The sequence below is a fragment of the Carya illinoinensis genome, chromosome 1 (assembly GCF_018687715.1).
Source record: "Carya illinoinensis cultivar Pawnee chromosome 1, C.illinoinensisPawnee_v1, whole genome shotgun sequence".
Taxonomy (NCBI): domain Eukaryota; kingdom Viridiplantae; phylum Streptophyta; class Magnoliopsida; order Fagales; family Juglandaceae; genus Carya; species Carya illinoinensis.
In genome coordinates this window covers 57,430,381-57,498,683 of record NC_056752.1, presented here as the reverse complement: position 1 = coordinate 57,498,683, position 68,303 = coordinate 57,430,381, and the positions used below count along the sequence as shown (strand labels likewise).

The window sequence follows — 68,303 nt, the reverse complement described above, 5'->3', positions numbered from 1 at the left end:
TTGTTAATATTCCTTGCTTTTGCTATCATTTCTCGTAGCTGTTGTTCATTGCATTAGTCGGTGTTAACTTTTGATTACTGAATCAATATTTTAATAATCTGTTATAAAGGGACGGACTTGGATTACCAGAGCTTCTAAAAACCGGGTTTTAGTTTGGAACGTAAGCAACAAACATCCAGGTATTCTGTATTCTCTCTCTGGCTGGTTATTGTTATTTGTTGGTTGCGGCCTTGCTTTCTTTAGTTGATGAGTATTTCGTTTCCTTTAGGTTACAATGCAAGTGACTCAGATTCAGACGAATCGAAGGGCGATGAAAAATAAGGTCGAATGTGATTTTCTGTTGATTGTATTTGTTGAAGTTTTTCAGTGTTGGCCAACGTTGGTGATCAAATAATGGGTGTAATTTGTTATTAACACTTGTTCAACCCCCCCTCTAAAATGTGCATTTGGCTCAAAGCCATAACCTCGGCCTCAGTGGAAACTGGAAAGGTAATTTATTACTCTGTTGTTCCTTATTTTCAAGCATTATAAAAATTGTCTATGACCTATATAATTTTTGAACCAGGTGTTTCGTTCCTGCATTAAAATGATCAAGAATCGGGTCATGTAAATTTTATTTAAGTTTAGAAGAATTTGGAAGGTCATATATATAAATATTAGATAATATAGAAGAAGCACACTTTGTGCGATTCCTTTTCTTTTTTCTATGTCTAATTTTGTTATTAATTGAAGAATGCCACAATTAGGGAAGTCCAAAATCATGTTACAAACAAAATTAATAATTGATAATTTTCTTGTGCATCCCACGGATGCATGACTATTTTTTCATATTCTTAATCCATTGAAAAAGAGTTATTGCCTCCCACATATCCCTAGATTCGATATTTCAGATATACGTGTGTGTGGGTAAAAGATACATTGCTTGCGAAACTTTTTGAGGGGAAACTAACACAATTATCTTGAGTTATGCATGAACTGCTGAACCCTGTTACTCTTAATAAGATTGAATTTGTCAACCTCTTCTGGCGGTCAGTTGTGCTCCTTTTTATTTTTTTCAAAGGTTGTGAGCTCCTGTCTGCGACTAATCTAAGGATTGTGATTATCACTCAGTGCATAACAGAGCTGCATTTATTTTTCTCACTTCATCTCTCCTCTTTTATTGCCCTTCTCATTTCTTTGTGCATTCTTCATGTATCGCCAGCTGTTTTGTACTATACGAGTTTTGCATTTTTATTGGTCCCTTTGGCCACTTTAAGCTGCCAAACTTCAATTTTTTATGCATTATAAAGCATATTATTGTTTTTTTGTAATCTTGTTGATTTTCCTGCATGGTTCTTGATATGACTGCGTGATGTAAAAATTATTTGAGTTACAATATGTGCAAGAAACATAAATTATCATGTTGTTATTTCTTCCTATTTCAAGGTAATAACAAAAGAACTTGAGGAGATGTGCAGAGCATGCTGCAATCAGATAATTAGATAAAAGCGGCTCATGTACATAGGAAAGCATACCTAGCAGCAACAGATTACGTTGTTAATGTTCCTTTGGAACTTGGTAGGACAATAGGAGGTTCTTGAAGGTACACGGTTGACTTTTTTTCTCAGTGTCAGGGAAAATGAAAGAAAGGAAGCATCCAAGAGCACTGCATTGGATTATCCAAATGCTAGTAAAATGAAAAATTTACCTCATTTTAGATAAAAATGCCTACATTGGATTAGCCAAATGGAAAATAATATGACTTTGAGCTACAGGAGCAATCACCCGGCAGTCATATTTGGATGTTTACTGTACAAAGATCAAATGAATATTTTACTCGATAAAACATCCCGCCCAAACTGCCCTTCAGTCTTTCCCTCAAAAATTTCTCTCTTTCCCAACTGAGCTTCTCTCCCTCCACCAAATCCCTGTATCTTGCTGAAATTTGTCTGACCTTCTCCCTTTTTCTCACCATTTTCGCTCCAGCCACCAAATCCCTCTTCGCACCATTTTCACTCTGATCTTAAACCAGAAATTTGTGTGATTATCCCTCTCCCTACAATCTATGTGATTTGCGTGATTATTTTGCAAGCTGAACCATTTTGGGCTGATTCTCTCTCTGTTTGGGGGTCCATCGCACTCCATAGTGTTCTCATCTTCATATTCACAGATCCGAAATCAATGAAATTTGTCTACGCGACGGCCTTCCTTTTCTGGTTTTTCCCCTAGAGTTCCTCCCCGTCACAAGATTGTTGGAACCCGAAAACCCTTGGGTAAAATTCCGTGCTCCTTCTTTTTGATACTCACTGTGTGCTGGTTTTGGGAAGTTTCAATTTAGTGATTTTGATAGAGTAGTGGCTGCCCAATGATTTCTGGTTTGTGCTTTGTGCTTTGTGCTTTGTGGTTCATGCATTGTGGCTGGGTCGTGAGTGGTGGTTTTTCATACTCACTGTGTGCTTGTGGTTTGTGCTTTAAAACTGCCCACTTGATAGTATTGGTTGTGGTTTAGTACTGGTTTGTGGCCACTATAGCTTCATGACATTGTGGTTTAGAGTCTTAGACATGGTTTGTGCCCACTACTGTTTAAAAAGATTATATATGCAGGTGGATTCATTAAGAAGAATCGTTCTAATTTCTGATCGTACTGTGATGGGAAGCATGGTTGATATTATTGTGGAGATAGACATGGTAATATCGTTGGTGAAGGAGTTTTGAGTGGGGAAAACTGGTTTATTCTGTTATGAGATGTGGGTATGGAAGTGCTTTTGTACAAATTTGAAAGTATCTTTGGTTATAAAAGAGGAGCTAGTAGTTTGAAGTTGCCACCCCTTGCACATTGATAACTTGATCTAGTATATTAGGCAGATAGTAATTTGTGCATAATATTGTGGTTCTGGGCTGGTTTTGTGAGTGGAAATACAACTGGGCAGCTGGGTTGTGTTTTAAATATGGTTATGACTTGGTTTGGTGATTGGAAATACAGCTAGACATTCTTGGGCAGTGTTTTAATTATGTTTTTAGCTAGTTTTGTGACTAGAAATACATGTATATGTGCTGCTGCTGTGGAATTGTATAGCAGATATTAGAATTGTGGAATTGTATATGTGCTTCTGCATGTTTGTGGCGAATTGTGCTGCTGTGGAATTGTATATGTGCTGCTGCATGTTTGTGGTGAATTATATAGCACCTCCTGCTGCTACTGTTGTGTTTTAATTGTGTAATGTTGTTGTGGAATTAGTTAGTTTGTTGATGTGAATTAGTATTTTGTGTGGAACTTTTGATTATGGGCTGGAAGCTGTTCCATTTGGCTTTTGTATTATTATTATTATTATTATTATTATTATTATTATTATTATTATGGGCTGAAACTGGCGCTTGTTGAAAGTATTTGTTTAATTTTGTTGAGATTGGAACTGTTGGTTGTACTGATATAATACAGTTGGGTTTTAATTGTATAATACAAGTATGGCTGGCTGATTTTGCTTTTCAATCTCACTACATTTGTTGGAGAGATTAGGTAGATGTAATATAAAATGCAGGTGCCAAGGCGCTGCCCAGCCGAGGTGTTGTATTTGATTTCAATCTCACTACACTGATGAATTTATTCTGTTGTGGCGTGACACATACATAGCACTTCTTTACCATGATACACTTAAGAATATTTAGAACAAATAAGGTTTTATTTTAGGCAAACAATGCACAATAAAAGCAGTTGGCTAAAATTAGAAATGCAAAATATGACCCCAAAAAATTACTAAAAAAGATAATAAATTATTAATATTTTATCAGTATATATATAGTATTTGGATAATCTATTGTGGGAATTGGTTTTGAATGGAATAGCCAAATGCAAAGTCATGTGATATTATGCAAATTATGATATTGCATTTGCATAATCCATTGTCAATGCTCTAAACTCTTGAGTTAATTGAACTTTTTTAACTTGAGTAATCAGCCATTTTAGAAATGATTACTGTTCTTCTTTTTAACCAGCATGATCTGCTAGTTACTATGTTATGATATATAGCTATTCTTTTGCTGTGGATCCTGGGCTGTGGTAAGTTCATAGCCGATATGGTTTTCCCGGACAGTTTACAGGTTGATTTTTCAAGCATTTTCACTCTCCTGCCTTATTTTTTGTTGCAATGTCAAACTTCTTGTGGATGTTGACGACTCTATTGAGATGATATTTTGGCCCTTTATTCTGTCAGTCCTAAATGACTCGGTGCGAAAATTATGACATACTGTTGGGAGCGCCAATTTTGAATGGTTGTGTTCCGTGTGCATTTTCGTTGGACAAATCGACAAGACTGCTTAAATAAAGAGCCTCTCACGTTGTACCGTGTATCAACAACTCATATGGATTATGGATTACTTGAATCGTTGTTTGAACTCTATAGGATGTAAGAAGATTTCACACGGTGATGATTTTAAGAATCAGATTTGTTTTATGACCTTCTAACATGTACATGTAGACATTCTAAATGAAAGTATTATACCACATACTACTACCTCTTTATCAAACATGTGATTTGTTATTTTTACTATTCTATCTTAATATTTAGATATGTATATTTAAATGGAATGGCAAAAATAAAAATAACAAATTATAGGTTAGGTAGAAAAGCTGCTTTGGAACATTTTTTTCACCCAACAAATCCCAATCTCTCTTTTGTGATGTGCTTGGATTTTGAAATTCCAATATTATCAATACTTCTCACTTGTGAATAATCCAAATATTTTATTTATAAAAGCTATTGATAGGTTCCAACGCATGGTACATATGGACAAATTAAAATAAAAATCCCTGGTGTTGGATGAAGTTCATTTGTATGACAACTTTTACCTTGCCTCGAATGGTTAAACGCGGACACAACGAGGCATCGTCCAATCGGGACAATGTCATCTCCCTTCGCGCCTGTCCTTTCTCCAGTCCCATGGCTTCTCAGGATTCGATGACGCCCACAGCCCAACGCGCTTGGCTCGAGCCTGCTTTTCCCACTGTTACAACAAACATGGAGCTTTAGGATAGAAACTTAAGACTGGAACTACAAATTACAATAATGGATCAAAAGATCATTTCTTACCGTCGCAAGTTCTGAGCGTTTGTCGTAGGCTGTGTAATGCCATGCAAGTCCTTTCTTAAGCATTAGTTCCTTTTCGAGTGTCGGACAAGAGAGAAGAAGAAGAAGAAGATAACTTAGTTCCTTGAAAAACGGTCCAACAGAGACCAACGTTGAGAGCGAATAACGTACCTGTACAAATTTCCCGTTGCAATATATATCGGCTACACAGCGGCCATAACGATCTTCTCCATACACAAGGACTCTCAAACACTTTCCCTGAACAATCTTAGTCAGTTCCTCCTTTGCTTCTTCCCCATATGGCATTTCACCCTCAGGTGCATCTATTCCCCTGTTCATGACTTATTAACCATTGCTAGTAGATGAAGGAAAAAATTTTGCTACGCGAGTCCGATGAGCCGCATAGTTTTTTACCTTAGCCGAATTCGACACTTACGAGCGAGGATCTCCTCGTTCTGAAAATTGAGTACCCTGGTTGAAGGAAACAATTATAATTAATATCGATTCAATTTTGAAACCAAATCCACTAACATTCAAAACTAAAGCCTGAGTTCCAACTAACCGGTATCCGGCATCTATAATTCTCCTATGAAGTGCATCTGCCTCTCTATAATTCCTCTCAGAGCGCGCTTGTAACCTGTGAACCGCCGCTAGTTGTACTTCACTCGGCACACATGACGACTCCCGGGGGTCTGTCGTACTGACATACACGGTCACAGTATCTCCATCTGCTACAGCTTTTGCATCAACCTAGTTTCATCAAATGATTCGCTAAATCAAACCCAGCTGTCGGCGTGTAGCATGACTCAATTATCACGACATGGAATATGCAAAGACTATAGCTCTTACTGGTAATGTCTGAAATTCGTACTCTACTCCTTCGGGCAATGATGTTGGGGGCCCAGCAGTAAGTTTGACTAGGGTATGAGGGAGTGGAAGACCATAGAAAGCCAATAAACCCTACAAATGGGCGATTTGATAAAGTTTGTTATTTTCTTCCATTCGTCGTTCATGTGACAATTCTATTTTTATTGTACCTCCACATCTGCTTTCTGGTGTCTTTTCAGAGTCTCAATGACAAGCCTAGCAGCATCTTCAGGTGTTTTTGGAGGGGGTTTTGATTCTCTCCATGCCTCTACTAACTTTCTGTACCTTCATATATTTGTCAAGATAAAGACCGTTAAAGAGAAATTAAAGTATATAATCAAGCCTATCCATCGCTCCTTGTTTCTAATTCTGGCATAACATTTAGGAGTTTTGGGTAATAAAATGGAACGCGGTTGCATCAGAAAGACTAGATTCATTTGCAATAACACTGTTGGGGACAGATTGCGTGCGAGTTACCAATTAGCTTGAGCCTTCTTGGACGAGACAACATGCTTGCTGAGTCCTTCCGGAACCTTAAATCATTACAGTAAGAATAATTTGATTAAAAAACTGGAAATTCAAGTTGCACAGGTACTGTATTTGCTCAAAAAACTTCACAATTGAATAATCCTTTGCCAAATTTTTACATTCCCGATAATTCAGCATTTCTGTGAATAATTGACAAATAAAAGGCAACAAAAAAGTGCAACATGCTTCAACTATGGAAGCGAAAACGCATAATGAAAGCACAGTTGGCTAATTCGCGTTCTAGCTCCATGATACCTTGAAAATTCAAGGAGATTATTCAATCTTCGGATTATTGGGAGTGGGCACCAATATTTTTGCGGAACTATCAGCTCTGAAAATCAGTCTGCTATTATGCCACCAGCTGATTGTTCAGGTATTCATCATTGCATTGAACTCTTTGCTGACGGTCAATTGCACTTAACCCTTGAAAGTATTTGACATTTGGTATGACATCCTACAATTCCAAGCCTACTTTTCCTTCACCTTGATTCGATAACACCGAATGTTTTTGTTCCCTTTCTCTGCTCCCTAGGCACATGATAGGCACGTACCAGGCATGCCAAGTTTTCGACACTATAACTTTCTCCCACTTTGAGTACATGGACCATAGGTTAGTTTTTATAGTTTCAGTTTTGTTCGTAACTAGTGTAGGTTTCATGCTTAGTCTTTTAAAGGCCCGGTTTTGGAATTTTTGTCCCAAGCTTTGTACTTGTGAATAGTATTCTTCCATAAAATTTAGAGCAATAAACCAGTTGTACCGTATTCTTCCATTAAGAAAACACAGTACAATACACATTATCGGCGCTATTTAACTTTCTTGACGAGTCTTTCTTTTAACCAAAAAAAAAAAAAAAATAGGAATTACAGAGATATATTCAATTTCCTACGAGTCCTCGGGGAAAAGAGACTGTATTCAAGCAAAAGTATATTTTTGGTTTTTTTTTTTTTTTAAAAAAAAATAAAGAGAAAAAGCAGCGATGATTAGACCTGACAATAAAGGGGCGACAGTTAAAGATCAAGCAAGGAAACTAGAATAGACCTGGGAGGTGATCTCGAAGTGGAAGAGATCGTGGGCGAGAGCCGATACGCCGACGGTGTCAGCCGATACACCATGATGCCCAAGCGATTCAGAGTCCCCAGCTGCGGCGGGCTTGCAACACTCCCGATAGAGGAACCTTAAGGCGTTTCCCATTTTCGAGTTGCCGAAATCTGAATCTGAGGTAGGGTAGATGGTGATGGGTTTCAAACAGAGAAACTGAAATGAAGACCCTCTTTTTGAGTTGTTGAGTCGTGATTCAAGGCTTTCCGCATGGAATCTTTGGGATTAAGAACAGGGAGGAGGGCCGGGAGGCAAAAATGAAACAGCCAATAAGGGAGAAGAAAGACACGTGGTGCATTTTGGTTTGTCCGAAGCTATTTATAAGGATGTAACTTTATGCGTACGTGAGCCGCTGTTGTGAACCACTGGTGGCATGCTGTCGAGGGATGATTGGACAATTAGATAAGGGAAAAGGTTCGTGAACAAGAAAAATTCTATGTGCAGTCATTTTTGCGGACTCCTTTGTGCACTCCAGTGATATGATTGGTTGTGTATTAAAAAAAAATTAATTCAGCCAATCATATCAATGGAGTGTGCAGGGAGTGCGCAAAAATGACTGTATGTAGCATTACTCCGTGAATAATAATAAAATAATTTATAAAATTATTTGAATTATAATATTTTATAGAAATTCGAAAAATGAGAGAAAAGCTTAATAGGAAAATATAATAAAATTTATAATATAAGTTTTTAATATTATTTTTATTTTAATATTTAAAAATTTGAATTATTTTTTATATTTTATTTAAAAATTTGAAAAAATTATAAGATAAAAAGGTTAAATAATTTAAAATTATTTAAATTTAAGTATTATTTAAGAAAAAAAATAAGATAAGATAGGATAAAATTAATAAACCATCCACCCTCCAAACATTCCCTTAATTTCATTTGTGGGTCACTTACCGTATCTCTTAAGAAGAGTGAAATATCAATAGTTTTTATTTTTACTTTCGGTGCATGCTTATAATTGCAGCAGAAAATATAATTTATAATTTTAGAATTTATATTTTTTAGTTTAAATAATAAATTTTATTATTAAAAAATTATTTACTATTTGATAATTGTGTGTTTACAACACTTTTAAATATATTACATTTGTTTAGAAATAAATTAAAAAATTACTTGTTGACGTAAAAAAGTTAATTATTCAAAAAAACACATTCAAGAAAATAATATTTTTCTTTAAACACATTTTTTAGCTTATTTGAAACTAACAAATTCTTTAATATATAACTCCTAAATAATCTAATTTTTTCATTAAAGAACTTTCAAGACTTTTTAAATATTTTTTAAGACTTCTAACATAGCTCTAAATAGACCCTTTTTTTCAAATTGTAAAAAATTAATTTGAAAAAAAAAAAGTAGGATTCATTATTAAAAAATTAATTTTTTATGTAAATCTCATATTTATTCATTTTTTTCAAAAGAGTTGTGCAGCGTTTCCGCACTCTAATGTCTAATTTGGTTACATAAATTGAATCATCCCATCACATCTCATATAATCATTACAATTTTTTCAAATTATCACACAAAATATAATAAACAATTCAATTTTTTTTAATTTTAAAATAAAAATAATATTAAAAAATTATATTATAATAATATTTTATTAAACTTTCAACTTTTATCTCATATCATTTTATCTCATGTCATCTATGTAACCAAACGAAATCTTAAGTGCAAATATTTTTAGTGTTACTAGATAATTGCATGCTTTGCCCCTAGGCTTTGTGTGTGCGCGTGCATTAAAATCAAACTAACTACCATATCATTCGCATGATTCTTCGTAGAGTTTTATTACACGTAGTCATTTTTGTGTATTTTCTGTACACTCAATTGATGTGATTGGTCAAAACTATTATTTTCTATTAAAAAAAGTGACGCAGCTAATCACATTAGTGGAATGCACAAAAAATATGTAAAAATGAGTACACATATAATTTTTGTTCCCATAAAAGAACCATGTGCTTGGCATTTCCCAAAACAATGTCGTCCTTATAAAAGGTGTAGTTGACGAAGTTGCACTTGCACAAATAATGCTGAGAGGAGGCCGTGGCCTTGAGCTGCAACCAGGTGACCGGTACTCAGTGAATGGTCATGTCAAAAAGGATGGTGTTGCTGGAATCAACGATTCCAACCGATCTGTCAGAATCCCTAAGAAAGTGACCACAGGTCATGCCTCAACACTACTATTGACATGTCAAGATAGCCCCTTAATGCATTCATGGACATGCCTCGATAGCTCCACCAACATGCCACAGACCTGGCACACCCAAGACAGCCCAGCAAGTATGCCATGACCAATGCTACGACTTGCCCTTGACGTAGCAGCCAGCCAGTAGTACGGCCAGCATGCCAGCATGCACCAACACACTAGCGAGGATACTGACTAGGCCAGCCCAGCACGCACATGCCACTAGACTACCCAACGCCCATGCCACCAGCCTGCCCAACGCCCAGGCCAAGCTAGGCCATGCGCACAGCAGCACCAACCGTGCACAAGGCCAAGTCCCCACGGGTAGCAACACCCATGGGCCATCCTAGTCCAAGTCAAGCAACAAGACAAGTTGTGGGCCACTATGGGTCCCACGACCATCTCTATCATTATTTAATTATTATTTTATTTATTTTAGTCTTTTATTATTTATGATACCTATTAGGGTTTCTAACTTTGTAAACCTATAAGTAGGACTTTAAGCATTTCTTTTTGCATCTTTTAGCATATTTCCTTTGTAGACGGACTATTGTCTAGAAGATCTATTTTCGGTGCAAGGCACTTAGGCTACTTGGGAGCAATTCATAAATCCCAAGCTAAAGACCAATCCCAAGCAGAAGGTCTTCACTTTGCAATTCGTGAATGAGTGATAATTCATTTATCAATTTTATGACAAGTTTCTTTACACAATTCTATTGTTGATCTTTACTTTTATTATCATTTTCTCTTTGACTCCATTAAGTCTTGAAAATCCATCACCATTCATGCCAACACCATTTCATCCCATAACCATTGGTTGTTCATCCATGTAATACTCTAGATCTATTATTTTCAAGAGATCTAGTCGTGGCCTATGTTGCCCATTGCCATTTACTTTCCTTATCCTTTTATACCTACCAAACACCATTTTAGCCTCCATTTACCCTTATTCCATTAAACACTCATTCCATAAGGCCATAAAACCCTATCTCTAGCCTAGATCTATTTCCTCTATTGCCTTGGCCGAAAACTCTAACTCCCATAAGAACTTCCTATATTTTAGGAAATCCTAACCTTAGCCTCTACTAATTCCCAATTATTAGGAGTTCTCCTAAAACCCTACCCTAGTCGTACCCCCCACTAAGCCTAAAGTGTTACTACACTTTTGGATTTCATTAAGTCATCCTAAACCCTAACCTCACTTCACAAACCTTAAGACTTCCCAAGTGGCGCCAACACCCGAGAAAGACTTTCTAATCCGTCCACATTGTAGCATTACTCATATTCATTCCATAGATTTCTCAATCCACAATCACCATCCAAACCATCATTATTCACTAGATAACATTACTCAAGATCTATACTCAAGTAAAGACAAACAAAAAGATGAGGCACTTCGGTCATCTTAAGGAGAAGTGAGGCTAGAAGATTATAGTGTTTAGGGACTTAAGCGAAGTCCCTAACACAATCACATAGGTTTCATTTTTTTTCTTTCAAACGTTTTTAAATATTTTGAAATAAAAAATTCACTAACTACCTAGAAATTACTTCCTTAAATATGAAATATTAAAAATGAAACATGTATCAGTCTCTTAAGGGGCAAGTTCATACGTCCCTCAAGCATTTTCATATAAAAAAAACATATAAAATGATGGGGTTTTATGAATTTGGAACAAAATGATGGGGTTTTATGAATTTGGAACAAGAATGCAATTTTTTTTCCCCTCAAAAAAGGATTAGAAGGGGCGATCAAAGATGCCTTCCCTACCAAGACGTAACCATAGTAGCATCTAATCCGTTGGAGAGCCAGATAGGAGGGACTTAGATGGCGAGAACTACATGCACTCCCTACAAGTCGGACTTGAGCTATAACTTGACCTTAGCCCCACAAGGGTATCAATGGTCCATGAGCCAATAAATCACCAATAATCTTGAGCACTTTTCGTTAAGGGATTCGACCCATGACTTAGTGGCCCCTATCAAACTCATAGACCATTGAGCTACCACCTTATATTTTTTACTTAAGTTTTAAAATTATTTTTATTAAAAATTGAAAATATCATTCTATATCTCAAATTACATGATGGTCACACTAGAAATAGAGTGTTTTGATGTTGAGATGATTTCATATAATTTATAAATAGTAGTAAAAAAACAATCAATTGTAGTGAACAAATATTTAATAATTTATTAATGGTAATGAATTATTTGTTAATAGTAATGAAGTAGTCTCATCACTTACCAAAGATAAGCTAAGGTCTTGTTTGGATAGTAAGATTAGATGATCAGTGAATATTAGTAAAATAGTTTGAGTTAAGATATTTTATAAAGGTTTCAAAAACACTTTTTTAATTTGTTTTCAAATAAATATAACATATTTAAAAATACTTTAAACATATGGTTATCAAACAGTAAATAACTTTTTAATAGTAGAATTTATTATTTAAGATATAAGTTATAAGCTCTAAAACTATAAGTTATATTTTCTACTACAATCTTAAACATATATTAAGTAATGCTTAGATGAAAAAGTTAAAAATTTGAAATTGAAAAGTGTCTGTATTTAAGGTGATTAGATATTGAGATGAGATGAGATGAGAGACTCTTACTATCCAAATTTGGCCTTAATCCGAACAACTTTTGGTTTAATCTTTAGATTCTTGTGATTAAATTAATTAATGTAATTTCGGACATGGTGAGTGATCATTGAAAAGTAGCATTAGGCTACGTTTAGATGTTGAGTTGAGATAAAAGTTAAAAGTTGAATAAAATATTGTTAAAATATTATTTTTTAATATCATTATTATTTTAATATTTGAAAAAGTTGAATTGTTTATTATATTTTATATTAAAATTTATAAAAATTATAATGATTAGATGAGATGAATTAAGATACATCTAAAAACCTTTTTTGAAGCGACATACTCATAAATAATTGGAAGATAGATGAAACTAAATAATTTTTAAATGATTTAATGTCACAGTATAAAAAATGGACAGCAAATGTTAGGATGACTGATGACTATTGCCTATAGGATGATTCAAAGACAACCCAACCCAAAAAATGGGGCTGCAGTTCAGACTTCAAAAAAAGTGAACATGAATAGAGTCGCTACAAAATCTATAGTCGTAAATGTTGGGTGAGGGCACATCCATTCATCTATAATTATGGTATGCAGTATCTAAAGCCCAATTTTTATTGACCCAATCGATCTGTAAAACGATAGATAAGGCTCTCTTCCACCAATCCTATGAAACAATACAAACACAGCCCGATATTCTTATATACGAGACCTACCGTTTTTTAAATCTTAATATATTTTTATACGTGAGAATTATAATTTTTTTTAATTTTTTATAAATAATATCAAATTTATTTTAACATTTAAATATATTTAAATTTATTTTAGATGTATCTCACCCAATTTACTTCATCTCAATTTATTATTGTTAATAATGATTTTTAAAAAAAAATAAGAAAATTAATAATAAATTCAATTCAATTCAATTCTAAAAGTGATGCTGCACTCGACGCACAGCTGTCCACCTACATCAGACAAATTAGACAATGATTTCTACGGGACCCATAACGTTACCACTTTTTTTGTTTTCTTCTACCAAGTGGAACTTATTCTTAATGCACAACGTTGTGGGGCTGTGGACCTGATGTATATACCCATTTATCAAGAACAAGTAAAGGCCTGCGACAGGTGTGTTGGTTCAGACTTTGTAAAGAAGATCCAACGGCGTTCGTTTGTGGAGCCACTGGCACTTATTATGGTCTCTTTTTTTCCACTTGTGCTTAACTCCATTTTGCTCATCCCAAACCCCACATTTTCTACTTATATCTTTCATTTCTTCCTTTAATGTATGTGTGAACTGAATAATTACCATTCATGTTTGGGTTCTCAGTTCGACATGCAGGCATAAGTTATTATATACTTTTATTCTCACTTTTGTCACAACCAACCCCAGTAGTGTTTGATTTTTGCCCTTCCTATATGTGGAGGCTAGTCCCTCTAAAGTCAACATTGATAGGAATATGGGAAGCTTTATCAAAGTGAAAATTCCCATCAATCACGTAAAGAATCCAATGCCTCGCGCTCTTCACCTACATGTTGATATGTTTAGGATACAAACCAAACTTCAAATTTAAAAAGGCACAGCTTTCTTCTTCTTCCTTTCCTCATTGATTCCATTGGCCCTTTTTTTCTCCAATAAAGCTGTCAAAAGGATTATTGAAGTTTTAACTCCCCAATTCCAGAAACTGTACTGCAATTAGAATGGGAAATGTAAGTAGCGCAATCTATCATAACTCTTTCTGTATGCATATAGGGGGGGGTGTGTGTTTGTGAATGTTTACTTTTATTATGTTTTCCTTTCACTTTCAATTCTAATTTTCATTTGAATTGCATTCAGGTGGTGGAAGTTAAGGTGGGCTTGCATTGCGAGGAATGTATCAAGAAAATATTGAAGGCCATCAAGAAGATTGAAGGTCCATGAATTTCTCGTACAAAATGCCTTACTCTATAATGTCTTCAATCTTCATTCTTTCAATAGTTTAATTCCCATTTACTACATATGACGTTTTTGGTCATTTTGGGGAGCAGATATTGAAACGTATAATGTGGATACGCAACTGAACAAGGTCACGGTGACAGGTAAAGTTACGACAGAAGAAGTCATCCGAGTCCTTCAAAAGATTGGCAAAACGGCAAGAACTTGGGAGGGAGACGAGATTTATGGTTAATCCTACATGTTCGTTATGCCACGCTCTCCAACTTTAAACGTCAATACTTGACTATCTCGGTTTGCTGTACTAGTATTTTGGGGGCTGTATTCTATCCTTTTTTCTTTTTGTTTTTTTGTTTTTTTGGGTCATGGTGTTGAATTTTCTCTCTATATGTATTATTGGAACATCCTAAATACGAATAATTATATTAGACAACAATTTTTTGTATGATAAGATTAAATTAAAAAAGCGTAAGAGATCGATCATAAGTCTGGATGTTAATGTCCATTAAAACCAAGGAAAAGCACAAAGAAATAAATGTACAAACGCAAAGCACACTTGAGTTGAGGATTGACACGACGGCGAGGGTCGATTATGTACAAAAACTATCCAAACTAGGAAGGGAACAACAAGAGATTAGAGATGCATGCTCATCGATCTACTGGGTCGGGAGAACCCAGTTTGGGTCTTTCCGTCTGACTCAGTCTACCTCGGTTGCTGAATCGTGCGTGGACTCACTTTCACATTAACAATCTTGGGGGCCTTCTCCCTATACCTCGGCATTTCTGCTAAAGCTCGCGCTTTCTGCCATTTCAAAGTCCCCATTGAAATCAAATCCCTGTAATAGTCTTTTTCTTCTTCCTCATCTGCCAAAAACAAAAGGGAAATTTTTAGTTAGCGAGATGGATCGGCAAGCCGGATCGAGGAGTTGAGTTGGCTTTTCTCAATATCCAAATTCCAAACACAATTAGAACCAGAGTAGAGTGTTACCCTCGGATGATTCAACTTACTCTTGTCGTCGTCTAAGTAGTAGTCGTCGAAGATGGCGTCGACGTCGGGTAGATCGTCAAAATCGGGAAACTGCGCGTCAATTTGGGGATCCTGGAAGCGCTCTTGGAGCCAGTAGTCGCGGAACCAAGGGGAGGATTGGACCAGAGCCCACCATTGGTCGGAGAAGTCCTCCACCATCCGATATGCCAAAGGAACGAACGACGGAGCGTTTGGATTCAAAGTTGTAGATGAATTTCTCTGAGAAATAACGTCCATTGCAACTGTCAAATCTAAAGCGAAGCCGTGAAGGTTGAGCTAAAGTGGATAAGGAGCAGCGACTATTTTGAGATTGTGAAGCTGAAGTTATATATTGATAGGTCCCAATAAAAGGACATTGACTTGGGATGTAATCACGGAAATGACATTTTGGTTTTCGTACACATATGATCGATTCTATCACTCGTTTAAAATTCAAGCGAATGTATGTATGTATGTCTGTCCAGAGATTCATCTGCAAATCTTTTTTATTTTCTTTTTCTTGCTACTAATCATGTAGCATGTTTGGGATGAGAAATGTGTGAAAGTCAGAATAGACTATGGTATGAAATTTTAAAAGTAAAATACTTTAGAATCTCGAATTTTTGATAAGTACAATACGACAATCAGATTCTTATTTTTAAAAATAAATTTTACAAACAAGAGATATAATCAAAAAAGGAAGATGTGTTCAGATAAATAATGGTCTCACAACCAACATATGGGAAGCACCATGGATACCCACTATGTAGAACTTCAAACCAAGACCACTGTAGGGAATGGATCAAGCCCACTCAGAACTAAATGTCTCATATCTCATCATAGGCGATCCAAGACATTGAGATACAAGGAAAATGCAAGACTTATTTGAACAGGAGAACACCAACGAAATTTTGAAAATCTCTATACCGATCTTCTCACACAACCAAGACAGAACAATTTGGACCCCATCTCGAAATGGAAAATTCTCAATAAAACAGCATATCAAGTGATAATCAATGGACAAGAAACGACTCACCAAAATGCATCCCAAAATTTATTCAAGTCAATATGAAGAGCTGAAAATTCATGAAAGACACAAACTATTGCTATGGGAGCTGTTATAGAATATTCTCCCAACCAAAGTAAGAGTGAACGAAGTCATCTCAAACTCAATTTTAGAAAAATGTTCAATGTGTAATCAAGCTGAAGAAACTACACTCTATCTTTTTATCAAATGCCCAATAGTGAGAATACTCTAGAGTCAAAGCTCTTGACCTTTAAATCTAGAAAATCTCTCAATCTACTCAATTTCAGACTGAATCAAAATGATTATTTCCCCAAAGGAAGAATTAGAAGCAGAAATTCACTTTTTTCAACTCTTTGCAATTATGACTTTAGATTTTATCTGGAAACAAAGAAATGACATAATGCACAATCAATTCCATTTCACTTTTGAAGAAGCAATAGTCCACTGAATTGCATCTATCTCAACTACCAAGAAGCCTGGAAAACAAAGCAAAATGACAACATAGAAATATGGAAACCTCCACCACCATTTTTCCTGAGCTACTTTTTCGATGCTGTAGTCAGGGACAATTTCTCTACTATTTCAGTCATTTGTAGAGACCACAGAGGTAATATTCTGAAAATTTAAATTGAAAAAATCTAATCCCAGAATCCTTTAGTGGCTGAAGCAACGACAACTCTCCTAGCCACTAAAATGGCGGCATCTTTCCAGCACACTCGGGTTTTGTTTGAAGGAGACTCTCAATTGGTTCTCTCAGCAATATCAGAACAATCCTCTACACCAAACTAGATTATTTCCCATATTATCAAGGATATTCAACATCTGTTCACAAGTTATAGGTTTTGAAAATTTGTCAAAATTCATCGATATGTAAATTGATGTGTGTATTTTGTAGCGCAATATGCAGCTATCAATCTAGTTTTTGAAAGCATACCCATTGATACTTCTTTCAATTTCTTTTTTTTTTTGATCCACCTTGAACTAGTTCCGAGTTTATCTGTACTTTGTAGTTTCATTATAAATATATAACATGTCTGATTAGAAAAAAAGAAAAATGTAGTACGTTATGTATGGGTGCTGTCATGCTGACAATGATGTAATTTGCGACAATTGAGGAGGGCAGCATCGGAACAAAGAAGGAAGCCAGAACAAACACGTGGAGACAAATACAAAAAGTGGTCCAAGGTATGGTGTATTGGTGGGTACCAAAAACAAGCTGCGACTGCACATGGTTTTGTTCCAGAGTACACTGCATGTAACTGCATCTTGTTTTGTTCCAGACTAAACTGAACAATTTCTTTGTTTATTCTTAGCTGGATAGTGCTAGCGCCTAGCGGGTCGGTGCTGGGCGGCCCGCTAGACGTTTCATAAAGACCACGAGCCGGCTCTCGAGAAGACTTAAAAAAAAGTTTTCTTTAATTTTTTTTTAGTATTTAATAAAAAATTTATAACATCACTAACTAAAAAAACGCTTTCTTATTCACTAAGTTAAAAAAAATAAAAAAATTTGTCAGACCCCAATCGTCACACTTTTTGGCCCTTATTCAAATACTATTTTTTAGAAAAATAACGTTATATTTTATACTCTTATCTTATTCTCATTCTACTATATAAATTATGACATATTTATTATTATTAAATAATAAATAATCATCTAATAAATAATTATTCAATGATAATAAATATACCAAAACTTACATAATAAAATGAAAGTGAAATTATGGTATAGTATATAGAATTTTTCTTTTTAAAAATTATATATATATATATATCTCAAATGCACCAACTTCTCGCAAGTCTTATATGAAAAAGTAAATCTCATTCTATAAAAAATATGAGAAGCTTACTTTTGCTTGCAAGAATCTACATTTTTATAAAAGGCTTCTTTAAGACTTATATATTTAGAACTTGTACGTAATATTACTCATTTTATGTAAATAAATTAAATTAATTCATATAACTTATTTGATATTATTAACATAACTTCATATAATAGTTAAATATTAGTGGTTACAATATCTCAACAAAAAATAAATATGGGTTAAGACTACCTATTAATAAAAAATATTAATATTTTTAAAATTTTAATCTATAATAAAACTAATATTATAAACCCAACAACAACAAATAAGTTTCAATTTTACAGATCACCCTCCAATTTATACGAGATTATAAAATAGATATAAAATTATTGCGAGTTAATCATTTTCTGTGGAAAATATTGAGTCTCACAATGCCGTAAATTAAGGAAAGAAATTATATTTTTACTTCATGGAGAGCCCAAATGCAAACTCCAATGAAATGGACAGATTAAATAAAAGCCCAGCCCACAACAAAGGGACAGATAATGAATAAGCACCATCGGAGTGACTGACCTCACCTGGGATGCCGCTGCCCGTAGCTAGGAAATTGTGGAGCCACCTGTTAATAGTAACTGATTAATAGGGAGTAGGATATAGATGAAGAGTTATTCAAGAGACACGTGTACGTACCTCTCTTGTATTTTCTGAAAAGAAGAAGATCGGCTGCATACATATTAAAACTTTAATTCTTCAAATCAGTGACTGACGCCTGTGCTTGTTGACCACTTACTCATAACGAACTTTGAAGTTCAACCGCCCTGAATATATATAGGTAACCTAAACAAGAGGTTGACCTCTCCCATTGCCCTCTCTCTCTCTCTCTCTCTCTCTCTCTCTCTCTCTCTCTCTCTCTCGTGGCTTCGTACGTACTGTTTTCTTCTTCTTTATTCTTCTTCTCATTTTTTCTGATACTTGAAACTAGCTATATTCTTCCATCTCGATCCTCAATCCTTTGATCAAGTAAAGCGAATCATATCTAATAAGTAATTACAATGAAGACAGAAGCATCTATTGTGATCCATGAAATGACCATGGTAATGGCGAACATGACTCTGGTTTGCCACGATCCCCGCAGCAAAACAAACAAGCTTATTTGGTATCATGGAAACCCTTTGAAATCCCCTACAGCCCTTCTACTGCTGCAGCTCTCTGCGATTTCGCTTGTTTCTCAGCTAATCGATGTCGGTCTAAAGCCCCTCGGACAGTCAAGTATCGTATCTCAGATTTTTGTAAGGTTTCTGTTTTCATCTATTCTCAAGTTAATTATATATACATGACGTTGCAAGATTTTAACCGTATTTTTTTAATGTTCACGTACGTTAGAGATCGTACCAATTTACATGTTGCATCTCGATTGATATTTTTATTTACATTTTAAGTTATCTTTATAAATTGGCCATAGTACTTTTCTTAAATTTTACTCTAGATGATCATGAGTTATATATTTATATATATTCCGCCCTGGCCTAGATAAAAATTCTGTCTTCCAAGATCGATCGCTTTTTTCTTTTAGATATATAGTAGTAAAACCAATTGCTCAATTGATGCAGCATTTTAGCAGCTAGCCCAAAAAATACCCAAGATTAATCTATAATAATACGAGGTTTCGTAGTTAATTTATAGAGTGAACGACAAAATATATATAATTAATGAAATAAGGGAATGTTAATTAAAGTAGTGCATATATATATATATATAATGAACGTAAAATGATCTCATAATTATTATGTTATGATCTTCGTTGTAGTAATTTTACATGCATGCATGCATGCAGAGTGGTATGGTATTTGGCCCATCGCTTCTAGGACATAAAGGGTTGATAACATCAAAATTATTCCCGACAAGAGGTGCCATGTTGATTGAAACCATGGCTACATTTGGGCTCATGTTCTTCCTGTTCGGAGTAAGTGTGAGGATGGATCTGACCGGTATGCTGCGACCAGGAAAACAAGCCATGATCATCGGATTTTCAGTTTTCTTCTTCACAACGCTAACCGCCGGCTTGTCAGCCTTCTTCTTTGCAAGATATGTTGCCAAGGAAACCAGCCTTAAAGAATCGCTCTTCCTTATAGCCGAGTCACAGACATTAACAGGATTTCCCGTCATTGCTTGCCTCCTGACTGAGCTCAACATGCTAAACACTAACATTGGCCGTCTAGCCCTCTCTTCCGCAATGTTCTGCGATTTACTTGGTATTTCCTTGACAGCGGTTGCTTTAGCAGTAATGGGAAATAAGGGCAGAGGTACACTAAGACCGGCGATGGCAATTTTATCTTCTGTTGCGCTTGTGGTTGGTATTGTATTTATCATCAAGCCAGCAATAAAGTGGGCGCTAAACCGTGCACCAAAAGACAAACCCATTAGCGAGTCGTTTATACGTTCCATTTTTCTTTTGGTTCTTGTGATCGGATTATTGAGTGAGACCATCGGCCAGCATTATGTTTTCGGGCCATTAGTCCTAGGTTTGGTTGTGCCGGACGGACCACCACTGGGAGTAGCTTTGATCTCAAAAATGGACGCTCTTACTTCACTGGTGTTCTACCCCACCTATCTATCCATTAGTGGCCTGCGAACGAACATCTTCGAAGTTGGTGCCCAGGCTTCGTGGATTGTGTCATTTGTTGTTATCCTTTCTTGCACTGCCAAGCTTGCTGCAGTTATGGCTCCTGCCATGTATGGTGATATGCCTGTACGAGAAGCTTTCGTGCTCGGGCTTATCATGAACGCAAAAGGCATCGTGGAGCTTAACCTTTACAACCTTTGGAAGGAAAGCAAGGTACGTACGTACGTTTGAGCAAAATCACTCGATGATCATTTTCTTTCTTGTGGCTGGCTGTGTTCACGATTAGTATCTATTGCAATTAATACCGAATATTATTAAGTCCCTAACCATGAAATTGTATGGGGATGATCTTCCCCAATGGCAGGTTCTGTCAGATGAAGAATTTGCTTTGTCAGTGCTGTCAGTGATAGTGGTAACTGCAATCGTAACGCCACTGATAAAGTATCTCTACGATCCTTCCTGGCAATATACTGCAATCAAGAGAAGTACCATCCAACATGCCAAGCGTGAGGCGGACCTCCGAATCTTAGTCGGCATCCACAATCACGATAATGTTCCTGCAATCGTAAATCTCCTTGAAGTATCACATGCTTCCGAAGGGAGCAAAATTGCAGTCATAGCAATTGTTCTCGTTGAGCTTGTGGGGAGAGCCACTCCGGTTCTCGTGGCCCACCAGCCCTATGGTTCGCTGCAAACAACCAAAACTTCAACCAACCAAATCATAAACGCTTTAAGACAGTACGAGGACCAAAATGAAGGCTTTGTCACTGTTCAGTCTTTCACCTCCATCTCACCTTATGTAACAATGCACAACGACATTTACCGGGTAGGAGTTGATAAGAGAGCAACCATTGTGATTGTGCCTTTTCATAAGCAATGGGCCATAGATGGCTCCATTGGCTCAGTTAACCGAGCCATCCAGGTCTTGAACATCAATATCCTCGACAGCGCACCATGCTCTGTTGGAATCCTCGTCGACCGGGGCATCCTAAGGGGTTCGATGCCATTTGTAAATACAGGTAGTCCATTATACCATGTGGCTGTAATCTACATTGGCGGTGCGGATGACGCGGAGTCACTAGCCTATGGTGATCGCATGGCCCAAAGTGAAAGCGTTGAACTAACAGTCGTCCGGTTCCTTCTCTTTGGAGCCGAAAACACTAAAGCAAGAAAGCTCGAAACTGACTTGATCGATGAATACCGTCAAGCTAATGCGGGGAACGAACGATTTGTGGTTGTAGAAGAAGTGGTGAGAGATGGGTTAGCCCTTTCTGCATCAATAAAAGAGATGGTAGATTGCTTTGATTTAATACTAGTGGGGAGGAACCATCAACCGTCCCCTCTTATCACAGCACTTGGTGAGTGGTGTGAGTGCCCCGAGCTTGGAATCATCGGCGATATGCTTGCTTCGCCGGATCTTAGGTGCACATCATCAGTCTTGGTGATACAACAACAAACAATGGGGACTGGGAAGTTGATGCAACATACTATCGGTACTGATAGAAACCAACTCATTCATGACGTTCCATTTGATGAACCAGAAAGAGGGTCATGGGCTATTACCATGGATAGATCCTCGATCGATCGAGCTGCCGTTTAACGTCTATATATTACCAGTCCTCTTTTTGACCTTTTTTTTTTTTATTAATTTTTTTTATACTGTAGTTTGACATATATACGAGAATGTCCCTGTAAATGAGTTATGGAGGGTTTTTCTTTGTGATGCAACTAAGATTTATAAATTTTCATTGCCAACGCCCAATTAGCAAGTAGCTAGAAGAAACCAGTAGATTGGAGGATAAGATAATTCAAAGCAATCTCAATGGATTAGCCAAAGATTAAAAAAAGAATGCCTGTTGGGAACTATTAGGACAAAATATGGTGTGATTATGCAAAGTGTATGAACAGTTAATTTATGCTACAGTAAATGTAAAATAAAAGTCATCTTTACACTTTAATGTAGATGAACTAAATCTTAAAATAAGATTACTTTTGTTCTACGATGTGCATTGCATTTCCTTTTAGGTAGAATATTGGAAAAATATAATAAAAATAAATAACTTAAAAATATAAAAAAAGTAATTTATTATTATATAAATAATGAATAGATAATTTAATATAAAAATTAGATTAGAATTGAATAGGCAAATACATTTTCGTGTAACAAAAGCTAAAACTTGGGTTAGCGCGCTAATCTGTTGAGATTGTTCTCAGACTCTCTTTCTGCCCCTCCTTTAGAGCATTCACGTTGGTTCCATAAATTTTTTTTTAAAAAATGAAGAATTTTATTATATATAAATAAAATTGTGTATTAATCTGTATATTAATATTAATTTTTTTATATTTAAAATTTAAATTAATATTATTTTTAATAAAATTTACTTTTTAACTAATCATATAAAATTAATACGTAAATTAATACGTAATCCTACTAACAATTAGATTTTTCAAAAAACGAATGGCTAAAGTTTCAGCTGGGAGTGATCGATCCAGATAAGTGCGAAAGACTTCCAATTTAAAAGGAACCAATATGCAGTGACAAAATGCTGGAGGGACCCATAAACCCACATCTCTCTTCCTAGGGGGGATCTCTCTCTCTCTCTCTGAGAGTCCACTATGTCCGTTTCATCTGAGCACTCTGATGTGGCATCAAGAACTCTGAAAATAGGCATGGTAGGCTTCGGACCGTTCGGGCAGTTTCTGGGAAAGACCATGATCAGACAAGGCCACCTTCTACGGGTAACTTCTCGGACTGATTACTCTGAGCTTTGTGCCCATATGGGTATCTCCTTCTTCAGGTAAAGTATTGATATTTCTTCAGATCGATTTATAAGTAAAGTATTGATAGGCGTAATGTTTCGTATGCTAAATATTCTAATCACTTTCTCATCAGGGACATAGGTGCGTTTTTTGAAGCAGAAAACGACGTAGTCCTGATTTGCACCTCGATCCTCTCTCTAACAGAGGTTGTCCGGTCCATGCCACTGGATCGTCTGAAACGGCCAACACTTTTCGCCGATGTACTCTCGGTCAAAGAGCACCCAAGAAACGTTCTATTGCGAGTACATACATTTAATAATTAATTAATTAATAACCCGGACCCCAATTTCTTTCTTTCTTTCTTTCTTTTAATTATCAAACTCGTTAATTTCTTGTTTAATAGGTACTGCCAGAGGAGTCGGACGTGCTTTGCACTCACCCAATGTTTGGTCCGCAGAGCGGGAAAGATGGTTGGAAAGGCCTAACCTTCATGTACGACAGAGTTCGAATCAGAGATGAAGGTATCTGCTCAAGCTTTCTTCATATTTTTCAAAGCGAGGTAACGCTACTACTCTCTATTGACTATTCTATTTAGTATTTATCCATCCTCTCTCAAACGTTTATAATTTATTATCCAACTGAAATTAATCGAATTATACAGATTCGTATCATCATTCTTTTCTATTCATTTTATTTTGTATATATTAAATAGACCACCAACAATACAAAACATGAAAAAGTAATTTATTTTATATTCCCCACCATATAATTTTGCCGGCCCAATTGATTCTTCCGTCCAAATACACATGCTAACTCCAGCATCTTTTACTGTTTGCTTCATTCTCTGATAACTGCTACTACTTTCTTTATCTCATCTTTAAAGGCCGCATTTAGGTAGTCTTTAAAGGCCGCATTTAGGTATTAAGTTGAGTTGAGTTGAATTAAATTCTTTATAAATAGTAATGAATTAAGTTAGTAGAGTGAGTTATATGAAATTCATTTAAAATGAATTTAAATATGTTTGAATGTTAAGATGAATTTAGTACTATTTATAGAAAATTAAAAAAGATTGTGAATCCCACCTATAAAAATATGTTGAGTTGAAAAAAGTTATAGATCTAAGAAAGTTTTGAGTTGAGATAAGTTTAGTAATTTAAGAGTTGGATATTTGGATGTTAGACTTAATTTAAAATTAGACTTAAGTAAGTTGAACTCAATTAAGTTTACAACTCCTTTCATCTTATCTAATCATTACAACTTTCTCAAATTCTCAAATAAATAAAATAAACAATTCAATTTTTTCAAATTTCAAAATAAAAATAATATTAAAAAATATATTTTAATAATATTTTATTTAACTTTTAATTTTAATATCGACTTATTTTATTTTATCTCATGTGTAAAAATAGAACTAGACTTTCTAATCGAATATAATAGGTTTATCTCTCTCTCACACTACCACAAACTCTAGTATGAAAATTCTTGTTTCAACTCTTTTTCTTTCACGGCCTTTGTTGACTCTTGAACGCATTGAATGTTGTGTAACAACGTGACTCCACATCAGGGTTGCAGAATGCTGGAGATGTCTTGCGAAGAACATGATAAAGTGGCCGCTAGGAGCCAGTTTATAACTCACACCATTGGCAGGTAAAAGGGCCCAACTAATCGCATTTCTCAAATTCCTGGTAAATAAAAATAGGCTGTCATGATAAAACTGAAGCTTTCCAAATTGACAGGATACTGTCAGAAATGGAGATCCAGTCCACAGCAATAAACACAAAGGGCTTCGAGACACTTATTCAACTGGTATGGTATGGAATGTTCAATCGCTTCTAGTTTTAGCATACGCAGAAACACACTAACAGTATGCTATATGCAGAAAGAAAGCACCGTAAGAGATAGTTTTGATCTGTTTAGCGGGTTGTTCGTACATAATCGGTTTGCCCAAAAAGAGGTATGGAACATTCTTGCCTATGTTTTTTGAAAATGATTTTTGATACAATCGATCCTTCACCATCATTAGTAGATTTTATCAAGAATCTCCTAATCATGCAGCTTCAAAACCTTGAACTCGCTCTCAATAAAGTCAAACAGAAGCTGGTTGAGAAGATGGGGGAGGAGGAACAGGATTGAGTGATTCTAAACGCTCGTGAGAACTTCTCTCGTCGCAGATGTATTAACGATGTTTTAACGTTTCACATATATTGTTTGAAAAGTTTTTCTTCTTCCTCTTCCCCCTTCCTAAATTTGCAGACATTATCATAAATTCTGAATTATGTCCCAAACATGTCATCTAACTTAAACCTTTGCCACAGATTGTGAAAAATTAAAATTTTCCAAAGGAAATTTCAAAGATGATTTTCTTTTTTAGTTCCACCACAAAGATAGATACATAGAAAGCTTAGTTTGAAATGTCGTTAAGTCAATAACACACCAATCACTGCATAATTGCAATAAAAACTTCTAATTCGTCAAGAAAAACTGTGTTTATTTTTTACTTTATATTTTTTTAATTGTTTGAGCATGGTTGCTCGGTTAAATTTGCATTATTGAAATTTTGAATTGTTCATAGTTATCATAGAACACTTATTCAACTCGTCCATGTGTATTTGTTCGGTCCAAACTGAGATTTTCCCCTAAACAGAATTAAAAGTATCCTGCCCTTGTATTCACCATTCACCAAAATTGAAAGAATGACTTTGACCGATTTAGTTTAAAGATCATAATTCTCTCTCTCAGATCTACCTTCACAGCTTTTAAAGAAAGGAATGGAGATAAAATGAAATTCTGAAGTCAAAACTTTTCACCTTATTGATTCTCAATTTCATCAACAGCGGCGGTGTCTTCTGTGTTACCACATCCCAATGCGGCATGATTAGGAGAATCTGGTATTACAAAAGAGGGTGCTCCACTCTTCCGAGCTTGCAGTCCAGTAAACCGTGCAAGATCAACCCATTGCTGCAGAATGAAATTAAGAGACAAAGTCAACCCTATACTAGACAGAAAATTTACTCAATTACATTACAGTACTGGTGGTATTGGTGGGTGAGGGTCTGGCAGGAAATATATAACGACTAAAATAACAGTGCACTGTGCAGTATCAGAGTGGGAGGCATGAGCACCAAAGCAAACAAAAACCAAGCTCATTGCACACGCATCAAAACCCAAAAATAAATTCACTAATTATACAAAATTTTACATGAACAGAACAAGAAAAATTTCATAGCGGGCTTTCCTCTCTTGTGACAAGTACTGTAATGAAGTTTTTTTTTTTGTTGGTTCTCATAAAGAATTATGAAGTTGTCGTAACTTCACATGATCCATTCAAAATTTGGAGAAATAAATGAAACGAAAGGTAAAAGCAAACACTAGACTGTATAAAATATTTAGATGATTCTAACCTGAGTTCCCCAGTAAGAGTTGACTGTTCGAGCAACAAATGATAGCATATTCACAAGTAAAATATGAGAAGAAAATTGTTCAGAAATTCTATGCTCCACTATTCCAGCAATAATCTGCATCAAGGAAACCGATAAACAATAAGATGTAACGGTCACATCTTTTAATGTCGTGGCATAAACATTGGGCATACACAGCATAGGTTGAAACTTGAAATACCAAGGGGCCAGTTCAAAAAGGATGTAATGGCACACATAACCCATGGCCAATGGTGCACATTTTAGGCTTTAACAAATTTTGAAATAATAAATCAAATGAAAGGATTTAGAGGAGTGAGAAAGGGAAAGCAAATAAAACACGTACAAGCTCACATGAATTAATTTTAAAAGGTAGTCTATTCTTGACAACGATAATTGTTAACAAAAAAGGTGTTAAGTTACTGCAGATAACATACATGACAAAGCATGCAACTTGTGATACTCCGTTCTTATAAGTGAGAGTAGGTGGTATATGGTCCACATTGCTTGGGAATGAAAAATTCTTACTCTTTACAATGATCCAATGGTGGATCCAATTGTATCATTGACTAATCATTTTGGAGTATAGGTCAAGTGGCTTGAACTTTCCATTTGGGTGTTACAAATGGTATCAGAGTCTATCACAACCAAAAGTATGGGAATTGAGTTGTGCCACCTCCGACGGACTAGCCCAACAAGAATGTCCGAAATATAAGAGGGAGAGATTGTAATACCCTATTTTGATAAGTGATAAGGGTAGCGGTGTATGAGATCCCACATTACTTGGGAATAAAAAGTTCTTACTCTTTATAATATTTCAATGAGACTCTAATGGAGTATAGATCATATGGCTTGAGCCTTCTATTGGGGTATTACAAATGATAGTAGAGCCTATTTCAACCAGAAATGTGTGACTGAGAGATTGTGATTCTCACTTTACTTGAGAAGAAGAAGTTCTTGCTCTTTATAATATTCCAATAGGGCTCTAATTGTATCATTGACTAGTTATTTTGGAGTATAGGTCACGCGGCTTGGGCCTTTCATTGTGGTGTTATATAACCCTTCACTACATTTAGGTTTAAAAGGGATACATGCCAAAAGCCAGATTATAATTAGATAAGTCCCTCCTACCTCCTAATGAAAAAGTCAACCATATGCATTTTACTCATCTTTACTAAATTCATGATTGATCTGACAAAATTATCACAATTATTTTTTAAAAAAACATATCTAATGTAAGGATGATGTATCAGGCCAATCAAAAGAAGCAATGTCTTTAAATGGATGATGTATCAGGCCAATCAAAAGAAGCAATGTCTTTAAATGCCTTCACAAAAGCTATCGTTGCTATGGAACTATACTTTAGGTTACATTTAGTATTTAAAAAGAAGATAAATGAAGATATATCATTACTACAATATGGTCTTTAAATTGGCAAGAGAGATTTGCAATAACAATGCTAAAATATGATTGACGAGTACAAGAATCTAAAATGAGTACTCTCTCTACCTGATAACGAAGATTTGCTGATGTTCCAAGAAAGCATCCATATACGACAGCTGTTTTGAGTATTGGGGATCTTTTATTGTCTTGATTAGCAATCAGAGCGGGATTAAGAAATCTCCGAATCACAAATAACACATTTGAGGCAGCTACAGCTCCAATACTGGAAATAAACCCAACGCTAGCAAGTTTCAAACCACCAAAAAGCACTGATACAACTCTATGACTGAGATTCCAGTCCTTCCCGACAATATTCTTTTGAAATGCATTATCAGGGATGTAGCCAAGGAGACCTTGCAAAGTGTCCATGCTGTCAGGCACCTTCATCTCATCAGCATATGAAAGGAACGACAGAGTTGGAGCAGGAAGCCAAACTGTAAAGAAATCGACAACCGATCCTCTGACAGTATCCGTGATGACATAGTCCAGCTCTTCAAAGAAATTTTCTTTGCGCCTCTCATACTGTGCTAGGAGAGTAGTTGTTATAGATATAGCTTCCTCTATAGCTAATCTATGCAAGAACTTGGGATCTGCCAATAATCTTTCCCTGAAACCCTGCATCCAGGATGAACCATGGTCAACCTGAGTGTCTATATGGATGCCTTCCTCCTACCAACATTGTTTTTCTCCATGGCATCTGATAATAAACAATTGTATGTTCCTATGATATCCATAGTTCTACAATAAAACATAGAAAATAAATTCTTGACAAAATACCAAAAAGGGTTTCATTTCACAAACTCAAATACCTGGAAACGGTGAGTAAGTTCTGAAATCAGGGGATATTTCTCCATATCAAAGAAGTTCTGTAGTACCTCTGGTGATACTAAACCAAGATCAAGTCCCTTTTGAAGGTCCTGAAAAGCATGTCAACATTATCGTCTATGAGACAAAGAAAGATTATATAGGGAGATGATCCTTACATAAAACCATTCCTAACTTTCATGCAACAAATCCACTGCATTTTCAAATTCCATCCACCATAGATGAATGTAAAGATGCTCAGGATTGTTATATCCAGATCAATATGTTCACAAGGAGACTGATTAAAACCTGCAACTCATTAGAGAACAAGGTTCAAATTCTTCAGAAACTTAAGAAATCTTTAAAGAGATACAAGGTTCACCAACTGATCAGTCCACTAGAAAAAACAGTTCAAATTCCAGGACTTCAGATTTTAAGTTCTGCAATACATCCAAAAAGCACAGAAATATTATGATGAAAACAGCTAACCTGAGGAAGGGCATCTCGCCTCCTGCCAGCTGCATTCATTACTCGAGCAATCTCAGCACGATCAAAACAATTTCTACTGCAGGGTCTAGCAGCAGAATACCACAAGAAATCAGCAACAGGAACCTCCCCCTCTCTCCTTATTTGTTGCCTTTCAGGATCAAGTAATACAACCACTTGGTTTTTCTTTTGCATCTTTTTTGAAACTCTTGCCGGCACCCCCGTTCCCCTTGATCCAAACATAATGTGGCTTGCACCTGTTATGACCACTAGCATCCCAGTGGCTCCTCCATCCACTATGTTCCGTAAAATTATCTGGGCCATTGTATATTCCTCAACTACTCTTGCTTGTGCAGATAGGTACGAACTTGGCCCAAAAGGGACAGATAGACTTGGTGAATTCATATCAATTGGTGGTCTGCGTGAGACAGAAGTGAAGCCCGAAACAAAGCCCGAGCCAGCTGGAGGAGTATATAATCTACGATCAGCCTTTGAAAGCCTGCGAATTCCTTCCGCTTGGACAATTCTTAAAACCTGTTAATATCAGAATAATGTGCTCCACAGTTACTACATAAGCTCGTGCATAAGTTGAAATAATAAAATGAATCATTAAATGATAGATAATGAAACTGGTGGAAGAAACTTACTATAGTAAATGAAGATGAGCAAACACTCTACTCCTTTAATTGCAAAAGATATGTATCTAAAAATTAGATCATTGGATCCACCACAGGAAAGTGCACCATTCCATGATGAGTAATGCTACATACAATCGTAGAGTGTGCAAACGCCGCGCAATCGTTTTGAAAAAAAGTGGGGTCCACGATTAAAAAGTTAGTTTTTTTTTTTTTTTTTTCACGTGAGTCCCATATTAATTCACTTTTTTCAAAGAGACTACACGGTGTTTGCACAACCACGACTGCAAATGTCATTTCTCTTCCATGATACTATACTGAAAAAGGGTCATACGGAGTTAACTTGCATTGAGTTGACACTAGATTACTTTATTTCCTATTACATATGATACATGTTCCCTACCTATAGAGCAGAAGGAACGACTTGGCAAGGTTCCAATTGAACAATGTGAAAAGATGCAGGAGTACCTTGAGCGGAGTACCGCAAGCAACGAGGCGAATTCCATTATCACGACAGTAGCTTAGAAGAGGCTGATACTCCTGCCAGCTTTGAGGTGGCCAGTGTGATGTATAAGACTTCAATGTTTCTCCATCTATCCTGCCATCAAGTACAGGCCTCATCACATTCATGCATGATTCGATATGGAAATTACTCCAACAATTCATCGAAATTGCTCAAGCATTAGACCGCTAAACGTAGTTAAGAACCACAAACTATGAAAGCGAGAATGACTGATATGTAGGGTCATTGATTAGAAGACAAATATATATACGTATTTACGTGCGTTTGTATGTATGCATAGAATATGGTTTTAAGAAGACCTTTTATCCATATACTGATTAAGCTGCTCCTGCATATCACAGGGAAATGCCTCCAGAGCTAAAGATATGGGCCTATCAGACTCTGTGCACCGTTTTGTCAAATGCCTAACAATCTCGAGCTCCAAGTCCTTGTCGTCTCGGATCGGGACGTGCTCGGCTTCTCCCAAATACACAATCCTCGCATTCATCAACTTCTCCCACACCTTACTCTTATCCTTCCCCACGGCTGTAGGTTCTCCGATCATCGTCGCGTCGTAAATCCTCGAAACAATGATATCGTCCTTCTTCTCCACAGCCGTCGGAGACACGGGTGATTTCTCCGGTGTGGAGGAGTCCTGAGGCTTGTCTTCCGCACGCGCGAGCGCCGACCGCAGAACCCAACCGCAGGCGGTTAGAAGGGGAGCGAGTAAGACGTGGCGCCGTGCGGGTGCGGTACACGAATATTGGGGGTCTGTAACTGAGAGTATTAAGTGGCGGCGTTTCTCGGTTGGATATTGGCGGAAAACTCGGTGGCGAAGAGGTTTGAGAGGCGGAGCACATGAGGGGCGTAGACTAGAGCTTTTATGTAGTGGCGATGGAGGAGGAGTGCCCAAGCCTCTGTATGTGTGGGGCTTCATTTCGCTGAAAAAATGACGAGAGACGGAGCGAGTGAGTGCAGCCTCAGGCCCTCAAACAATTGTTATTTACTTATTACCATTTTGGCTGGAGTCTTGGAGGTGCCCAGTGGCCCGCCTATTTGTAAAATTCTTGATCACATAAATTGGAAAAATACGTGTAAATCTTACTAATATATATTTGTGTGTATTGTTGTTGATAAGATGAGACTTTATACCGTCACGGTATTGAATGGCTGGTGTTTCCTAACGTGTGATGACTAATTATCAGATATAAAGTACACGTACGAGCTTTACAAATACAATCTAAAGTAAACAAAAGGTCATTTGTATCATATTTGCATCATTGAGTTCAATAACACGTCATTGCGTTATACTTGCAGTGGTTTGCTTGATTGTCATCAATATCCTTTCGTACTGAATGCCTCACTCCTATTCTATACAACTCATATACAGTCCGTTCAGCCCTTTTCAATTTAAATATGATCTCCGCCATTAGAGCGATCACAATAGATGTTGAAAAATACAACTGTCTTTAAATTATAAAGAAATTTGTATAAAAGTGATGTCCAATAGATCTTTTATTTCATCTTTAGTTTACATTTTGCTACAGTACTTTCTTTATATGTAGAAAAAATTATTCATGACTTTAAACATTTTATATTAATTTCTCTCTCCTCAGTTGCTATTTTCCCCATTTCTTTTAAAGTTTTCTATTTTGATTTCATGATCCCATGCTTTCCTGAATGTTTCTTGCTACGTGGGCCGTTGTGTTGGCTGGGGTGACTCCAATCAGTCTACATATATAAAAGCAAGCATATTTTTGTAGACGTGCAAGAACCCATTGTGTACACCGTGAAAATATTTTTATTAAATAATCTCTTCTTTTTTATTTTTTGAATTAATTTATATTTTGATTTAACTTATAAATTTGGATTAATTTAAAATAGATCATAATTATATAACATTGTATATGGAAAGATATTGCAAATATTAAAAGATATAAAAATATCATTAGTAATTAGAGAACATATTTGAAATGAATAAAAAATATAATATTTAAATGATATAAAGAAAAAATAGATAGACTGATAAAAGACATTGTAAAAATCAATATGTAAAATAAAAAAATAGATTTTAATAATATATTTTAAAAGATGAGATGAAGAATCTATTGAGAGTGCTCTAACAAAGTTAACATTGGCATCTTGAATATTTATGGGCAATTTCCCTAGCAGATGATGCTGCTGGCAAGCACGATGGAAATATAGAATGGTCTCATCTGTTTGGGTCTTTGACCCTCGTGTTGGTTCCTCGTCACAGCGTGCAAATCTGCTCTTAATCAAACATCCTTATGGTCTAAGCTGTCCGATCTGTCTCGATATGCAACAAACATCTCCGGCTTAACCATAGAACCAAGAAACAACTACACCTTAAACGGTGCGTGGAATATTGTCCTGACAGAACAAACCATTTCTCAATATATAATGCTTAAAACAATTCTTCCCCAATCTACAGCCAATTCAACTGCAAGAAATATCAAGAACACAGGACCTACTACACTAGCGTCCCCTACTTCAGACGAGGGAGGTAAAGAGGCAAAAGATGGAACGAATAACATGACTCCAGGAAAAACAAAAATAAAATAAAAACTTCAAGCCTCACACCTCTCCAACAATAATGATTATCTGGGAATACCCATGGATTGGGGAGAGCTCATTTGATACCATGAAACGATGGCAAGAGAGCAATAAGAGGATCTCCGTAACCAACAGCTTCTGCAAACCATAAACAGTTGAAATCAGACAAAGTCATTATAGCTGCTCAAGTTACAGACCACATCCATCAATCAATGTACTAGAACTTAAAAATTAAACTTCATACTCCAAAAATTCACATTCACTGAGAAAGTCATTATAGATGCTCACGTTACAATCTCCCATCAACTAGAACTTAAGTACGAACTTCATAGTTCAAAACACACATTCACTTCTTTTTTAAGACAACTATTTCAGATCCTAAATGATGGAAATTCTATATTCATTTATCTGACCGTAACTGTATGATGAGACTGCAACAAGGGTAACCGTGCAACAAGGGGCTTGGCTGGACCAAAGATACTTTTCCATCCACCTAACAGTCTGTTGGTAATTACATGAAAAATTATTTTTTATCGGAATTACAAGAAAAAATTATACACCACTGACTGATCATCAAGAACTGTAATGGAAATTAACTTTAATGGACATTATTACTCAATAATTGCATTGAACCTTGCAGAACCTCTATGGCTGGACTGAGAATGGTATTGATTCACATTAAGCATGGACAAAAGATGCACAATGACAGCTGAGAAAGGAGGGAAGGAATTTATCACAATTGGATATATCCTAGAAAGATTAACACCATATGAATAATTTTCAACAGATACAACTTTCATCTTCGTTGTTCACAGTCATCTTGAATTTTCAGAGTAATTAGAGACTATAAATTAGATGAAATTTATCTTGCAATGAACATGCTCATATCCAGCTGGGCTACCTAAGTGGTTCCCCTTTTACATGACGTAATTCAATAGAAAAATAAATCGAGTCATAAATAGCAAGAACAGAGACATTTTTACCTCCATCATCAAAGAGGATCTTTAAAATTTCTCCAGCCTTATCTGACTGCTCAACATGCCAGTAAGAAATCACCATTATAAGAACTCATCAAGATGGAATCACCAAAATTAAAAATGAAAAGAGTATTCACCTTCACAGGAAGTTCAGTGCCAAACTGATCCAAATATCCAATTACTTGTCCTTCCTTTATTACATTGCCCTGTAAATCCCAGAATTAAGAGAAACAATTTAGCTTTCGCAGCCTACGTCGTGTTTCTTACACTGGTGGCCACATATAAATTTGAAAACTTTGAGCTATACAGAAATGTTTGGCAGACAAAACCCATGCATGCATAACTACCTCTTTACAGATAGGAGGTTGCTTCTTCCCTTTCACTGTTCTGCCCCTTCTAAATGAGCCAACCTAACAGGAAAAAGTGATGGCAGATAAGTTATCCCAAAAATGGAATGTTAAAAGTGGTCACAGCATAAGCAGACCACAAACCGTTGGGGATGATACTAGGACATATCCACTTGATCCAGAAGCCTCTAATGCTGCTAACTTCGAAGACTTCTCCACAGGCACATTTGTAAATGGACTAGGAGCTTTTGATGGTGATGGTGGTGGGGCAACAGGTGCTGATTCAACCATGGGTTTAGTCGGAACAGGTGGTGGTGTACTTGGTGACATTCCGGACATAGGAGCTGTTGTGGCTCCAATGTTCCGCTTCAGATGCATTTCAAAATCTCCAACCTATCAAAAAGCAACATATACCCAATTTTTCTAATAAGATAATGTAGTTAACATCTTAAACATTCATGCAACCGCCAATGTTCTGTGGTTATATTAGAGGGTCATTTGCAATTTGTTCAAATTTTACCATGAGTGAATCATGATATTGTTGTTATAGTTATCTTTTCGTTAGCACTAATTCCCTAATAAAGGAAAAGGAGCCACCAATATGAATTATGATTTATGCCATATATGAGGCCAATGGGCACAAGTCAAAATACTGTTCAAATAAGTAGGCTTTAGTTCCAATTCATCATTGTTTTGACTGAAATGCCAAAGTATGTGACTTATCGGTTTAATGTAGTTTTCAACTACATCATCACCCAAAAAATATAAAGAAGAAGATGAAGAAAGAAAGAAAGAAATGTCAGATACACAAGGGTATTAAATTTCACCTTTAGTTTCAGCTCAGCAACTTCTGTCTCGTCACAGACTTCTAGTACTAATGCCTGATAGTTTCAAAACAATAAACAACTGCTACACATTCAAACAGAAGGAAAGAATGCAAAACATGAATGTAGCAAGATTCCAAAGCAATGTCAACCAGAATAATGCCAAGCTCAACCAAGTGATACTTAGGAAAAACACATGAACATGGTTTAAGAGTAACATCAAACAAGGGTGAGCCCTGAGCGTATGCATTTTCTGAGTGTCAAGATTTGCATGAGTCAGAACTCAGCCATGGAAAAATCAAAGTAGGAAATTTAGACCGGAGTAATGTTTTTTTTATTTTTATAAGTGGACCGGAGAAATGTTATTCTTCATGTGCCATATAACTGAGGGCGACAAGATTTAGGATGAAGAGTACTGTTGTTTTTAAGACTATCATGATATGTGCAAGAATAGAGATCACAATATAGCAGGTAGTCATTTAGCAATCAAGGAAAGTGACATTTACCAATTTTTATGGACAGCTTAGAAACAATGAAAAAACATGTTTTCCAAACGAAAAATATTACGGCTAGTTTTGGAAGATCTCTCATTAGTCAACAGTACCACATCGACAGATAGACATATGGAGTGAAAAAGCTTGTAAGATTCAAAGCGATATTTCTCACCTCAAATCCATTGGGAAAAGTAGCACTGAGTGGAGCCTTCTTCTCCAATGAGCCTGGAATAACACAATGTGAAGAAACTGTCACATCATAGCCACTCAGTTTTAGCAAGCAAAGACAAAAGGTAAAATTGGATAATTAACTTTTACATAATAGAAACCCATATACATATACAAAACAGTATTGAAATCATCTCGATTCACAAATTTTGTGAATATCAATATGCAGAACTGCAGCATCATGTTTGAAGAAGAATAAAATCCCAAATGCAACTACATTTCTCAATGCTAGATTCTCTTAGTAGTAACACAGTGCAATTATGTTCAGACAATAACAGCTATTCATGCAAAGCAGAATGTAGAATGAATGAATGAGATGATAAAAATGGCATGGTTGTCTCAACCAAGCATTTGCCAAAATCCAAATTCAAAAACAAATATATTGGCACTCATTCTCTAATTTTTCTCTCCCTTCTTCTAAGCTTAACAAAAAACACCAATGAAGAAGCACTATATATTTGTCGTGCCATGTATAAACCAAGAGACAAGTATGATTTCTGTATCTGAAAATGCAACTACTAAAATTTTACTTCATCTCATGTCTGCAACAACCAGGAAAAAAATTATTTCAAGGCTACTGATTCACTCTACAGTATTCTTGGCATAAGAAGTAACCTCACCATCCGACTTGGATGTTTCTGTAGCTTCAGATGTCTTCACAGATGATACAACCATTCCCTTCCACTTCGTTGATGAAACAAAGGGCTTCCCACTAATTGTTGATCCTTGAATGGATGATTTCCTTGAAATAGCCCAGCTAGCATTATATAATACGCGTACCAGACTAGGCTTCTCAAGTGAAGAGCACACGTGTGAAGTAGTTCCAACAGAACCTGGAATTCAACAGAAATAAGCATTTGAGTGCTGAAACTAATAATAAAATAAAATAAGATTCTCAGCTTTGTTTGAGACAAAAAATTTAAAAATAAAAAAAAAAGGATCCACCTGAAAAATCCACTTTTCTAGTGGGTCCCACATTTTTTCAAAAGAGACTTCACGAGACATGCTCATCCTAGATTCCTATTTAACATTACTCTTAAAAGTTGGCAACTAATGCCTAAAAGTATGTAATTCTAAAGGATTCCTATTATTTATAATAGCTAATGCCTAATGGTGCCTAATTCTAAAGGATTTATTCATATTATTATTTTTTTATGACAGGAGGAACTACTCCACGGCAGAGCCCTCAGGACTCACCCATGGAACCTAAACCCCTAGGGAGACTAGCACAACAACCCACCGCCAAGGCCTCCCACTTAAATCACAGTTTAATCCTAGGGGGAATCGAACTTTTGGCATGGGGCGCATGCACACAAGTTCGCCCCTATTCATATCATTTATAGAACGTTTGGACTAAGTTACCAATATTGAGTTACCTATGTCAAGGTGGCACTCAATCTTCTTTATAGAACATCTGAAGAAAGTTTTCATATATAGTCCTCTGAGAAAACCTCTTAAATAGGGAAAATCTAAACAATTTAATTAAAAAAGCGATTAGTTTCTCAAAAACTCCACCGTGGGATCTAAGAAATCCAGAGGTGCCTAATCCATTCAAAATAAACATGAAAGCAATTTCTTTCATCATTAAATGCAGCTGCAAAATACGCCCACAGTTTGTCAACTATATCAGATTGTCACCAAAATCAGACATTTGCTTCTGATTCCGAACAACTCTAAACTACTCCCTAGTACCTGTATCCCATCTCTCGTCCTATTATGACGTTTAACTTTGCAACCAGAACCCCTCCATCAATTCACAGGTTAAGAATCATAACCGCAAGAGTGCCAATAAATTCATCTAATCAAAGGACCGTAAACCTATTTTACCTCAGTTTTTTTAAAGGACTCTTTGTTAATTTCGATCCACTTGGCTCAAGAAAAGCAAATAATTCACACTGTTAAGAGTCAAAATTGAGACAAATTCCAATATCAAAGATCCTAAAAAATTACACAGTTGAAATAAATGGAACAAATCCCTTAGACCAAAAAAAAAAAAAAAAAAACTCTGTATCTAACATATAAACATGGCTAAGCTCATACGATCAGGAATAAAATAAAGCAATGTGAGAAAATATTATCCAATTCCGCTTATTCTCATTTTGCCTACGAACCAAACAGAGTCGAAATCGAACAAGAAAACCAAGTCCAAGCTCAAGTCAAGCAAACCTCACACACCCACGTGCATGCGCACAGAGAGAGAGTGAGAGAGAGAGAGAGAGAGAGAGAGTTACAGTGAAAGGAGCGGAGAAGAGCGGCAGACTCCATGGAAGCGAAACCGAATCAAAACGAAGGGAATCGAAAACGAGAGGAGGAAACGAAAACGAAGGAGGAAATGAAGGAATCGAGACAAAAGAGGGGGGATATATAGGGAATTACGGAGGCAAAATCGAGAAGAGGGAAATGGCGTTTTATTGTGAGCGAGCTTGGTTGGTTAGTGCAGTTGGAACTTTGAAGAGGTTGGGCTTCGAAATGTCCGCCCCCACACCACACTCCTCGTTCCGGTGCTCCTACTCTCTAACGTACACGCGGGGTTTACAGTATACCGTCGTCTTACGTGGCTCTTATGATTTGTCGGTCCTTGCGTAATTGCGTGGAGGTTTTGTTGGGTACGCGAGGTTGTGTGCTGTTAACCTGTAAGGCTACGTTGGCTAGACATTACCCTCTGGGCCTCTACGACAAGATTTTACGGCGTTTTATGGCTACGAAGCGGGCCATCGTTTATGGCCCTTTAGATTATGTAAACATTTTCGTAGCTAGTGAGGCTGTTTATGAAAGAAAAACACCTGTAGGAAGGAGTAAATTACTTTGTTTTCTCTTTGTTTTTTTTTTATTTTTTTATTTTATTTTTATTTTAGTTGGAACTTAAAAATTGTTCTTCCAATATTTTTTATTATATCAAAAACAACAAAAACCTTTAAAAAAAGTCGAGGCCTTGAAATTTGACATACATTAATTTGATCTTTTGAATCACACATGTTGATATGAATTGATCAATTAAATATACAGTCATTTGAAATGTGTCATAAATTCCCCCCCCCCCCCCCCCCCCCCTAAAAATAAAGAACGACATTTTTCTAAATTAGTAGGGGAGATTCATGGTAAGTTTACACAATAGAATACCCATATGAATATCCTCCAGATGAGACCAGGTAAAGAGTACCACTACTAATTCATCCATCTTCAACCACTTGCATTGAAAAAAATTCATAATAAACAACTTTGGAGCCAACTGTTTCGACAATATATATGACGCAATTAATGGACCCTTGGGAAGTCTTAAAGCACTGCAAGATAGAAAGCGATCCCAAAATATGGCAACATATCAGTTCCATTAATTGTCAAGAATTAAGTTGGCCAATTTCTTGTAGTTTTTCTTAGCTAAGCAATGGTAAGATGAAGGATTTCTCTGAATTCCAGCCTCCTGGTCTCGTAATAAAATGTTTTATATTTGTTAGGCCAGTAAGTTAACCAAATCCACCCTCTTAGTTCCCACTCCATGCTCCTTCCTACGGCACTTTTGTCCACCTTCCAGCACACTCTCTCCCCATACTCATCCCCAGCAAAAATTACTCCTCCTTGCCTATTGAATGGCCGGTATGCGCTCGAGTATCGGTCTCTAAACCAAGCCTTGGGATTGAGTAATGCAATCTTTGAAGGCTTGGAAGAGAATACTTCTCTTCCATCCATGGTATCATGGAGAAACCAATTCAAGTTTGCACTATAGCCATCAACGGATTCTTCGAACTTCCATGGCTTCAGACTCTTAGTCATGGTCTCTACAGCTGATACCTTGAGCCCCAGTAAGTATGTGTTTTGTGGTTCGAATCCGGCTTCTATACCTCTTTCGTAGCCGAGCTCTATTGCTGGATTCTCAGACGACTTACTCACTGAAACGCTTAGTATCTTGGTTTGATGAATTGGAGTAAGTTGCAAAGAAATTCGCGAGGGAAAGTGTTTTTCGGCTGCTCCAACTCCCCGTTCATTCATGAGGGTTTCGTTCACAAGTCTGATAACGTCACACCTGTCAGAAAAGAAAGAGATTTTGAGCCTGTAAAAAAAAAGGAAAAAATAAAAGTTTGAGAACTGTTTTTTTTTTTTTTTTTTTTACAAATTCTTTATAGAATCTGACTAAGTACTTTGAAATAACTACAGTTTCATTCATTAGCATTTGAAGATTTTCTTACTTTTCTTAGAAATTTGCTTGAGAACATAATTAGGATATAACTTTGCTTTAAAGAACAATAGAAACACTTTTAAAAGGTTAAAGAATACTTACTAGAGCTTGATCTCGATGAATTAAGAAGGATATCTAGCTGTTCTACTGTCTTTTTTTCTCTGAGAATAATAATTGAAATAGACAATAGAATTTATCGTACCGTATGTTATCAATGTTCACCATAACGTCGACCCACGTCTCTTGAATCGCTACTTTGTAATTGAACTGGACAACGCCTTCAAGTTGGTGGAAAGTTAGAGAAAATTGCAGTCGTTCATCAGCAGAAGGGTTGCTCGAATTTTCGACATCCATGGCTTTGACTGGACAGTATAAATGAACCTTCCACAGCCCGAAGGTTGAAATTGCATAAGAAAACAGAGGTGATGGTGCTTTGAGAGAGTGGTGGGTGGCTTGGAGTTCTGTAATCCGACTAGTAATTGCAAGGTTTATGGACCGCATCCATTGCTCTTCTAGGTTAGAGCCTAAGAGTTTCATGAGCACTTTTGTTGCCTGTCTTGACCGACAATTTGCTAGGTGATTCTTAAGAGTATTTAGACATTCGGAACGTAGATCCGCAGGTGCTTCATAGATGCAAACGAGGAATAATAGAGTGAGAAACGTGAAATTGAACATGTCTTCAAAGTTGGAGACAGAATCCGGTTTAAGGAAATCGAGGAAGGAGCTGTTCTTGTTTGAGCCATAACGAAGGACATCTTCAATAAAATTGACCAAGAGGTCGAACATGGTTTCCTCATCTACCAGTTTTATGGAGTTGGAGCTGAGCTTGAAAGGTTTTGAAGTCCAAAGAGAGACGGGGAGATTGAAATCTGCAATGACAGATAAAGAGAGGTTAGGAGATTGGTTGTTTTTGGTAATGGAGAGTTTGAGAGAAGGTTGGGACGGACTCGAAGAAAATATGCATAGAGACACGGAGTTTTTTCTAGAGATTGGCCGAAGGTTCTGAACCCAGCAAAATATTTCAGGAAAGCCACAAGCAGCAGCCATTAGAGAAAAGTAGAAATTATCTCTCTTTCCTCTCTCTGCAAGGAATTCTGCAGACGATCTCCGTATGTATATAAAGGTTTTCACATGGATGGAAGCAACGCGGAGAATCTGGGGAGGAGGAACGAAAGTCAAAAGTAAGGCAAATAATTGATAGATAATTAAGATTGATCAGGAAGACACTAGATGAGAGATGGATGATCTTACAAGAAATATATGTTGTTTAATTAATTAACATGATTTATGCTAGGAGCAATGTACTCATTTCTTTTTGTAATCAGCATCTTCATGTGTGCTTTTAGCCTTCAAGTCTCTGATGAGAATTTGATATCCGATCATGGGATTATTCGATCCCCCTTCCTTCCTTCCAGCTCCCTCTTGATCACTTCCTTGTGAAAGTAAATTTCCACCCACCAAACTAAACAAAACAAGATGCAAGACTCTAATTTTCAATTCTCTCGCTATAAACGCATCTAAAGCCATAACACGTACGGGTCTCCCTCATGAGAAATCAAATCATAGGAAATTAGTAATTAATTTGTATGGGCCTTTTAATAAATTAGTAATTAATTTATTATATTTACATGTTGAGTTATGCTATATATTCACAAATTTGATGAATAGCACATGACTACCTATTCTACGTACAACTTATTAAATTCATAAAAGATGTTGATTTATCAATATTGTTTTATGTATAATTAAACTGATTATGATCATGTAATATCTATGCATGCTTCCATATCAGCAACGTACGTAGTTGATGTATTGATCGATGAAAATGCTTGAAAATAAATTTATTCTTACGTGGTATTGTAATTTATTAAGACGCATTATCGTAAAATGTTAGAATAATATCTAATAAAATAAATTAATGCGTTGTGATATAAACTGTATTGGTCATTTGGTCTTTAATGGTTTATGCTTACTTCTACCGTAGGGTCCATATTGTTTGACTTCTTGTTTGAATTAGGGTCTCGGTGGAACAAAAAAAAAAAAAGAAAGATATATGAGAATTTATATATAATGTTTAATATATTCTTATGTAAAAATAAAAAAATATATATATATACTTATTAATTAAGGCTATGGATTAGAAAAAGTTCCCTCAGTATTAAAGATTCCGCAAGGCATTAACTTGAGAGACGGTATCAAACAATATATTAAGTCAATGGATGCCGCCTTGACAACCAGGTGAGTCGCCTCCACAACTAAGAACCTCTACTGTTTGTACTTGTGACTAGATAAAACAGATGGATTTAAGTTTATTATTTATTCGTTCCTTTTTGATAAGATGGAAAATTGTTGCAAAATATAATTATATAAAACATTACAAGATACATGTAACCAAAGCAAAGACATGATTAGATTTGAAACTGTGGCCAAGAATAGTTAATCTTGATGCTTCATTGGCCACATTCTTTTAAGAAAAGTATTACAATCACAAATAAATTTCTTTTCTTTAAATATGGGAATCGAATCTCTCTTTTAGACTCTTTCCGGCCTGCTACCACGTTCTTCGATTAGGCCAACAAATCAGATGCTATTAAAGTTTATAATCTCTTGAGAGGAAGAACGTGTAATCAAATGCCTTCCTTATCTATATATTGCCTAACATTAAGGTATCCATGCACGCATCCTTCCCTAATCCGAATATATGCTCAAAGCATAATATATAGCTTTTGAACTCTTCAATCAACTATATTTAAGGGTAACTTGCATATGTTTTCAGTTTACTTATAAATATTTGGGAGAATAACAGTAGTGATTAATCTGTACGCCAAAAATTCAACAGCTAGCTTTTCATATGCAGAAGCCAAATAAGCTTGGTTAGGCATACATTCTTCTCTCTCCCTTTCCTATCCTCTACTAAGTTTCTTGTGTCTTTTTAAAGCTGTATGATCTATCGTTTCTTTTCTTTTCTTTTTTTTTTTATAAGGTATAATTTATCGATTCTTGGTCATCAAATCGTCACTCGTATTCTCACATAATAGTATAATACTCATCATCATCTGTCGATCGAAGTGAAATATCGCCAAAAGACCGATTCGTGAGGCTCACGTACACATCTCACCCAAGTAGTGTGTGAATTTCATGCACCACTGGATATTCTCGCCTCTACAAACTGGACACGGCATAGGTTGAGCTACTCACGGCCCGGCCCACATTCAACTTGAAAAATTTTTTTTTCTTTAAAGCCTTTTTATCGGAAGCCTCCCATCCGCTGTTGTACAATCTTCAGCAACTCACTGAAATTCATCCCACAATTTTGCACTATATATATACTCTCTAATCACCGACACCACGACTAGATTCCCTCCCCATACAGCCAACCTGTGTCTCGGTCTCTCTCTGGAACGTTAACCCATAATTCGACGGGGGTGTCTCACGCTCAAACCTAGAGCTCTCCGCACCACCACCTATGGCCTCGGCACCGACACTCCCTATGTCGAATTCCCCGCAGTCATCCCAGCCCCCAATCTCCACGCCCGCCTTCCGAGCGTTCGTCTCGCGGCTCTTCTCCTCAATCCGCCACGGGTTCTCCAATCGCCGTCCGTGGTCCGAGATGGTAGACCGGAGCTCCATGGCCCGACCAGATTCCCTCACAGAGGCCTACTCCCGGATCCGCAAGAACCTCTCCTACTTCCGCGTCAACTACCTAACCCTCCTCGCTCTCGTCCTCGCCCTTTCCCTCCTCTCCCACCCTTTCTCCCTCGTCGTCCTCCTTTCCCTCCTCGCCGCCTGGGCTTTCCTCTACATCTTCCGGCAGTCCGACCAGCCTCTGATCGTTCTTGGACGTACCTTCTCCGACCGGGAGACCCTACTCGGCCTGTGTCTCCTGACCGTCATCGTGATCTTCCTCACCAGCGTCGGATCCCTTCTGATCTCTGCGCTGATGATCGGATTCTCCATCATTTGCGCACACGGTGCGTTTATGGTTCCCGACGATCTCTTCCTCGACGACCAGGAGCCTGCCAATTCCGGATTCCTCTCGTTCCTCGGCAGTGCCGCAGCCTCCGCTCCGGCAGTCGCCGTGCGAGTGTGAACCGGATCTTACCTAGCTCGCCACATGTAAGGTTGGTTAGCTGTGAAATTGATTGCTATACCTTCTTCTGTTTGTAATTGTAGTGAGGGACTTGGAAGGTTCATATGCTAGGGAAATTCCGACGAATGTTAGGGTTTTTATTATATTTTAATTTATACCCCTCATTCATGCAGATTGGATCTGAATTGTGCTATTTTTAGATCTTCTTTAAGGAGACCGATCATAGTTCTGCTAATTTTGATTTTTCAATTAATGCTGTTCTGTCACTTGTACCATAGTAAACTGGGTTTATGTAGTTGAACATTATCATTTATCCTTATCTGAAAGTTCCAATACATGTTTTGGCGCATTGGATAGATAGCAACGATGTGGCAGTAAAGTGATGTTGTATGCTGACCGAAATAGGAGGACTGGTTTGCCAAGTGCTTAATTTGGCTTTGACATCTTTTCTTTTCTTTTTTTCTTGGTAAGTTATTTTCTGGTTATTTGTCCATTGATGATCTATTTAAGAGAGAGAAATAAACAGTATTAAAGGATTGTGGGGGATTGAATTAGGTTTAAGTCTGGTGACAATAATGTTCTACAACTAGCGATTCATTTTTTTTCAAACTGACCCATTTGCTATCTGTTATTTGATTGACTAATCCTTTATATTGGAATGGACGAAGGGCCAAATGTTTTGGCAATTCCTCACGGGCTATGAATCAAGATAATTTTTAATCAAAGCTCTAGATTTTCGTTCACCCCTTGCTGTAATTATATCTCGGGGTTGCAGTGATAACTTGGTATATCAACTATAGGACTATTAACTAAAATATGTTTATGGTTAACTAATTGGCCTGTCTATCCTCTTTGTAAACTATATATGTTTCGTAAGTAGTAGTTTTCTTCTATTGTTTAACCAAAGACAAATAAGAGTGAAGTAATAGGTTTGGACACCACCTTACCGATAAAAGAAGATTAACTTACAACTCTCTTATAACTCTATATTAAACGAAAGGCAATTTTTAAGGTTGAAATTCATTTCTAATGAAGTGGCATGCTTGATTTGGTTGATTGTAAAATGGGTTGTAAAAGAGTTGTGAGAGGGTTGTAGGGGTATTATTATTCCCAAAAAAAAAAAGAAAAAAGACTGGGACACCACCTCAACCCCTAGTTTGGGTGTTGTTATCATTTTGCCTACTGTCCAATGCATGGGTTAGAAAATTGTTGATAAGTTTTTAGAAAAGGTTGAAGATGTAGTTTTATTGGATTTTGCAAAAGTTTTGAGAATTCTTTGAATAAATATTTGTTAAGATATGATTTATGTGTTGGTGAAAAGTGAATAAAGAGATTTTGAAAATTTGTTTGAATATAGTTTTTTTTAAGAGTTTTTTTTTTTTTTTTGGGTTTTTTTAACAGTTGTTTTGGTTTTTGTGCTTTTTACCTTTTCACTTAAATTTGGCAAATGATTAGATGAGAAGTCTTTGGGGAAATATATATATATTTTTTTTTGGATTTAAAGATGTTCGCGTATAAGATAAAACTTCTGCTAAAAATTTTGAAACTTTTTGGGTTCCCAAAAATGCACTAGCCATTTAGATTCATGCCGCTCCAACACTCTGGAAGTTTGAAGCAGGTGTTGGTGATTGACCCTTGCAAACTTCTAGCCAATGCTGCCCATATTTGACCGGTAAAGAACTGATTTATGGTTTTCTTTTGGTTCAGGTTGTCATGATTTTTACCTGATAGTTTAGGAGAGACAGATGATGCAGAATATTGAGGCATATTAGCTGGTTTTTAATGACGTTTCATGCCAATTCTAGTACCTCTGGGTAGCATAATATTTATACGCCCAGTGAAATTATCATCACAATGAGTTTTCATCCCTGATCTGTGTTCATTTAAAACCCAATTACCTGTTGTCGCATGAAATGATTCCGTTCGCCCCCAACCCTAGCCTCTGGCCCCCAAATGATAATTTGATGCTTCAATTTAACTATTTTGGGGGCCGAAACGCCCTGATGCAAGTTTTAGAACCTGTTTACTAATTTTATTCAGACCCAATCTGTAATTTCCCTCGAGTAGGTGGACTGCATGTGTTGAGCATGCTTGTCTCCGTGTTTTGTTTTTTGTCTTTTTTTTTTTTTTGGTGTGTATGTAATTAATAAGTTATATTCATAGAAATAGGCAAAGCTTAGGTACACAGGAAGGATACATGAGCAACACCTAGCCAGAGGTTACCATAGAAAGAAGAAGGTCTTGACCCTAAGTCTGTTGTAATCAATGTCCCCCCGCCCATAAGAACAATGACTTAAGAAAAAAAAAACTTTTAGCTCTTCCATAGTTCTCTCTTGTTCTTCAAGGCTTTGGCATTTTTCTCCCTCCAAATACTCCAACACATACATATTGGGACCATTATTCAAATTGCAGTTACTTGTAAGTTGCAATGGAATGCTCTCCAACTTGCAAGAAAATTCACCAATCTAAGAGGCATGACCCAAGACAATCTACCAACTTGTCTCTACGTATTAAGCAAGAATATTTGAAATTGATGGTCCGTGTTGAAATCAATAGAGGCGAAGACTTAGAGAAATGCGGGAAACTCTAGTAACATTGACCCCTCTCTCATATGCTGAAATGAAGATTGCTACTGAATTTTGTTTAATCATTGCATTGAAATCAATAGAGGCGAACATCTAGAGAAATGTGGAAAACTCTAGTAACATTGACCCCTCTCTCGTATGTTGAAATGAAGATTGCTACTGAATTTTGTTTAATCATCGTGTTGAAATCAATAGAGGCGAAGACCTAAAGAAATGCGAGAAACTCTAGTAACATTGACCCCTCTCTCGTATGCCGAAATGAAGATTGCTGTTGAATTTTGTTTAATCATCGTGTTGAAATCAATAGAGGTGAAGACCTAGAGAAATGCGGGAAACTCTAGTAACACTGACCTCTCTCTCGTATGCTGAAATGAAGATTGCTGCTGAATTTTGTTTAATCATCTTGTTGAGAATTTGTGGACTCTCGAAATTAGTCAAGATTTTTATTTTTCAGATAATCGGCGCCATAAAAAAAATTTGTCTTTCACCGTCTGTGCACGAACCAATAAAAGAGGGAATTTTGTTTTTATATATTTTTATTTTTGGGTAATATGGTTTTCCGTACAGTTAATGCATTCTTTGAAGTGGATTCCGATTTTCTGCTTCTATATCCTTTATATATTTCATTTATTTATTTTTTAATTAGTTGAGTTGTCCATAAGTGACGCCACCATTCCTCAAATATTGAACTCACAAGTCACTCTGCATTTTGATTAGGAAATAGAATGTTCCCATCCCAATAGATGCAGCAAGTTTGTTTGGCCCAATAGGCTTAACCCCCCGCTGAAAAGGAGGAATTAAATTTTCGCGTTCCGTATTAGGAAGTTATTATGGTAAATGGCTAAGTGCAATAAGCCCAAACTTCCCGGACCAAAGATTAATTAATTAACTTAAGGAAAAGACTAATACGGAGGAACTTTTTTTTTTTTTTTTTTTTTAATACATTTGGGAGAGAGGGGTTTTAAACTCCAGAATTATGCCAATCAGACTACATGTTTTTGACAGACATGGAGGAACATTAAAACTATAAAAAAAAAATAATAAACTTATCTCAAGTGGATGATATTTGTAATACCTTGCAAGTGGTGTATGAATTCTATATTATTAGGAAAAGAAATTTTTTTACTCTGTATAACGTATTAATATTGCTTCAATTATACTATTGATTAGTCTTTTTTAGAAAATAGATAATGTAGTTTGAGTTTTAGACTGAGCCATTATGATCATGGTAAGAAATTAAAATATTTTTTTCATTAAAAAACATAATTATTATAAAATAATATTATTTTTATAAGGTATTTTATAAAATATTTCTCATTTAACATATTATTATAAAATGTATTGTAAAAAATATTGGATGTAAATCATTTTGCTTGATTTTTAAGAGATTCTTTATAACCGAGTTTATTAGGATGACCCATTGACGTATAAAGTTGGGGTCGAGGTTATTTCGGGTCTCGATAAACATAACATCAGATGTTGACTATTTTAAAACCAACAATTCCACAGAGCTATAATTAAGATGTGACTGATGCTTTTGTTTGTTTGTTTTAATCAATTGGGGCATATAAGCATTGTTCCAATTAAGATTGATGGTGCTACAGTTGCCGAGGGTAGGTTGGAGTTCTCTCACTCTGTGTCATTATCTGAACAAGTATTCGTTAACAAATAAAACTCCTTAATTAACTTTAAAAAAGAAGAAATAAAGGGTATCGGTCAAATGTCATCCTTGGGACTGTCCGTCAAAGTGGACTCGGGGACCGCGAAGCCCTGGCATCTCCTGTCCGTTTCACTTAACACGACGATTGACCCTTTTGTTGATTTGAGATTACGAAGTCTATGACTATACTGACAAAACAAAAGATTTCGTAATTAAATGCTGCTTTTGCAAACGAGAATTGCAATGTAAAAGGAACAGCCTAGGATAGGAGAGCAACCAACGGTGTAACAGTACTGTAGTAGGCATCGAAGAATGGCCCACTTCCCCCACTACTTCCATTTCCCGACCTCGTCCAAATGTTAGAAAGGCTACCCCACAGCCACCACCCACCCACCCCCCGCGCCCTATTGCTGGCATCAAATCAAACCAAACCCAACACCTCCTCTTTTCTTTTTTTCTTTGGAGTTGATGATTAGAACAAGATTTGTTGTTTCTTTTTGGTTATGGACTTTGAAATGGGTGGGTCCCATTTGAAAATGATAGCCGTTGCGAGGAGCGGTTTGGGCAATAAAAGACCCCAGCCCCAGCCGCTGGATACACACGACACGACTCGACTGTATTCATCCCATGAACCTCTCAGTCCATAAAATATGTCATCATTTGTTTTAAGAAAAGAAAACTAGCCGTTAGGCCTTGTTAGAATCAGAACCTGTGAACCTCATTGCACCCCACCTGACACTTCTGTCTAGGGTTCTCTCTCTTTCTCTCTCTCTCCAATACAAGATTCCCTCTCTCTCTCTCTCTCTCTCTCTCTCTCTCTCTGGTGACTCTTCACGTGCACCCTCACAGTAACTACCACCCCCTTAGCTTCCTCTCTCACTACAAAACCCTCTCCCAACTTATCTTGTTCCTGTTTTACTCATGCCTGCATAATACAAACTCCTGTATCCTCCTCTTTTCTTTGCTTTTTACGAATACCATTTTCCGATTCTCGAACTTCTTATGGAAAGTGGGGCAGATTGGCACTGCATTTCAGATAAGAAGAAAGAAAAGTGGAAGATTGAAGAGAGAGTTCCTTCACTTTATTTGTTGGGGTTTTTGAAAGAACTTCTCTGTACCCAGTTTTTCTTGCTTCTTCCGCTTCTGATATGTCTCACTAAGCCTGCCTCAAGCCAAGTTTGGGATGGTGTAATTGTGACGGCGGCTGACTATCAAGCACTTCAAGCGTTCAAACATGAGTTAGACGATCCGAGAGGGTTTTTGAGGAGCTGGAATGATAGTGGTTATGGAGCTTGTTCGGGAGGTTGGGATGGAATTAAGTGTGCTCAAGGACAGGTCATTGTAATCCAGCTTCCATGGAGAGGATTGGGTGGCCGAATCTCTGAAAAGATCGGCCAACTTCAGGCGCTTCGAAAGCTTAGCCTCCATGACAATGTTATTACAGGTTCAATCCCTTCGGCACTGGGCTTTATCCCAAATCTCAGAGGAGTTCAGCTATTCAACAATCGGCTTTCAGGTTCAATCCCTCCTTCATTAGGTTCATGTCCTCTGCTTCAGACCCTTGATCTTAGTAACAATTTGCTTGCTAATATAATCCCAGCTACTCTTGCAAACTCTACCAAGCTTTATAGGCTCAATCTTAGCTTCAATTCCTTTTCAGGTTCTATCCCCGTCAGCCTCACTCGCTCGCCTTCTCTCAATTTCCTTGCTCTCCAACACAATAATCTCTCTGGCTCTATCCCAGATTCCTGGGGTGGGGTACTAAATAATAACCACTTTCAACTTAGGTCCTTAGAACTTGATCATAACTTCTTCTCTGGAAGCATTCCTGCTTCTTTTAGCGCGTTAAGTGAGCTTGAAGAGATATCTCTTAGTAATAACCGGATCGGTGGAGCAATCCCAGCTGAAATGGGAAGGCTGTCTAGGCTAAGAACACTCGATTTCTCTAATAATGCCCTAAATGGAAGCTTTCCTTCTAGCTTCGTTAATCTATCCTCTCTTGTTCTATTGAATCTAGAGAGCAACAACCTTGACACCCAAATCCCAGTAGCTCTTGACAGATTGCATAATCTCTCTGTTCTAAACTTGAGGAGAAACCAATTCAGGGGTAACATTCCCTCAACTATAGGCAATATTTCCACGCTTATACAACTTGATTTATCACAGAATAATCTTAGCGGAGAAATCCCAGCTTCCCTCTCGGAGCTACGAAATCTCAAGTCTTTCAACGTTTCATACAATAATCTCTCCGGTACCGTGCCCATGCCTCTCTCTCAAAAGTTTAATGCAAGCTCTTTTGTGGGGAACATTCATCTATGTGGATTTAGTGAATCAAATCGATGTCCCTCTCAAGTTGTCCCGGCTCCATCTCCTGAGACATCAAAGCCCCGTGGCCGCAAACTAAGTACTAAAGACATAATTCTCATAGCAGCGGGAACCCTCCTCATAGTTCTGCTCGTTCTATGTTGCATACTGCTCTGCTGTTTGATAAGGAAAAGGGCTGCATCAAAAGCAAAGGATGGTCAGACCACAGGAAGGGCTGCCGTGACCCAAAAAGGGGTCCCGCCTGTTGGGGGTGAAGTCGAAGCCAGCGGAGAGGCTGGAGGAAAGCTAGTCCATTTTGACGGGCCAATGGTTTTTACAGCTGATGATCTTTTATGCGCAACTGCAGAGATAATGGGGAAGAGTACATATGGAACTGTCTATAAAGCTACATTGGAGGATGGGAACCAAGTTGCTGTGAAGAGGTTGAGAGAGAAAATAACTAAAAACCAGAGGGAATTCGAAGCCGAGGTTGGTGTGCTGGGAAAAATCCGACACCCAAATCTTTTGGCTCTCAGAGCTTTTTACTTGGGACCCAAAGGAGAGAAGCTACTTGTTTTTGATTACATGCCTAGAGGGAGTCTAGCAACATTCCTTCATGGTGAGTGAGCTTCGGCATGTAATTTGTCTACTAGTTTTGATTTGCTTACTACGTTAAAATGAGCAACGAATAATTTGTTCCCATTTTGTTGCAGCTCGCGGGCCCGACACACCCATTGATTGGCCAACAAGGATGAAAATAGCGCAGGGAATGACGCGCGGCCTGTTCTACCTTCACACCCACGAGAACATTATACACGGGAACCTTACATCCAGCAATGTCCTGCTTGATGAGCACAACAACGCTAAAATTGCAGACTTCGGCCTCTCTCGGCTTATGACAGCTGCTGCCAATTCTAATGTGATTGCTACTGCAGGAGCATTAGGCTATCGAGCACCCGAGCTTTCAAAGCTCAAGAAAGCCAACACGAAAACTGATGTATACAGTCTCGGGGTTATAATACTGGAACTCCTGACCGGAAAGTCTCCTGGCGAGGCAATGAATGGTGTGGATTTGCCTCAGTGGGTTGCCTCTATCGTGAAAGAGGAGTGGACAAATGAAGTATTTGATTTAGAGTTGATGAGGGATGCATCTACGATCGGCGATGAGTTGCTAAACACATTAAAATTGGCTTTGCATTGTGTTGATCCCTCACCGTCAGCTCGACCAGAGGTTCAGCAGGTTCTCCGGCAACTGGAAGAGATTAGACCAGAGACAGCGGCCGCTGCTGCTGGTTCTAGTGATGATGGAGCTGGAGTCCCTTCAACAAGTGATTTAGAGGGGTAGCTCATAATAAGACTGGTAGTCCACGATTCTTTCATTCTTGAACATTACTTTTTTTTTTTAGTTTATTGCATTAGCGTCTGTAAATATACGTTTTTTTTTTTTTCTATTTATTGGATGGAGGGTAGGGTCTCTTTTGTCTTGCCAATTCGAGGGAGGTCTATTTCGAGTTACCCAATCAAAACATAATTGTAGTTGAAGAAGACTTGGCAATTGACTGTAGCGTATTATGTCCAGCACCTTTTAAATCAGCTCGTCCCCAGCATAAAAGCTTCAAGCATTGAGCCAGTTAATTTTCGAAAAAAAAAAAGATCATAAAGAAATTTCACACGTTAGGAAATGATAAGGAAGGATACGACCAACCCAAAAAAAGAAACACAACTTGTAGAGATGAAACTTGGTTGAATATTCCAACTTCTCAACAACATACATGAACTAAGAAGAAAGTAGAGAGGAAACTGAAAAACAACAGACGAATATTTTTAGCTTCCATCTTTTGCATACCCACTTGTTTCTTCAGCAAGCTTCTCCCACACGTTTGCCATTTTCTCTGCATATCCTGCCTGTTTAGATGCAAAAATAAGCATCATGAATCAGGACCAGAGCAGCACTACTCTCATCCAGGACAACATATTATTGCCAATGTAAATAAAAGGTACCTGATTCACAACAAACCCTCTCAACATGCTCATGAAGTCATCATGCCTCTCCTTGTCAAGTCTTTCAAGCTCACTCCTGTTATTTTCCTACATATCATCGCCAATAGTAGATTCAAGATTTTGAAATAATCTCTCAACATGTTCTTCCGCAAATTTAAAATCATTGCAAATCTATATGTACTATATAATATTAATTTTTAAAGCCACATCATCAACTAGCCCACTGTATCATTATTAACTACTAATTACTGCTATAAAGTTCGTTTGTGTTATTATTTTGTAATATATTATCACATAAAAAAAATTATATATAATATATCTGTTATATCTGTTAAAACAAATTTTGTAATATATCTGTTAAATTACTAATTTTATTTAAAACTATATTAACTTCTCTCGAGTCATGTTATCCATTCTTATGTTACTTGTCCATATATTAGGAAATTTAAGTTAAAAGTAATTTGAAGTGCATATTATATCCAATCTAGAATCTTAAAGGTCTGAAACGCTTCCACTTCTTATATAGCTTGTTTTCTTTCTTTATATTCACTTTGCCATGATTAGAAATCGAAAAAAGCCACATTCACATGACCAGCTAAAAGAAAAATGCAAGCAACAGAGCATAACCATAACATAGTTGCTTTACCAAACAAGCCAAACAAGTTTAGGTGACATAAGCTTTTTTTTTTTTTTTTTTTTTTTTTTTAAATCACCTCAAACTGATTGCATTATGCTTAGCTTAAACGAAAGGCAGAATATATATTGCCACCAGTTAACCGTTCAAGTCATAACTCCTCAACATGCAGACACACCCACAATTGAATAACTTCTAGCCCACTAAAACGAGGCCCAAATATAAAACATCCAGCCAGCTGGAGTTTAAACAGAAAAATCATTTTAGTTTGAGCTCACTTCAATATTGCAAAAGATAAATCTGCACATGATGTGAAATTTGACGAATGTGGAATCTGCTTGAGTATCTAAAATGACTCTTTCCAGATTCATATCGATAACTAAGCTTATCATTCTGGTTTAGAAGTTCATCCTTAAAAGTGAAGTTTCAGGCTCAAATTTTTGGCAAGCTAGTGTCTTAACTTTTGATACAAAGGTTTACTAGCAACATACTAATTAATCTCTATGACTTAATAGTTACATATAAAATCTCAAACATTCCTCATATACACAATTAAGGCCTTGTTTAGATTCAGAAAGTATCTTTACTCATCTCATCTAATCATTACAACTTTTTCAAATTTCCAAACAAAATACAATAAACAATTTAACTTTTTCAAATTCCAAAACAAAATTAATATTAAAAATTAATATTTTAACAATATTTTATTCAACTTTCATCTCATCTCAACTCACCATACAAACCTCTCTTTCCCTCTCCGGCCTTTGAGCTTTGCAATGCAAAGTTAACATATGAACAAACTTGACACATTTTTTTTTTATTAGCACCGGGTGTCTGAGAACAGCATCCCGACTAATCTCAGGAGACTTTTTTTTTAATAAGTTATGAACAAACTTGACACATAAACACGTTACATGACAACTGATTTTATTATATTCCAAACTTAGCATGATTCTGATCATTAATGTGTGTGTATTCCACCATACATAGAGATTGATAAGCTTTTGACTACATGAAATTCAGAATTCATCAGTTAAGATTGAACCAAAACCACCAAATCAGCTATTGGATCAACTTTTTTATTTTTTAGTAAGTATAGTTATCTACAACAGGATCATATCAAGCCACAACTGAAAATATTTATGAGCTGACTTCAAAAGGTGATGTGAGCCAATTGTGCCTTTGCACAAATCAAGAAGGAAGGCATTACCTTAATTTGTTCGTATTCTCTCTCTGCACAAGTTTTAGCCTCTTCGGTAACTCTAATAGATTCTTTTAACTCTTCTATTTTGCGCATCCTGGACCTGTCTCCGCCAAATATTTTTGATGAAGCAGCTTCAAGCTTCTCAATCCTTGCATGCAAGGTAGCTAATTCGGATGAAAGTGTCTGAACTGTTAGTAAGGCACTTGATCGGTCAGAGAATGCGTTACCGACAGCTAAAAATATCCCAAGATAATCATGGAGTTTATCCTGCAATATTGATGGAACATTATGGTAAGTGAAGCAGTGAGAGATTGACAGTGGACCAGAAATATTCTCTCAGTTTCGCCACAACTAATTGGCAGTTGAAGAGAGTTTTCTAGTAGTGCTAAGGAGACAGTTTTCAAGAAAGTTCCCATCATCAGTTTTTGCCAAATTTCAATTTATAGCAATAGCTCTTGTCAATTACCAAATGTTTTACTGTCTGTGCGTTTAATTCCCGGTACAATCTACTTGCTTTAACTGCAGCAGTAGCCACATTTTTCATGTCAGCAGCTCGTGCATTTTGAGACTCAAACAAGACTTCCTCCGTCTCGAACTTGGTCAGCTTGACAAACGCCAAGCCTAATTCCCCCATTGTCTCTCCAATGTCTTGCTGAGCTTTTACAAGTGATTCAGCCTGCGAAACAATCATTTGTACAAAAAAATGACGACCCAAACAAGTAACCTATCAAAGTAAGAACACCGCTAAATAACCCAATAATTGGCCATAGAAATCACCGTAAAATTGTTCATTACATCAACACCGTTTGTCAGCACAAATTGCACTAAAAACATTAGAAATCAGGCAGTTTCATCACATTTCATTTACTCTAAACTTCTTTCTGAAAAGGTTTTCTCCACCACAAGCTTGGGAGGGTATATAAATAACATCGGAGTGTAACCCTTTCTTTAAAAGAAATAAAATACTCTCATTATCGCATTCCAAACAGCGTAGCATATTTTCACCATCAATCCCTTTCTAGAACACGCAATGCAAAATTCCATCTCTCACAAAACCTACAAATCAAACAGTTCCAAGACCCAAAAATCTTAAAATGACTATGTATATGATTATAAAGCACATAAACAAGAACCTGTAAAGACATATTGCTAAGTTGCTGCTCAAACTCCGCCAACCTCTCCTTCCTCTCCAAGAACCCCTTATCCTCCTCCACCACCAGCGGCTTCACGCCGCCCCAATCAGTTGACATCGACTGTCTCAACTCCTTAAACAACCTCAGCAAGTCCCTACCACCCTTTGCATTCACATCCATCCCCTCCTCGCCCAGCAACTGCCTGGGCAACCTCGCCGCCCCGTCGAGCACCCTCGATGCCACGTCAATGCTCTTTGCCAGTGGCAATTTCCCCTTCACCTCCAGAAACAACCTCAACTCCTCGCTCCGCCGAATCACCGGGTGCGCCGCCAAGCTCCGCAGGTACTTTTCCAGGGATGCCCTTCTCTGCTCCAAGAACTCCTGCTTTGCCATCACCTGGCTCTCCACGACGCTCTTGTCGGGCCTCAGTGGAATAAAGAACCCTCGGTACGACTCCGATAACCGGTCTGATAGCGTGACCACGTCCTTGAACCGCCTCCGGACGCTGAACTCGGATCCGGGTCCGCCGAACTCGAGCAGGTTGGTCCTGGTCGTGATCAAGTACGTGTAAAACGTGGTTCCACCAGGGACTAAGGAATTGGATAATTCTTGCTCCTTTTGGGGATCCGAGATCGAGATGTAGAGGTAATCGGAGCTTCGAGGGTTGGAATTCGAAGAGAGTTGGGGCGTTTCGTGGCCGTTGGATGAGGGATCAAAGGAGGTGAAGATGGCTTCGGCATAGGACGGCGGGTCGAGGAAGGCGTTTAAAGAAGAGTTAGGGTTATGACGATCGCTGAACGAAGAAGATGAGGAAGAGAGCAGCGGGTCATGGTGATCGGGTACTGTGGCACTGGCTGAAGATCGCCCGTTGGATGGCTCGTCGAGAACTAGAGACTCCATTTCTTCCCGGGATTCGTGCAGGTCGTCAGCTTCTTCGTTGCCCATCATTTCTTAACACGAAGATGTTGAAACTTTTAAATTTTTACTGAGAAACAAACAGGAGAACAAGAAGAAGAAGACAATGGAGCAGGAGGAGGGGCAGAGGAGGAGACGACGACGACCAAGAAAGGGGTTGGGCCTTTGGGGGGAGGGAAGTGTAATTTCGGGATTGTATTGTACGGCAAGCGAGTGAACGAGTTCGGTGAGTGGGTAAACTCGGTTGAGTCAGGTCGGGGCGTTGCGTTGGTGGCGAGCTAATCTGGAATCTAGTTGGGCTTTTTTATACATGGTGGTGCTAGGTGGCATACATGCATTATTTTGTCCAGAACCGCTGTTTCTGACTGTAGTTTTATGGGCCGGCCTATGTTCACGTATCATGGGCTGGGTCGGTCAGTACTCAGAGTCAAGTTAATGGGCTGAGTTAGCCCAACCTAATGTGTGCATGGCCTGGGCCTACTTGCCAGCGCGCATTGCAATTTGGACCCAACCTTTCTGTTTTTTTTTTGGGTTGAAAAATGGACCGACCTTTCTTGATCTCTAATAATATACGACCCTATTAATTAATATTGTAAAATGAATTGTTAAAGTTTAGGATGTACAAGTTCTCTTATAAAAAATGAAACCCACTTAGTGGATCCAGATTTTATGGAAGGGTCTGTACACCCTAATTAACCTTTGAGTTGGTTTATGTTTATGTAGATGCTATCCTCCTCCTCCACTCTTAAATATATTCCTTGCTTAAGTACTACTGTATATAGAGCCATTTCTATATATGTTTGTTACCACTCGAACGCTAGATGCTGGATCTGTACTTCTTTTGGTTGGGTGATTCTCTCTCTCTCTCTCTCTCTCTCTGCCAAAAGAAGTTGATATGTATGAGGTTGGTGCATATTTGATCCAGATCCAGAGAAAGTCCATATTAAAAGAATATATATATCCATATATGCATACACATAAACCTAGTCATGTTAAAAGTACTAGTAGTAATTTTCGGTCTTGCTGGTCGTGTAGCTGAAAATTATAGGGGATGGATATATCTTGATGATCCATTTACTAGAGGCTATCCGCTGAGTTTGCTAATGTTATGATGGGACCTCAATTAAATTTGGTATAATTAAGTTATATCTTTTCCTAAAATGTTAATTAGCTAAACCGATCTGTACATACAGTCCGTAAGTCGGGCAACGGTTTTCTTCTCTTTTCTGCAAGACTTTGAAGTTGGGATTGTTGCCCTTGGTACTTGCTAGTTCCACTTCAGATCTATCTCCATTTTTGTACGGACTGTTTTAGGTTCGGTTTGAATATTGATATGTGATAAGAAATTTATAATAATAGTGAAATAGTTTATAAATAATATATATATATATATTTTTAAAGAGATAAAGGTCACATGTTCATGAGTGACTTCCTCTCAATTTAATAGTTTATAAATAATTTATAGTGTTTTAAAAAATAAGAGAAAAATTAAATAAAAAAAGTTAAAATATTGTTAAAATAGAATTTTTTTTATATAAGATTTTTGGAAAATTTTTGAATTATTTTTTGTATTTTATTTGAAAATTAAAAAATTTATAATAGTTAAATAAGAAAATTAAAAATTTTAAAATATTTATATTTATGTTTTAAATGTTTAGACGTACTGAGGGATGAAATTAGACGAGAGGATGTGTTTTTGTAAGTTAGTTTTAGTGCAGGCAACAGGCACTTACACGAGATGGTGACCAGTTGATAACCTGACAGCATTGACGCTGACTTGAAGTGATGAAACTTTTAATCTAGACCAAGCAAACGTGTCGAGACAGGACAGGTGGGAGAGATAGTCGTTGAGTTGTTTAATTGTTGGTGTTGCTTTCATTTCTGTTATATTACGACAAGTTGCCTTGTTGGTAGGTGGTGTTGGCAACACCAAAGAACTTATAATAATTAGTTAGTTACTTTCTTGAAAAAACTTTTTCAATGAATGAATGAGTTTTATACGCCCGACAAAGGGCTAGAAAGTATCAAAGCATGTTTTTGCATATTAGACAGCTGTCTTATGCCAATAGCAAACCTCAAAAGGAAAAATTAAAAAAAAAAAATTGAAAAATAACATTGGCATAAGAAGCACAGTACGTACCATTTGCTGGGTTTATTAATGTCTCTGAGCTGTTGGGTACGTAGTTTGGAAGCTGCATGTACAGTTTTGCTCGAGTGGTAGAGATCGATCACAACAATCATATTTTGTTTTTTCTTAATTTTTTCCTCCAAATTTGCAGTTCAATTAGTTAATTGATCAGTTAAACATAATGAAAAATTAGGAAAAATGAAGTACTATTCTGCCAAAGCCATTAATTATTTATTATTTATTTATTTTATAGTCTTATGATGTAATATTAGATTATCTATTTATAAATAAAATATAATAAATAATTTTTAATTATCTAATACTACATCATAAAATAATTAAAAGATGATAAAAATTAAGATAATAAATAATATTAATCTTAATTATTTGTACTATCGATTCTCGAAATCGGATAAAAAGCTCTTCATATGAGGAGAAAGATAAAAGGAGGAGAAATATGGTGGGTTGGAAATAATTATATATATTTTGGAGAAAAAAAGATTGAATGCATGCAAATATTGCTACGCACTTACATGTTACGTCGTGAATCTTTAAAAATTTGATTTTGACATTTCAACTATTCATTCATTCATCTATGCAATTTCCTTCCTGAATTAAAACCACATGATAAAGCCAGTTACCAAGAAAAGCAAATAATGAAAGCATGACTATGACAACTCAAATAAGCTTTAGTTAATGGGTAGTACGGGATCATGAGGTAGGGTAAGCCATATTTTATATATATATATATATATATGAAATATGATCCTCATATAACTATTTTTACAATTTTCTTATACAACTCTATTTTAAATAAAATGTATTTTTATAAAATAACTTATAAAATTAGCATCACTTTAAATAAATATTCTCATTTTAAAACATAGTTATAAAAAAATTATAAAATTAAAATATTATACATGTATAATTAATCTATTAATCATCTCCGTTAAGTATCCGATCACTTATAAAATCTCACCGTTTCAACATTTAACACTATAAAAAAAATAGATATTTGTGAGCAGAATTTTGATTATGTGAGTAGGGCTTTATTCAATTTTTTTTATATTCTTAAATATTTTGAAAAAAAAAATTCACAACATCACTTAAAAAAATTTATCAAATCAATATATAAGATTTAAAAAAAAAAAAAAAAAAAAAAAAAAAAAAAGGCATTCGTTAAACAATTCGGGACCAAAGCATTTCTCTTTCACAAAAGTGATGGGTGCGGCACTTTCGTTTTGGGTAGTCTGTTCTAAATGTGAACTAAACGATCTCAATTATATATGGATATGACAGTTCAGAGAGCAGATAGATTTTAAGTTTTTTTTTTTTGATAAACAGATAGATTTTAATTTTGTGTACAAGTAATTAATATTAATTCGCACCCACCCATAACAACCAATGAAAATGAGAACCCAAGAAAACAAGAACTTAAACAGCCCAATTAATAAAAGCAACGCAACAAAGAAGAAAATTAATGGAAGACAACGCATGCACGCTAATGCCATTTCGTTAGTTCTCCCATTTTTTCTGACTTTCTTATTTTGGGTTCCTGGCCTTCCTCTATTTTTTTCACTTGCCTCCTAATAATGAACCACCCTTTAATGGGTTGCTACTTTTGTATTTCTAAGCAAGTTTCATTAAAAAAAACAGCAAAAGAAAAATTAGTTAGGAACTTGATGATCTACTAGTCTTGGGTCAAATTTTTTCCTTCGAGTAATATCTTCAGTTATTTGCATTACTGAAATGACTTTTCATGTTTATGTACAATTAATTTTCCTCTCAAGATTCTCAAAAGTCATAACTAACTCACCCAACTTTGTTAATCGTGCATTTCATTCTTGTTCACCTGTCCATTTGCTAACCGTCTCTGATCTCTATCCCCGACATCCTCCAAAGGACCAAAAAAGGTTAACTGTTTTGCGTTAAAATACGTTTGCACTGTGGGGTAATTAATTTGCATGCCGCTATCACTCACTTGCATCATATACGTAGCTATCCATTCTGGTAAACAATTAGAAGAAAATGACAACTAGGACGATATATCATTCTTCCTTGTGCTTTAAGAATCAACATATGTTGGAAAATTTCACACTAAATGTTCTTTAATTTGATATAATATGCATTGATCATATATTTATATATAGTATGATGATCAGCAACTAAACGATTCAGATTTAGTGTATGTTCGTCTTTTCTCCATGTCTCGATCGATGACCTCTCTATCAAACAGGCCAGAAAGCACATGAGATGGAAAATTGTTCATATATTTCCAGGCCGGTCTTTTTTTGTTTATCAAACATGCAAACTTGCATAAATTAAAAATAAAAATCCACACGAATCATATATCTGTCGTATTTATGATATAATATATTAAATTGGACTATATATATATGCTACGGTGACCGAATCCCGTGCCCCCAAGTGTATCGATAAGTGTATTTAGTACTATTTTTAAACATTTGTGTGTGTGTTTTTGTAATATTTAAAAAATAAAAAATACACAAATGTTAAAAAATAAAAAATACACGACTTATCGGTGCACTTTGGGGCATGGATTCGGGCAAACTATCATTTCCCTGCTAAATTTATTCTACACATGATGATCATGACATGATCCATATGTACTTACTCATGATATTGACTGACAGGCGACCTATATGTTCTAACTTACGGAATCCGGCCATCGATCTAATTTACCATGCGCTTTAATTATCTGTTCTAACTGAATTGCAATAGAACGCTAAGAATCCCCATCACAGAATACTATTTACGTTCTTCTATTAGATATTAATTGCCCGCACCTAATAATTAAAGAGTTCTTAATTTTACACACTTTTTTATTTTGTGGTTTCCTTTGAATTGAAAGATCAAGAGTACTTGATTTAGTCGGTGGTTATGGTCCACAGATTATAGTAATTAATCCAGCTCCGACGTAAGTAGCTCATGATGATGTGTACGCGCGTGCGTCCATCGGGCTAACCAAACGATCTGATGAGTACGTACCGGGCCTAAATTAACCCTTTTGGTCATGCCATTGTATATGCAATTAGGACATGATCCTCTAGAAATTAAAGCATGGTTAAAAAGTAATATATATACCATATAATATTGCAGCGTCCCTAGCTAGCTATCTCGATATGATGCATGCAGTATTACGCATCAATAAATCAACTATTATTTTTTTAAATAATAATAATAATTAAAAGGTTAATTAATAACGAATAGCTAGCTAGCGTTTCATGAACAGTATAATAATAGAATAAATGTATATAAAATATTGTTCTTAGTAAAAAAACATACGCGCGCTGTGGGACGTACGTATAACTAGTAGAACCTAATTTTCAAAAAAAAAAAAAAAAAAAACTAGTAGAACCTAAAAACATTGCGCCTGCCTTCTGATCAAGGTCTCCGAACTAGTACTTTATAAAAGTATTATTAATTAATTGGGAATCCTGTTCAAAGCAAATAGTACTCATGTACCATTCAGATGGATGCGTTGGCCGTGGGATCCATTTAATTATGCGTGCGAATGAAATCTTAAAAGAACACTGCCCATGGCCCATTAATTAGGCACTCCATTTCATTATTTGTCGCTGTATCCATATGTGTTATTTTCTAATTTGTCCTGGTTGGGCTACTTGTCATGACTCTTATTTCTTCGTTTCCACGACTACAATAAAAGGTCAAGCTGGACAAAGTGCAAGAGCTATACAGTACTGCGCCTTTCTGATGATCAATGTCATCATTACCCCGATCGATCGAGAAAGGCCGGGGGGAAAACTCCAGTGATCATATTTTTACTCGGAGAAAATATGCAAACTTCAAACAATTTAGCAATGATCTTTCAATAGCATGAATATTGCTTATCATAAACATGATAGTGCTCGTATTTAATTACTTTTCCAAAAAAGATTAAAAAAAAAAAAAAAAAAAGGAAGAAACATTTCAGACTTTGATCAGTACTGATCTTCTTCATGATCGTGTACATTAAGGTGCAAACAAAACACGATCACAGATCAAATTATATGAGTTTAATTTCATTTTCACATAAAATAAATAAAACGTGCCTTTCACAAAATCTCAAGATAATATATAATGATAGTTCGCAGAAATTCAACCCCTAAATTAGGAAGGAAGACTTGTCAAGCAAGCATTCAATTGTGAAATAATGCACTTCGATATAGGCCAGTGGGTGCAACAACTTTTGTAAAGTTGAACTAAGTTTGCCCCGGAATCTGACCATTTTCGCGAATCAAAACCTAATCTGCCAACCTCAAACAACTCCCTCTCTCCCCTCTAAATATCTTCTATAAAAGAGGCTCTCTTGTCTCTCACATTCCTCAGTACTAGCATTACCACCTTAACCATCATACAGATCGAACAAAGGCTTAGTAGAGATATGGAGGTCCTCAACAACAGTTTTTCCAATTCTCGGTGCTCTTTCGTTCTCTTTGGTCTGTTTGTTCTCTTTGCTTCAGCAATGTCCTTGGCACACGCCAAAACTCAACAGCATGAATTTGTTGTATGTTTCCTCTCTGATCTTATTCTTTTTGATCGATCTTCTTCTTCTTTTTCACTTATTTCTTTGATCTTCTTCGATCTTCTTAAATAGTACTGATCATTTCATGTGATTTGGCATGAAATAGATTCAAACTACACCAGTGAAGAGGCTGTGCAAAACCCAAAAAAGCATCACGGTGAATGGGCAATATCCAGGTCCAACCTTGGAAGCCAATAATGGTGACACTTTGATTGTTAAAGTCACTAACAAAGCTCGCTACAACGTCACTATTCACTGGTAATTAATATATAATTGTGCATGTTGATCACCGTTCACGTGCATTTATATGAATATAATATGTATATTTGTAAATAAATAAATATATATATATATATAAAGAAAGAAAACTATAAGTTTACTTTGTAAATATCCTTCATGATCGAGGAATTAAAATAGCAAGTGTACAGTTAAAATGAAGCATTATTAATGTTTTGCAGGCATGGGATTCGGCAAATTAGGACAGGATGGGCAGACGGGCCAGAATTCGTGACCCAATGCCCGATTCGGCCAGGAGGGAGTTACACCTATCGTTTCACTATACAAGGACAGGAAGGGACACTGTGGTGGCACGCTCATAGCTCATGGCTTAGAGCCACCGTCTATGGAGCTCTTATTATTCGTCCTAAAGAAGGAGATTCCTATCCATTCACTAAGCCAAAGCGTGAAACACCCATTCTTCTTGGTACTTAATTACATATATATACATGCTCATTCATTAATGTTTGAAATTTCCATTAAACTAAAATTTAGTTAATTTTGCACTCAAGTACTCTCATGATCATATATGACTCTCATGATCATGCAGTCATTCATGATAATTGAGGATGAAAAACTAAAGTGATACTAATTAATTTATATCATGTACGTATGCAATAGCTAGCTAGCTAGCATGCAGTATCGAGAAAAAAAAATACAGATAGATCGTGATTTATCATGATAATATTTGTAACGTTAATCAAACAATTAATTAACAGCTAGTGAAGATAACACCGATGATTTCCAGGTGAATGGTGGAACGCAAACCCCATGGATGTTGTGAGGGAGGCAACTCGAACAGGAGCATCTCCAAACGTGTCGGATGCGTACACTATTAACGGCCAACCTGGTGATCTTTACAATTGCTCCAACCAAGGTTAGCCTCTATAAATTAATCAACAAACCCGATCTTTGTTTATTATGTGCCATGTGATACATACATTCACACACATATATAGAAACAATTGAAAAAGTGAATTAACTTTATGACGTGGATATGTAATATATATATATAGAGTAAGGTCAATAAACTATATCATTAGCTATATGAAACTCGGGTTTCATACTCGAGTCCAGATTGGATAAATCCAATTCTAATGATGTGGGTTTCGAAATCTAGATATATGGATTCGGGTCGGAAGTCCTAACTATATGTCTTTTTCCAAAATACATACATATATATATATTAGACAAAATTATAGAGAATTATCATCAATATTATAAAAGAAATAATATATATTTACAATCATATAATACGTAAACACCTTGCATTTCTTTTTTAAAAAATTGAGTAAATATAAAATTTACATAAAAAAAATTAAATTTTTTATAATAGAATCCACTCTTTTTTTTAAAAAAAAAATATAGGACATAAATATAACTCATAATTAGAATAATTCTAAATACAAATATCAAACATGAAACATGTAAATACCATACAAGCTATTATAAAAAGTGGATCCATTAATTAAAAAAAAAATTGCATTTTTGTTTTAAATAGAATCTACTTCCTTTTTATAATGATTTGTACGTGACTCTATTTGAAATTTTTGCAAATCATTTCAATTTTGATATTAGCTCATTCACGTGTGACTCTGAAATCGACGCCAGAGCATACGTAGATACTAACCTGTCAAATGATAGAGACAAATGTGTACGTGTAGGCGTTACATAGGGGCTTCTACAAAAATCTTCTTCTTCTTTATTTTCTATTTTTTTTTTTTTTCCCGAGACCACTATTCTAATTACTGAAAATGAACTCCATAAAAGTACTGATCTTATGTGTCCATCTTGAATTAAAGAAAGATGACCTGCGTGCTGCTTGCATTCCATATATGTGCAGACACTTACATAGTCCCAATAGACTCCGGCGAGACCAACCTCCTCCGAGTCATCAATGCCGCCCTGAACCAACCGCTGTTCTTCACAGTTGCCAACCACAAGCTGACAGTTGTGGGTGCGGATGCCTCCTACACCAAACCATTCACCACATCTGTTCTCATGCTAGGCCCCGGTCAGACTACTGATGTTTTGATCAATGGTGACCAGCCTCCGGCTCGATACTACTTGGCAGCTCGTGCCTATGCCAGTGCCCCAAATGCACCATTCGACAACACCACCACCACCGCCATTCTTGAGTACAAGTCTGCTCCTTGCGCTGCCAAAAATTGTACTGCAAGTAAACCCGTCATGCCCCCTCTACCGGGTTTCAATGACACAGCCACTGTTACTGCCTTCAGTAACAGCTTCAGAAGTCCCAGGAAAGTGGAAGTCCCCACTCAAATCGATGAGAACCTCTTCTTCACAATCGGTTTAGGCCTCAACAAATGCCCAAAGAATTTCGGATCCTCGAGATGTCAGGGCCCCAATGGAACGCGCTTCACTGCGAGCATGAACAATGTGTCTTTTGTGCTCCCATCCAACATCTCCGTTCTGCAAGCTTATCAGCTAGGAATACCTGGAGTTTTTACATCTGATTTTCCAGCAAACCCACCACTAAAATTTGATTATACAGGCAATGTCAGCCGCTCACTCTGGCAACCTGTTCCGGGGACTAAGGGTTACAAGTTGAAGTTCGGGTCAAGGGTCCAGGTCGTGCTGCAAGACACCAGTATCTTCACCCCAGAGAACCACCCAATTCATCTTCACGGATACGATTTCTACATCATTGCGGAAGGTTTTGGAAATTTTAATCCCAGTACTGATACAGCCAAATTTAACCTTGTTGATCCACCTCTTAGGAACACAGTGGCAGTACCTGTGAATGGATGGGCCGTCATCAGGTTTGTCGCAGATAATCCAGGTAAAAATTGCAAAGAAGTTCATATAGATCATTAAAATATCCAATATGTTACCAACTATCTCAAAGATATGATTAATTTGGCCATCTAATGTGTTTAATTAAAACTCACCTGTTTGGCAAACGTAGGTGCCTGGCTAATGCATTGTCACTTGGATGTTCACATCAACTGGGGATTGGCTATGGTGTTCCTGGTAGACAACGGAGTTGGAGAATTGCAGTCTGTAGAGCCGCCTCCGACGGATCTGCCACTTTGTTAAGATCATCTACAGAAATTCCACCATATTCATAAACCCAGTAACAGGGGTTACTATTCTTCAAATATTAGTATACGATCTCTCTGTTGTTTTCCCTGCATTTAGGGGTACCAAGTTCTTGCTTTGTTTCGCTGTTCTTTCTTTCAGACAGATAAAGCGGGGTTTAGATGTGATGGGGAAGTGGTAGCAACACTACCAATGTACCATCAAATTGAGCCTTATACCCAACGTGTTTCTTGATTTTAGATTTTTGCTTTCGGCTTTAATTCGCTAATACTGCATACAAATTTGAAATTTTGAATATACCTGTGCCGTCCAAGTTTAATCATTAAAATAGTTCAAATCATATCCTTTATATATATATAAATATATATATATATATATTTTCAAAGTGGTAACAGTAAATATTGAACGGAAAGCAGCCTAATCATAGATTGGCAGATATTGAAGGTTTTGGTATTTGAGAAGAATAATGTTATTCATTATCTTAATTTTTATCATTCTCCTATCATTCTATGATGTGATATTAAATGATTAGAAATTATTTATTATATTTTACTTGTAAAATTATCCTCTAATATCACATCATAAAATGATAAGAATTAAGATGATGAATAGATTTTTTTATCTAAAAAAATATTGGATGAGGCTTTATATATATTGGCCTGGCAAGCAAAGCCCGGGAGAGAGGGGAAAAAAAGAATGGAGTCTCCAATTTAAATGGAGACTCATGGTTCAAACAACCAATATTCTAATATGATGGCGACCGGAAATACTACTCAATTACATAGAAAGCTCAATGCGTGATGCTGAGCGTTTGCATTTTATCAACTTTTCTGAAAGAGTAATGTTACGTACAGTTATTTTTACGTACTCTTTGCATACTCTACTGATATGATTGGCTGGATTAATTTTTTTTAATACACAACTAATCATATCACTGGAGTGCACAAAAGAGTCTGTAAAAATGACTGTACATAAAATTTTCCTTTCTGAAAAGGAAATGAGGAATATCCGTTGAGCATCAAAGCCCATAGTCTCAGCTGCCAACCAAAAATAATAACAAAATAATAAAAAATTTATTTTACTATTAGAAAAATCTTACGTGTGATTTAGATAATGAGTTAAAATGAAATATATTGAGATATTGAAAGTTGAAAGTTGAATAAAATATTATTAAAATATTATTTTTTTAATATTATTATTATTTTAAAATTTAAAAATTTTGAATTGTTTATTATATTTTAAGTAAAAATTTTAAAAAATTATAATGATTAGATAAAATACTCAGTTGAGATGACTCTTATATCCAAACGGGCTTACTTAACTAAAATGGAGAACTCCTCACCCTGAAAGGAACCAACAAAATCCGTAATATGTAC

The 68,303-nt window shown here is 36.5% G+C and overlaps 13 protein-coding genes across 15 annotated transcripts in view; 7 read left to right on the top strand and 6 right to left on the bottom strand.

Annotated features, from left to right (window-relative positions):
• LOC122292418 overlaps positions 1-4,505 on the top strand; it is a 5,179-nt gene extending 674 nt beyond the window's left edge. Inside the window, exons 2-4 of one of the 3 annotated variants that reach the window (XR_006236927.1) lie at positions 110-179; positions 269-489; positions 4,191-4,505. Coding sequence is in view for 1 of the 3 variants with exons in the window: in XM_043100765.1 (XP_042956699.1) it covers positions 110-179; positions 269-321 (123 nt within the window). In the remaining 2 variants the exon portion in view is untranslated. Of the gene's footprint in view, positions 1-109; positions 180-268 lie in introns of all 3 variants that reach the window. The other 2 variants (XR_006236926.1, XM_043100765.1) reach the window with 2 other exon arrangements.
• Positions 4,506-4,700: 195 nt separating this feature from the next.
• Positions 4,701-7,832, bottom strand: LOC122292410 (staphylococcal-like nuclease CAN2). The gene is made up of 9 exons (XM_043100754.1): positions 7,498-7,832; positions 6,408-6,463; positions 6,101-6,215; positions 5,913-6,023; positions 5,626-5,813; positions 5,478-5,534; positions 5,235-5,394; positions 5,067-5,135; positions 4,701-4,980 (listed from the first exon to the last, which is right to left on the bottom strand). Exons 1-9 carry the CDS (start codon positions 7,648-7,650, stop codon positions 4,882-4,884), a joined length of 1,008 nt encoding a protein of 335 aa, XP_042956688.1. The 5' UTR covers positions 7,651-7,832; the 3' UTR covers positions 4,701-4,881.
• Positions 7,833-13,786: 5,954 nt separating this feature from the next.
• On the top strand, positions 13,787-15,489 carry LOC122292400 (heavy metal-associated isoprenylated plant protein 45). The gene is made up of 3 exons (XM_043100743.1): positions 13,787-14,043; positions 14,171-14,246; positions 14,362-15,489. Exons 1-3 carry the CDS (start codon positions 14,035-14,037, stop codon positions 14,499-14,501), a joined length of 225 nt encoding a protein of 74 aa, XP_042956677.1. The 5' UTR covers positions 13,787-14,034; the 3' UTR covers positions 14,502-15,489.
• On the bottom strand, positions 14,752-15,530 carry LOC122292392 (protein EARLY RESPONSIVE TO DEHYDRATION 15-like). The gene is made up of 2 exons (XM_043100731.1): positions 15,275-15,530; positions 14,752-15,130 (listed from the first exon to the last, which is right to left on the bottom strand). Exons 1-2 carry the CDS (start codon positions 15,528-15,530, stop codon positions 14,970-14,972), a joined length of 417 nt encoding a protein of 138 aa, XP_042956665.1. The 3' UTR covers positions 14,752-14,969.
• A 3,450-nt stretch (positions 15,531-18,980) lies between these two features.
• LOC122292386 (cation/H(+) antiporter 15-like) lies at positions 18,981-22,479 on the top strand. The gene is made up of 3 exons (XM_043100725.1): positions 18,981-19,390; positions 19,936-20,937; positions 21,089-22,479. The coding sequence occupies exons 1-3, from the start codon at positions 19,154-19,156 to the stop codon at positions 22,322-22,324; spliced, it is 2,475 nt and encodes an 824-aa protein (XP_042956659.1). The 5' UTR covers positions 18,981-19,153; the 3' UTR covers positions 22,325-22,479.
• Positions 22,480-23,249: 770 nt separating this feature from the next.
• Positions 23,250-25,787, top strand: LOC122292378 (arogenate dehydrogenase 1, chloroplastic-like). The gene is made up of 7 exons (XM_043100714.1): positions 23,250-23,522; positions 23,618-23,786; positions 23,888-24,043; positions 25,049-25,131; positions 25,221-25,290; positions 25,364-25,438; positions 25,540-25,787. Exons 1-7 carry the CDS (start codon positions 23,341-23,343, stop codon positions 25,615-25,617), a joined length of 813 nt encoding a protein of 270 aa, XP_042956648.1. The 5' UTR covers positions 23,250-23,340; the 3' UTR covers positions 25,618-25,787.
• LOC122292371 (protein RETICULATA-RELATED 5, chloroplastic-like) lies at positions 24,885-31,805 on the bottom strand. Its single transcript, XM_043100701.1, has 8 exons — positions 31,091-31,805; positions 30,737-30,866; positions 29,637-30,167; positions 29,153-29,260; positions 28,410-28,958; positions 26,886-26,999; positions 26,292-26,442; positions 24,885-25,166 (listed from the first exon to the last, which is right to left on the bottom strand). Exons 1-7 carry the CDS (start codon positions 31,705-31,707, stop codon positions 26,293-26,295), a joined length of 2,199 nt encoding a protein of 732 aa, XP_042956635.1. The 5' UTR covers positions 31,708-31,805; the 3' UTR covers positions 24,885-25,166; position 26,292.
• Positions 31,806-33,162: 1,357 nt separating this feature from the next.
• LOC122292364 (biotin carboxyl carrier protein of acetyl-CoA carboxylase-like) lies at positions 33,163-38,756 on the bottom strand. The gene is made up of 9 exons (XM_043100689.1): positions 38,446-38,756; positions 36,835-37,047; positions 36,159-36,211; positions 35,496-35,549; positions 34,813-35,061; positions 34,669-34,731; positions 34,459-34,527; positions 34,328-34,373; positions 33,163-33,482 (listed from the first exon to the last, which is right to left on the bottom strand). The coding sequence occupies exons 1-9, from the start codon at positions 38,477-38,479 to the stop codon at positions 33,421-33,423; spliced, it is 843 nt and encodes a 280-aa protein (XP_042956623.1). The 5' UTR covers positions 38,480-38,756; the 3' UTR covers positions 33,163-33,420.
• A 557-nt stretch (positions 38,757-39,313) lies between these two features.
• On the bottom strand, positions 39,314-41,516 carry LOC122292358. The gene is made up of 2 exons (XM_043100677.1): positions 40,591-41,516; positions 39,314-40,235 (listed from the first exon to the last, which is right to left on the bottom strand). The coding sequence occupies exons 1-2, from the start codon at positions 41,433-41,435 to the stop codon at positions 39,593-39,595; spliced, it is 1,488 nt and encodes a 495-aa protein (XP_042956611.1). The 5' UTR covers positions 41,436-41,516; the 3' UTR covers positions 39,314-39,592.
• A 2,146-nt stretch (positions 41,517-43,662) lies between these two features.
• On the top strand, positions 43,663-44,827 carry LOC122292352 (PRA1 family protein B1-like). Its single transcript, XM_043100663.1, has one exon. It carries the CDS (start codon positions 43,855-43,857, stop codon positions 44,476-44,478), a length of 624 nt encoding a protein of 207 aa, XP_042956597.1. The 5' UTR covers positions 43,663-43,854; the 3' UTR covers positions 44,479-44,827.
• A 4,509-nt stretch (positions 44,828-49,336) lies between these two features.
• On the top strand, positions 49,337-52,620 carry LOC122292333 (probably inactive leucine-rich repeat receptor-like protein kinase IMK2). Its single transcript, XM_043100628.1, has 2 exons — positions 49,337-51,646; positions 51,741-52,620. Exons 1-2 carry the CDS (start codon positions 49,726-49,728, stop codon positions 52,370-52,372), a joined length of 2,553 nt encoding a protein of 850 aa, XP_042956562.1. The 5' UTR covers positions 49,337-49,725; the 3' UTR covers positions 52,373-52,620.
• An 89-nt stretch (positions 52,621-52,709) lies between these two features.
• LOC122292349 (sorting nexin 2B-like) lies at positions 52,710-57,188 on the bottom strand. Its single transcript, XM_043100653.1, has 5 exons — positions 56,000-57,188; positions 55,333-55,542; positions 54,873-55,133; positions 53,029-53,115; positions 52,710-52,932 (listed from the first exon to the last, which is right to left on the bottom strand). The coding sequence occupies exons 1-5, from the start codon at positions 56,945-56,947 to the stop codon at positions 52,852-52,854; spliced, it is 1,587 nt and encodes a 528-aa protein (XP_042956587.1). The 5' UTR covers positions 56,948-57,188; the 3' UTR covers positions 52,710-52,851.
• A 6,183-nt stretch (positions 57,189-63,371) lies between these two features.
• Positions 63,372-67,222, top strand: LOC122292339 (laccase-12-like). Its single transcript, XM_043100640.1, has 6 exons — positions 63,372-63,570; positions 63,695-63,846; positions 64,047-64,291; positions 64,613-64,741; positions 65,708-66,667; positions 66,794-67,222. The coding sequence occupies exons 1-6, from the start codon at positions 63,448-63,450 to the stop codon at positions 66,922-66,924; spliced, it is 1,740 nt and encodes a 579-aa protein (XP_042956574.1). The 5' UTR covers positions 63,372-63,447; the 3' UTR covers positions 66,925-67,222.
• The last annotated feature ends 1,081 nt before the right edge of the window (positions 67,223-68,303 follow it).

Coding starts and splice junctions, on each gene's coding strand:
- LOC122292400 (XM_043100743.1), top strand. Junction 14,247..14,361: donor GGCCATCAAGAAGATTGAAG/GTCCATGAATTT, acceptor TTTGGGGAGCAG/ATATTGAAACGTATAATGTG.
- LOC122292371 (XM_043100701.1), bottom strand. CDS start 31,707: ATGAAGCCCCACACATACAGAGGCTTGGGCACTCCTCCTCCATCGCCA. Junction 30,867..31,090: donor AATCAGTATATGGATAAAAG/GTCTTCTTAAAA, acceptor ACTTGATGGCAG/GATAGATGGAGAAACATTGA. Junction 29,261..29,636: donor GGCGAGATGCCCTTCCTCAG/GTTAGCTGTTTT, acceptor CATGCTTTTCAG/GACCTTCAAAAGGGACTTGA.
- LOC122292410 (XM_043100754.1), bottom strand. CDS start 7,650: ATGGGAAACGCCTTAAGGTTCCTCTATCGGGAGTGTTGCAAGCCCGCC. Junction 5,814..5,912: donor ACGAATTTCAGACATTACCA/GTAAGAGCTATA, acceptor TGATGAAACTAG/GTTGATGCAAAAGCTGTAGC. Junction 4,981..5,066: donor AACGCTCAGAACTTGCGACG/GTAAGAAATGAT, acceptor TTGTTGTAACAG/TGGGAAAAGCAGGCTCGAGC.
- LOC122292392 (XM_043100731.1), bottom strand. CDS start 15,530: ATGGACGTTATTTCTCAGAGAAATTCATCTACAACTTTGAATCCAAAC. Junction 15,131..15,274: donor CTACTTAGACGACGACAAGA/GTAAGTTGAATC, acceptor TGTTTTTGGCAG/ATGAGGAAGAAGAAAAAGAC.
- LOC122292333 (XM_043100628.1), top strand. CDS start 49,726: ATGGAAAGTGGGGCAGATTGGCACTGCATTTCAGATAAGAAGAAAGAA. Junction 51,647..51,740: donor TCTAGCAACATTCCTTCATG/GTGAGTGAGCTT, acceptor ATTTTGTTGCAG/CTCGCGGGCCCGACACACCC.
- LOC122292358 (XM_043100677.1), bottom strand. CDS start 41,435: ATGGCTGCTGCTTGTGGCTTTCCTGAAATATTTTGCTGGGTTCAGAAC. Junction 40,236..40,590: donor GTGAACATTGATAACATACG/GTACGATAAATT, acceptor CTTTTCTGACAG/GTGTGACGTTATCAGACTTG.
- LOC122292349 (XM_043100653.1), bottom strand. CDS start 56,947: ATGATGGGCAACGAAGAAGCTGACGACCTGCACGAATCCCGGGAAGAA. Junction 55,543..55,999: donor TTAGCAATATGTCTTTACAG/GTTCTTGTTTAT, acceptor ATTGTTTCGCAG/GCTGAATCACTTGTAAAAGC. Junction 55,134..55,332: donor CACAGACAGTAAAACATTTG/GTAATTGACAAG, acceptor TCAATATTGCAG/GATAAACTCCATGATTATCT.
- LOC122292339 (XM_043100640.1), top strand. CDS start 63,448: ATGGAGGTCCTCAACAACAGTTTTTCCAATTCTCGGTGCTCTTTCGTT. Junction 64,742..65,707: donor TTACAATTGCTCCAACCAAG/GTTAGCCTCTAT, acceptor ATATATGTGCAG/ACACTTACATAGTCCCAATA. Junction 66,668..66,793: donor GTTTGTCGCAGATAATCCAG/GTAAAAATTGCA, acceptor TGGCAAACGTAG/GTGCCTGGCTAATGCATTGT.
- LOC122292386 (XM_043100725.1), top strand. CDS start 19,154: ATGAAGACAGAAGCATCTATTGTGATCCATGAAATGACCATGGTAATG. Junction 19,391..19,935: donor GTATCGTATCTCAGATTTTT/GTAAGGTTTCTG, acceptor GCATGCATGCAG/AGTGGTATGGTATTTGGCCC. Junction 20,938..21,088: donor ACCTTTGGAAGGAAAGCAAG/GTACGTACGTAC, acceptor CCCCAATGGCAG/GTTCTGTCAGATGAAGAATT.
- LOC122292364 (XM_043100689.1), bottom strand. CDS start 38,479: ATGGAGTCTGCCGCTCTTCTCCGCTCCTTTCACT. Junction 34,528..34,668: donor AACCTCCTATCTGTAAAGAG/GTAGTTATGCAT, acceptor TGGGATTTACAG/GGCAATGTAATAAAGGAAGG. Junction 34,374..34,458: donor GCACTGAACTTCCTGTGAAG/GTGAATACTCTT, acceptor CATGTTGAGCAG/TCAGATAAGGCTGGAGAAAT.
- LOC122292378 (XM_043100714.1), top strand. CDS start 23,341: ATGTCCGTTTCATCTGAGCACTCTGATGTGGCATCAAGAACTCTGAAA. Junction 23,523..23,617: donor ATGGGTATCTCCTTCTTCAG/GTAAAGTATTGA, acceptor CTTTCTCATCAG/GGACATAGGTGCGTTTTTTG. Junction 25,132..25,220: donor ATAACTCACACCATTGGCAG/GTAAAAGGGCCC, acceptor CCAAATTGACAG/GATACTGTCAGAAATGGAGA.
- LOC122292352 (XM_043100663.1), top strand. CDS start 43,855: ATGGCCTCGGCACCGACACTCCCTATGTCGAATTCCCCGCAGTCATCC.